The following is a 72,089-nucleotide window of genomic DNA, read 5'->3' on the forward strand; positions in this document are numbered from 1 at the left end:
GGATAAGACTGATTGGCATTATCAGTTTTCTATGATTTACTGAGTAGTAAACTAGTTTAAAGATGATGAAAAGGCAGAGATAATCCGGAAGAGTATATTAGACTGGTCACTAGGAATATTTTCTGCCCATTTCAATTTCCCTGGCAAATATCACAAGGATATGCAAGTATAAAAAATGTGGCATGCAAATGCTAAGCCAATGGATATAAAGGCAGTTGAGAATCAGCAGAAATGGGGAGATGGGTGCCTGGGTGGCTCAGTTAGGTAAGCATCCAACTCTTGATTTTGGCTCAGGTCATGATCTCAGGGTCATGAGATTGAGCCCCACATTGGGCTCCATGCTGAGCTCGGAGCCTGCTTAATTAAGATTCTCTCTCCCCCTCTGAACTTCTCTCCCTCTCTCATGTGCTCTTTCTCTAAACAACAGAAACCCCAGCAGAACTAATCCATTCATAATATGGGTTTTGGATGAGGAAGGACTACCAGGCTGGGGAACGGATCTATAGAAGCAGGAAGTCTGGTGAGTGAGAGAGATAGGATGCATGGCTCCTGGCTCAGCCCTGGGCCTGTGTTTCTTGTCCTCAGGTTGAATTTCCTTTTTAAACCCAGCTTTCTTAGCTTTGACCCTCAGTTCCCTCTAAGAAAATTGACCTTTCCGCCTTTTAGTTGATTCCTGGAGATCTTGTTCTGTCTGGAGGCTAGTGGGCCACCTGACAGAGCCTGGACACAGGCCACCCCATTTCTCACCAGGTGGGCTCAGAAACCAGAGAAAACAGGGCAGGCTTTTGGAGATTCTTCAAACATGATGTTTGAAGACAATTCAATCAATATCTTTCTTTCTGGCTCAGCTCTTGTTTTGAACCCAAATGTCAGCAGAGACAGGCTGTGTTTGGGGAGTCAGATGAAAAGCCTCACATCCCATTCCCTCCATATACAAGGAGCTCGGCAGCATCCTTAAGCTCCGAAGGGGGCTCAAGGGAAAGGTAGAGCGGGGGGACTTTGAGGCTTTTCCAGTCACATCCTAAATCTCCTGCTCATATGTTAGTTTGGCTTATCACCATCACAGTGTTTGGCACAGTCCATCCTTGTTCTGTCCCACACGGAGCCACCACATGTCTCCACCCACGTGAGACCCAAGTGAGTAAATCTGTCCTCCCTGGTTGTCTGGCCTACTGAAGAAGAAGTCACTCAGAACAGAATGCTGGTGACCAGAATCCTTTTCCTACATGTCCCTTTAGCCACTGTCATGCCGCTTGGGTGGGCTTTTTTTTTTTTTTTTTAATTTTCTTCTTATTCTGCTTCCTTTCCCTTGTCTCCTCTTTTTCAGAAGGAAAGAAACCCCAAAGTTCCCTTCATCTCATTGTGCAGAGTTGCCCAACTCATTCCTAGCCTGTTTTCCTCTCACTCTGCAAATCCAGACCATTGTTTGCATATGAAAGACCCATGTATCCTACACTGGTCTGAGGTGCAGGTCACAAAAATGAATTCCAGGTGAGTTAAGCAGAAGAGCTCATTGAGGGATAATTAAAGAGCTCAAGAATCCAAAGCTGGCTAGAGAATCAGGCCCAGGAAGTGGGTGGGCAAAATTGGGGGGCCATTGCTGGATGGTGGGTGGCTCAACTGGCACCACCACCACTGCCCCTGCGGGCTGGTCCCAGTTCCTGTGACCCACATGCAAAAGAAGGGGTTCAAGATCCTAGAAATATGAGGACTGCTGGCCACTACGTTAAAATGCTTTGACAAATGAAGAGGTCCCTTTCTGGATCTCTCTCTGCCTGTTCTTTCTTCTCCCACCCCAAGCGCTATAGGAGGAGCTGTCCTGGATAGAGTCCTTTCCCGACGCTGATCTAAGCTGTGTTCCTCTGTGTCCCCACTTTTCCCTATCTGCCTTTTGGAAGGAAGAATTGGCTACGACCAATTTTTTTTGGAGGGGGTTACAATCAGTTTTGGTTTTAAACATTTTCTTGCCCATCATTGTAATTTTGCCTACTTTAATCTCCATGACAACCCTATGAAGGAGGTATTATTATTATTATTCTGATTTTACAGATGAAAAGTCGAAGCCTTGGGGAGGTTGTATGATTCCAAGGTTACACCGCTAGAAATGCAGGAGACAGATTGCAAATTCAGGGCTGTCTGATTCCAAAGTCCACATTCTCATTTGAAAGCTATTTTATTTTTGTCAAAACTATGCGTGTACATAGTTCAAGAATAAAGGCACTACTATGTATTTATTTCTGTGTCTCTAAATAAATCACTTGTATCGTCACTTATTGATCTGTTTTAACCATCCTTCTTTTACTTCCAATTTCTGAATGTGGGGCCTTTCCCAGCTCTTCCTGTGTTGTCAACACAGTTCCCATCCCCACTACTACAATCCATCATAATTCTACTTAGAAACTGGGATCAGTATTCAATGGATATCTCGTAAACTCTATTGACAGTGAAACCATGGAACACATAATGTTATGTGAATAGTATCGTCTCTTGGATTTCATTTTCTGATTGTTGTTGATAATTAGAAATAAGGTCGATTTTGTTATGCTGACCATGAATCCAGCAATCTTGCTGTATTATGGATTTCACAACCTATGTGTAGTCCCTCTGGCTTCTCTACATATGCAATCATATCTCCAAATAAGGGCAGCTTTTCCCTTCCCTTCTAACCTTTACTCTTTTTCCTTAAAGTAGGCCTTATTGAGGTATAATTCATATACTATAAGGTGAATGACTCTTAAGTGTGTAATTCAATGAACTTTGACAAATGAGTGAATCCAGGAGAATACTACGACAAACAAGATGTGGAACCTTTCCCTGAGCCCCTTGCTCGACAGTAGCATCCCATATCTTCAACCTCAGACAAACAATGATGTTACTTTTTTTTCCCAGAATTTTTTACTTTTGTCCCCCTTTTAAATTACGATGCTGCTTATTTAACCTTCTCTTTTTGTCTGACCATTCTTGCCCGGGGTTCATCAGTCCTATTCGTCTTTTGACATTGTTGATTCTTTCTGTTGTATGCTTGTTTTCTATTTGATTGATTTTTACTCTTATCTTTGTTATTCCTTTCTTTGGATTTAAATCACTTTTTTAAAAAAGAAATTCTTGAGGTTGTTGCTGAGATCACTGATTTTTTAACCTGTTATCTTGTTCTAATAGACTACGAATTACCTTCTTAACACAACTTCTCTTTATTCTAGAAATTCTAATATATTGTATTTTTATTATCATTAACTTGAAAATATTTAAAATTTTTATTTTGATTTCTTCTTTTACTTATGAGTTGTTCAAAAGAATGTTTTTTTAATTTCCAAATATAAAGTTAATTTCCAGCTGGATCCTGTCACTGTTAATTCCCAACTTAATTCTACTAGGTCAGAATATATTTTGTATGATTTCAATATTTGAAAATTTTTTAGACTTGCTTTATTTTAAAATATTAGAAATACTCCACATGTATGCTTGAGAGCATGTGTACATTGCAGTTATTAGAAGCAGTGTTCTATATAGATAAATTAGGTTGAATGTGTTCACTTGTGATGTCAAACCTTTTATATTGGTACTGCTTCTGTCTACTTGTTCTATCAATTACTGAGACAGCTATATTAATTTCCACTTTTTTGATTGTGTATTTATTTGTATCTTATTCTGTATAGCTTTCTTCATTACTACTGTTTTAGATGTCTTGAGGCCATATTATTAGTTACATGTTGCTTAAAAATACTATATCTTCCTGGTGAAATAAAACTTTTATTTCATGAAGCACCCCTCTTCTGCTTTAAGGATATTTCTTGCCTTAAATTCCACTGGGTCATAACAGCCATTTATTTTTAAAAAGTCCAGTTATTGAGGTATAATTTCATACAATAAAAACTAACTCTTTATAAGTATATAGTTTAATGAGTTTTGACAAATGTGTATAGCTAGGTAAGCCCTACTGTGCTCAAGATACAGGATATTTCCATCTCTCTGTACTGATCCTTCTTGCCTCTTTGAAGCCAACCCTTTCTTTCTAAATACTTTTTTCACCATATTTTTTTTTCTCTTTTTTATCAACTTAAAAAAATTCTAATCTTTCATTCTATTAGTATGTTATTCTAATTTACTTACTGTGATTTACATATTATAATTGTTATACAAACCATAAATAGTCTTGCTAAAAAATGCAATAAACTACTGATGTATTCTTTTATTGGTCATTCTAAGCTCTATAATATGTTTTTATCACCTACTCAAGTTCAATATGAATTATTGCTTTTATCATGTCCCAGTATGTGCAAGAACAATGGAGCTCTTTAAATGTGTTTACCTTTTCCTGACATGTCTGTTGTTGGTTATTTAAGTTCTCTCTATACCTCAACCCACATAAGCATTTTTATTTAATGTAGTCAATATTCATTTAGGTTTGCACATGATAATTATTTTTCCTTCCGTATATCTTTGAGCTTCTACCTAGGACCATTTTCTTTCTCTTTGTTTTTTTCTTTTGTTTATTTGTTCTCTTTTTGTTTATTGGTGGCAACTTCTCTCCATTTTTGTCTGTGCTTTTACTTTATCTTTGTTTTTGTTTTAATGAATTTATTTTTATCTTTGTTTTTCTTTTTAAGATTTATTTATTTATTCATTCACGGGAGACACAGAAAGAGAGAGGCAGAGACATAGGCAGAGAAGCAGGCTCCATGTAGGCAGCCTGATGCGGCACTTGATCCAGGATTCCAGGTCATGCCCTGGGCCGAAGGCAGGCGCTCAACCGCTGAGCCACCCAGGTGTCCCTTATCTTGGTTTTTGAAGGATATTTTCCCTAGGTATAGGGGTCTGAGTTTTCTCTAGCACTCTGAAGACATCACACTATTGTCTTTTGGCTTCTCTTGTTTCTGGTGAGAGTCAACTAAAAATGATATATATTTAGGGGCACGTTGGTGACTCAGTCTGTTAAGCAGCTGCCTTGGCTCAGGTAATGATTCCAGGGTCCTGGAATTGAGCCCTGCATCCGGTGCCCTGCTCCAGGAGGGGATTCTGTTTCTCTCTCTGCCTCTCTCCTCACTCATTCTCTCTCTTTCTCTCTCTCTCAAATAAATAAATAAATAAATAAATAAATAAATAAATAAATAAATAAATACAAATCTTTTTTTTTTTTTTAAAGAACAATATATATTTTACATCCACCTTTTGATATTTTCTCTTTTTGTGTAGTCTGCATCAATTTTTATCATATTAGGATTGGGAGTTATGTTTCTTGAATCTTTGGCTAAGCCTCTTCCCAAAGTTTAAAAGTGTATAGCCATATGGTCATCAAATATTGCTCCTACTTCATTTTCTTTCCAAATGGGTCCATTTCATGCCTAGTATGGTATCAAGTGCTATCAAGTCTTTCCAAAACATTACCCCAGTTCTTATGAAAAAAAAAATCTTGGCGCTTATTTCGATTTTCCATTTTTTCTGCTTTCTACTGTTGATGTCACAAGTTACCACAAAGTTAATGGTTTAAAATAACACAAATCTATTATGCTATAGTTCTGTAGTTCAGAAGTCCTACACTGTTCTCACTTGGATAAAATTGAGGCAGGTTGCATTACTTTCTGGAAGGTCTAGGGGAGAGTATATTTCTTTGCCATCAGTTTTCCTTTGTTTATGGCCCCCCTCTTCCATGTTTAAGGGAGAGTGAGGTCAGTTCTTTCTCATGCTACCCTCTCTCTGGGTCCTAATTTCAGACAGCCTCTTCCACTTTTAAGGACTCCTGTCATTACCTTGTGTCCACTGAATAATAATGAATAATATAGTTAATCTCTATATTTTATTTTATTTTTTTCTCTTTTTTTTCTCTATATTTTAAAGCCAGTTGATTAGCAACTTAATTCCATCCACAAATTTAATTCTCCCTTGTCATGTAACCCAACATTCTTATAGGCTGTAGGGATTAGGGTGTGCACATCTTTGGGAAGCTATCATTCTGCCTTCTCCAGAGCTGATACTTGTTCTACCTTGATTTACACTCTGTTAAGCAAATTCTATACTTTCTGGTGTGAATCATGTTTGGGAGCTGTTATGGACTGAATGTTTGTGTTCCCCCCAGCCCCAAATTCATATGTTGGAGCCCTGACCCCCCAGTGTGGCTTTACTTGAAGATGGTCCTCAGGAAGTAATTAAAGGAAGCAATTAAAGTTAAATGAGGTCACAAAGGTGGGGCCTTGTTCCGATAAGACTAGTGCCCTTATGAGAAGACACATCACAGAGCTCTCCATCCTGCTGTCTATATGCTCACAAAGATGAAGTCATGTGGGTACACAGCAAGATGATGGCTACCTTCAAGCCAGGAGGAGAGACCTCACCAGAAACTAGATGATTGAGGACTTTGATGTTGGACTTTGAACCTCCAGAACTGTGAGAGCATAAATGTCTCTTGTTTAACCACTGAGTCTGTAGTATTATGTTATGACAGCCTGAGCTGAGGCTGGAGCAAACACCCTCGATCCTTTGTAGCCCTGAGTGACAGGAACAGAAATACATACAAAGAGTAGCATCTTTGGAGGGAGAATATTTAGCGTACCTCAACATTAGTTAGTTTTTTTTTTTTAGATTTTATTTATTTTTTCATGAAAGACACACAGAGAGAGGCAGAGAAGCAGAAGAAGCAGGCTTCCTGTGTGGAGCCTGATGCAGGACTCGATCCCAGGACCCTATGTTCATGACCTGAGCCAAAGGCAGATGCTCAACCTCAGAGCCACTCAGGAGTTCCAGTTAGTATCTTTTAAAAATGAAATAAAGAACACTAGTTAGGCCAGTAAATTGGTGAAGAGGACGCTGGATAAGAGAGCTTCTGTTGTGAATTTATTCTTTACTCTTCCATAGGACTTTCATTGAAATTCTCTTAAATGAAGTATTCAAAACCCATAATCCACACATAGAACCAAATTGTAAACAAACACATCAGCATGTGTATATGCGTGTGTGTGCATGCATGTGCATTGTTCTGGTGATGGAGTCTATGGCTTTCGCTGCATCTGAAAAGGTTTCTGACCCAGGAAAAATTAATACTTGCCATAGCTTGCCCTCTGTTTTTGTTATTTGTGTATATCCCATTTCCATTTATTAAATTGTATGTCCTTGAGAGTCGTATAGCAGAAACTATGTCAGATAGATTTTTCAGTCTGCCCATAGTACTTGCCATGAATGCCTGTTACATATTTTGTGCTCAACAAATATTAACTTATTTTGAAATTGTACCATTGCTTTTGTGAGTTGAACAGTGCAGAGTTAATGATTTAACCAGATTGTTTCAGCTTTGGTCACTTTACTCCAAAAAAGTTAAATATGTTTATAATAACATATGCTCACAGAGCATCTTGCCAAGTGGTGACACTCCATCCTTTAAGAGGAAAGAAACCTAATTCATTTTTTAAAACTTGTTTTGGAATTTTTAAGAGGTGTTCCAGTGTTCTGTGGTCAGATTGTACTCATGTCTTCAATTGTAGTGCTGCACTATTAGTCCCAGAGATGACACCAAAGCATTGCTGCAAATAGGATCAGTGGTAAGGGACCTACTACTGAGAATTTTATTAACCCAAATGAGGGCCCCTAGCAGGAACTAAGGGCAAGAAGTTTATTGATTACAAGCCTCCTCTGTCTAGAAATTTAAATAGTCTTGCCATTTAGGTTCATTAGTTTTATGACTTACACCACTGAAATACTTTCCTGTTAGAACAATGGAAGAATTTCTGGATTTTGCTTCTCCAGTGACTTCTCACTGGAGCTGATGAACACTGTCATACAATGTGTTTGTAATTACTGCATGGTTGGGGGGCTTCTTTCTTGTGTGTGTGTTTCAGCATTGTGGGGTGTCACACCATCTCCTCCATCTTGGAAGAGCCTGACATTTTTTCTTCTTCAGTGCTGATAGTTAGATGGAAACTTAGGGCTATCATATCCAGCTTCCCACCCACTGCAGGAATTTCTTCTACCATAGTGGGTTTCAGAGATTGTTAAGCAGCAAATCATGTAAGAAATGAATCTTACATGGCAACTAAGCACGTGCACATGTGCACAAATACATTTCTGAAAAGTTTTCAAGAAACGATACTCTACCATATATATCAATGGTTCAATTTTATTCTAACTTCTATTGTTTCCTGATCAGTTATATATGATATAAAATATATTAGTGCCAGTTGGGTACCATTAACTTGATTTCATGTCTCATGAGGACGTTGTAATCTGCAGTTTAGAAACACAGGAGTATAGACAGAATTACGGGCCAATGTTTGATCATCCAGTCCTTATTTGAACAATTCCAACACTGAGTACTTGAATACCATAGGAGCAATATTCATATGTGTAGTACTCTTCCCACCTGGCTTTAATAGTGCCTATTTATGGGACAGCTGGATGGCTCAGCGGTTGAGTGTCTGCCTTTGTCAGGGCGTGATCCTGGGGTCCTGGGATTGAGTCCAGCAACAGGCTCCCTGCATAGAGCCTGCTTCTCCCTCTGCCTATGTCTCTGTCTCTCTCTGTGTGTCTCTCATGAATAAATAATAAAATCTTTAAAAAAAAACATAGTGCCTAGAGCCTACTTATGTCATTCACTGGTCTCTAGGCAGTGATTGCACAGATTGCATCTGTGCCTTCAAGAAGTATTCGCTCTTAGGTTTGAATCTGGATATGGCCTGAATCTCATCATGTGAAGAACTGTGTAGCCAAAGAACTGGCAAGATTCTCCAATACAGTAAGGGCGCTCCCTTGTTCTATCTAACTTCAGGATCCTTGCTTGGAACTCCTGTTTTCTAATAGGAAACTATGTCAGCTATGTTGACAACCTGATTAAATAAATGTTAAGGATGTTGATGACATGGCCAAATATCCATTTACAACATTATTAATTTAGTTATTTGTGTATGTGTATATATATTATACATTATATATTATATAATATAAACAATATCATAAAATGATATATTAGTTAAACATTTTTTTTCTACTATCACATTTTATGTTAACAACTCTATTCACCTCTCCACATGCTTCTTTGAGGTTGATTTTTGGTCATGTCTAGATCCACTTTAGGAGTTATCTAAGAAAGGTGTCCAGAGCGCTTTGACTCCATTGCCATCTCAGTTATTTGAGACTCAGAGCTTTTTGGATCTATGATGCTATCATTGTAAATTCTATTCCAAGCAAACAATGTCCATTTGCATAGATTTCCTTTCATTTGTCATGTGTAATATTTACATGGTAATCACTTATTAGGTTTTTTAAATAACAACTTTATTGAGATACAGTTCACATATTATATAATTCAGCCATTGAAAGTACACCATTCAGTGGTTTTAGTATATTCACAAGGTTGTGAAACTATGACCACAATCAAACTTTAGCACATTTTCCTCATCCCAAAAGGAGGCCCCATATCCAGGAGCTGTCACTTTACAATCTTCCCCAAGCCTCCAGCCCTAGGCAAGCACCAATCTGCTCTCTCTCTGAATTTGCCTATCGTGGACATTTCATATACATATAATTATACAGTAATGTTTCTTTGTGACTAGCTTCATTCACTTGGATTATTTTTTCAAGATTCATCCATGTTATAGAATGCATTGGTCTTTCTTTTTATTCAGATATATTTCTAAAGTCATCTTTAATAGGATTGTTTAACTTGTGCTTCCATCTGGAAAATCGTACCTCCTCTTTGGAAATAATGACTAAATCTGTCAAATTCCTTTTCTTCCTTTTAAAAATCTAGTGCTGTCAGGTGACCTTCATCACTTTGAAAATCAGCATTAATTAAGTACATTGCAGGCTAATGTATCTTGACAAATAGTTCTGCTCTATTCCAAATAAAATAATGAAAAGGACGTCTGTAATATGAAAGACCTTGCAAATCCTTGAAAATAGGGCTTTCTTTGTTCTGAGGAGTAATCTGGGGGCACTGTGCTTGGCACTCTATTTTATCTGGTTTAATCTTCATAACACCCTATGAACCAGGAAATATTTTCTTCATTTTATAACTAAGGAAGCCAAGCTTTTAGTTTGAGAAACAAGTAGGGGAACCTCCAGTTCCTTTACTGTGTATCATTTCTGATCTCCTGCCTGTCAGCCTCACTACACACAATATGCAATTCCATTCACTACGAAGTCCAGTCATTTCTCCAATCACTGTGCTCTGTGACATCCAAGCATCCTGTGTCACAGTCAAGCTTGCTAAGCATCCTGTGTGCTTTGCTACACTTTCCAGTCTTCCTAGTAGTTAGAACACAGCCATATAACTTGGTGGTGAATGAAAATGTCACTTCCAGGTAGAAGCAATAAAGAATGGTATAAGCTTCTAAGCACTCTTTCTTTTATTGTTGTTGTTGTTGTTGAGAGGCCCTAAAGTCACATACTAAGATGATATAATCATAACATGATGGTGATTACATAAGATTGGGCTCTTTATTTTTAATTAATTTTTTTTTTAAGATTGTGTTCTTAAAAGTCTCTGGGGAAAAGAGTCTTCGAATCAAGCTATATCAGACATGTGGCATGAGCAAGAAATAAAACAGAGAGAGAGGGAGTGTGTGTGTGTGTATGTGTGTGTGTGTGTGTGTAAGATATCATAGTTAATTTGTTGCCAAAGGATAACCTATCCTACTTTGACTCATCCATATATTAGACTTCATTTATTTTGCCTTCAACCAACATTTATTGAGAACCTCTTTGTGGCCTAATAATATTGAAGACTTCATAAGTGCTAGAATCTTTGAGTGAGTACCCAATAAATAGCCTCCATTTCCCCTAGGTAGACTCTGAACCCAGTGAGAAATAATTATGAGTCATTAGAGGCCAATATATGATTTTTTAAAAATGGACAAAGATGATATTGGAAAATAAAAAAAAAGGATTCATAGAACAACCCCCAAGGATGAGGAAGACTGACCCCTCCAGTCACAGGGGAGTTTTTGGCATAAAGAGACAAATAAGTGCTTATTGCAGCTCATTGCAAATGTTGTCTTACAAGAAACCAAAGGAGATGAAGTTAAACTACATAAGCCCAAATTTTCCTTTTAAACTCTTCTGTCAGAAAAATCATTCCATTTTCCCTGGGGAGAGAAGGATAGGAGTACTATACAATAGTTCCCTCCACATGGAAGGAAACACCAAAATGAGGAAGAAGCTTTCTCCCTAACAGTAGCATTCCTCTGAACCCTTGGTACAATGCCTGGTACATATCAAGCTCTCAGTAAATGCTAACTGTTGTTGCTGAGAAAGATGCTGTTGTTTGCAAGACACTATGCTAGGTGCTGGGACTATGTGCTTGGAGACCTTACTCTTGAGATGTTTCATGCTGGGGAGGGAAAGAAATAGTACTATGGACTGAAAGTTAGTGTCCCCCTTCCCTCCCATGTGTATGTTGTAGCCCTAATTCCCAATGTGATGGTATTTGGAGATGGGGACTTTGGGATATAATTAGGTCATGAAGGTGGAGCTCTTCATGATATAATTAGCACCCTTATAAGAAGAAATATGAAAGAGCTTGCTTCTCTTCTCTCTCTCAGCCATGGGAAGAACAGCAAGATCATGGCTGACTGCTAACTAGGAAGAGGATTCTCATCAGACCCTGGATCTGCCAGCACCTTGATCTTGACTTTCAGCCTCCAGAACTATGAGAAATAAATGTTTGTTGTTTAAGCTGCCCCATCTGTGGTATCACTTATATCAGCCTGAACTGAGTAAGATGAATAGGTAAAGAGAAACCACAATGTGTAAATGATCAAGATACCATGAGAATTGAAGGAGGGGCATTTAAGATTGGTTAAATGACCAAATATGCCTGAGTTGTATCTTTATGGATTTGTAGGATATTGACAAAGTAATAGAAACTATATCCTATGAAAAGAGAAACATAAGAGAAAAATGTGCATAAAACTTAAAATAGCTCAATCCGTTGGAGGTACTCCATTGGTCATATGGCATAGGGTGAGTATTAGGAGTAAGAAGGGTCTGAGTATGTTGAAAGATGATGCTTGGAGAGTGAGGTGGGGCCAAATCTTGAAGACCTTTGGTGTATTTTAAATAGGGGTGTGACATGTTTACATTTCTCCTTTGGCATACTAAAGAACAAAATATACCCAAGAAGAGATGATATTTAATAGGAATTAATGTGTGTATCAGGAAGAGAAGTTAAATATTTAGATAAAATTTGGAGTTCAAAGTTATGTAGATGTGGATTAAAGCCATTGGACCAGATGAGCTCATTAGGGAGAGTACAGATAGAGGAGGGAAGGGGGCTTTGGAAATGTCCTGGAACATTTCAAGTGATTGAGAAGAAATCATTCAAGAACACTGAGAAGATACAGCTAATTCTATGGTAGGAAGACCTGGAGCACATGGTCCCCCGAACAAACTGGTGCTATATGCCAAGGGAGAGTCAGCACCACTGAATCCTGCTGTGAAGTCAAGTGACACAGGAGGGAGGTATGGCCAGTGAATTTAGCAACGCAGAGGTCACTGCTGGGTTTGATGAAGGTTGATCTCAATGATGGTGGGAAAATAAGTCTGATAACAAGGCTGTTAAGAGATGATTGCAACTGAAAGTTTGGGGTTCTTTTTGTTTGTGTGTGGAGTCTGGCTTTGAAATGACTAGATAAATGAGCAGTTGATGGAAGAATATATGCAGTCTAGAAAGATTATTTTATCCTAAAAATTGGTAGATATCTGGGGGACACCTGGATGGCTCAGTAGGTTAAAAGTCTGACTCTTGATTTTGGCTCAGGTCATGATCTCAGGGTCATGAGATTGAGCCCTGCATATGGCTCTGTGCTGGCCGTGGAGCCTGCTTGAGATTCTTTCTCCCTTTGCTCCTTCCCTCCTTTCTCCTTCTTAAAAAAAATGGTAGATATTTAGGATATTTTTATCCTGACAGGGAGGCTCCACAGCAGTTCTCCATGGATATTTGTTGAATTAGAATATACTTTTTAAAACAAAACGAGGAGGGAATACACACACACACACACACACACACACACACACACACTCCAGAACTGCTCAGGATAAAATAGCAAGCAAATTGAACTCCAATAAAAAAAATATATATACTAAAAAAAAAAAAAAAAGAAAGAAAAACGGAGGGAAGCAAACCATAAAAAAAACAATAGCAGAGGGGGGAAAGCTGATTAAAGCCCATTTGGTTTCTCCATCTCAGATTAATTCTCCACAGTGGACCCCAAAACCTGATTTTGGATCCTTAAGGCTGACACACTGGGGAAAAAAGTGATGTACCTAAAGGTGGCAGGGACTAACGATACCAGTGAAGAAGAAGATGATGATGATAGTGATAACAACGACAATAGTAGCTCACATTTACTTAGCACTTACCAATGTGTAGTGAAAGCGCTTAACATGCCTTCTATTACCTGCTCCTCACAACAAGCCTTGTAGGGTAGGTATCACTCTGATTCCTGTCTCCAGGTGAGGTGATGGAGGCTTGGATTTGGAAAGCAATGGCTCAAGACCACATAGTTAATAATAACTGGTGGAGCGAGCATTAAAGTCCCAATGTATGTTATTCCAGATCTTCTCACTCCTGCTTTGTGGGAGATATGGTGCTAGAAAGAATTGGCCAAAAAAGGGCCTCTCTAAAAGGATTCATTTTTCACAAGACTAATAAAAGGGAGATTCCACAAGGTGAGCAAGCAGAGCCTTGAAAAGCAGCTTTGGGAAATTAACTTCCATCTTCCCAGGCCAGCAACCTCTGATTTATTTATTTATTTATTTATTTTTATAGTAGAGGAACATATACCACTTGGCATTACTCTTCTTGACAGCAGGAGATTACATGCTGGACTTGACTGAGTTTCTGTCAGGGAGAATTTATTGCAATTTCAAAGATGGTTCTTAAAAGAGATGGCTGTTTTGCATTTTTTATACAGGTCCTACAAATATGTCAGATTTGATCTTCTACAAAATCACCTTGTATAAACTTCCTGCTTCTCTTCCTCGTCTCTTGACTCCCAGCTCCCCAGAACCTTTGCATGCAGTGGCTGTTGCCAAGCCTTCCCCCAGACAGCCCCGCTTCCGGCAGCCTTGACCCACATTTTGTAGAGCTCCTGCTTTTTCTCTGCAAAGTCAAATCCCTACTGTCCTGAAAGCACAACCTGGAACCATCCCTCTCCACAAATCCTTGTCAAGTGCCGGCTGGGGATCCCCAAATAGCTCTGAAGCCACGGTGACCTATCCATCAGTCACCTTAGGGAAATGAAAGCCAAGAGGTAACGATCGTGATAATACAGCAATAAAAATGACAAAAGGTCCTGTTGGTTGAGAAGTTATTGCTTATTATGAGCTGGCAAATGGGCTAAGTGTTTTGCATGTGTTGCCTGTGACTTCAAAATAACACCTCATTTACCTTCATGACCAAATTATGACAGTTTGAGTCCCACTGAAGTGATTCCTGGGAAGTAGCTTTTTTCAAAGTGTCCCAGGCTGTATCTGAGAGGACAGGGGGACTTGCATGCTCAGGTACATGAGACCTGGGTTCTTCTGCTCCAGGCTTCCTATCATGCCATCATGTTGCTTTCTTTGCTTCTAATGGCTGGTGGGATGGCCCGTCTTCTGGAAACATTGATCACTAGCAGGTATTACTCTTTCAACCATTGTGGCCTCACAAGACATTGGCATTATTCTTCCTTTTGCTACTCCATCTGAAGAACAGGACAACCAATTAGGATTGGACAGTGGAACAGGATTGCACCAAAGTTTCAGAGATAATGGAGGGGCTGCCCATGGGGCGTGGGGTTTTAATTCATAACTCTTTCCAACTGGCTCATTTTTTTCCCTAGTGTCTTCTCTTCTCAGGCCACCTCTCTTCCTGTCTGGTGACCTGACCTCCACATACCTGCCTCTTCAGCTAACTTCCCATCACCGCAAACACTCCAGCACCTTCATATTTCGGGCTATGGGCCAACCCAAACCTCACTTACTCTGAGATTTGTGCCTAGCCCTGTTTCTTGTGTCAGTATCAGAATCTTCCCAGGATTACTGATGGAAAGGATCTCAGTGCATGGTCTGACCCAACGGCCCAAAAGTGATGATCCTATGAGAGTCTAACATCAGTACATCACTGAAAGACATAGATCATCAGTGGAAAATAACATCAGAGTGTTGGTGATGGGACATCTATCCTCTGTCTCCATGCTTCCATGTGGACAAAGCTCCATTAGAGTGTCATTCCTAGTCTCTCACCCCATTCCCTCTCCAAAGATGGAGCAGTGACTTATCTGATTGGTGTGCTTGGAGAAGGAGCTCAGTCTTGTCTCTCTCTGTCTTTCTTTGTTACTGCTTCTCTGTAGAAGCAAATATTCAGGAACAAGTCTTCATAGGGTGAACCCTGAAGTTGGTCAGCCCAGCCAGGGTCTGTGAGGTGATAAGTTTGTCTAACTCAAGGATACGAACAATAAAGAACTACTAACAATAAATATAATATTCTCATTTCTATTTATTTGATTGCTAGGATTTTTTAACAATTGGTTTCTGAGCTCAAAAGGGGAAAAAGTGTTGTGCTTTTAGGTTTTTAACCCAAATATACATGTTGGAGAACTATCAGTAGCCCAAGGTTGGTGGATTCCATATCAGTGGGATTACATCCCTGATCATGTACATTGTGTCAGTCATTCGTCACAGGCATGGAAAATTGCTCAATAGAGTCCTCAGGAAACACAGTACCTGATTCAAGAAGGCCTTCAATGATGCTTCTGTAGCATTTACATGAAGTAAATTGTTTCCATTCCACGGTATGGACCAAGGCTATGTTGGGGTGACTTTCCTATCACACATAGTGAGTCATCTCTACCTTCTCTTTGCTTAGGACTCCTTAATGGCTGATTATCTTCTACATTAGGGATCGTCAAGGCCTCAGCTGTATGGTTTCTGTAGCAACTATCAACTTTGCCATGTGCAACATGTGCAACAGCAGCTGTAGACTATATATAAAGGAACGATGTAGTTGTGTTCCAATAAAACTTTATTTATAAAATAAGAAGAAAGCCAAATTTGGCTCCCAGCTATAGTATGTTAACCCTCGTTGTACATTACTAGGTCAGAGCATCTTAGCTTAGCATTTATTTTTTTATTTTTGTTTTAAAGATTTTATTTATTTATTCATGAGAGGCAGAGAGAGAGAGAGAGAGAGAGATACAGGCTGAGGGAGAAGCAGGCTCCATGCAGGGGGCCTGATGTGGGACCTGATCCCGGGACTCCAGGACTGCCCTGGGCCGAAGGCAGGCGCTAAACCACTGAGCCACCCAGGGATCCCCATTAGCTTAGCATTTAAAGCCCTTTTATTAGCCCCTAACTCTTACTTCATATACTGTCACTGCTGACTTTTTGTCTTCCCCAGTCATCCATTTAGAACCCAGAGATACCCACAACTGGTTGTAAAAACTCTGCTCCTCACAGAGATACACAGATACACACATGCATGCACATGCATACTTATAAACACAGACTGCTGTTTCATGATTCTGTGATCTTACTCACCGTTTCCTCTGCCTAAAAGGATTTTCTACCCTCTTTACCTGGCCACTTTCTACTCATTCTTCAGGACTCAATTCTAAGGTGACTCTCTCCTCTGGAAGACTTCTGTGAATCACCTGAGGCTGAGTTGGGTAGCTGCTTCTTTACTTCCATACATCTAATGAATCAAGACATTTTCCATTTCCGAGTCTGTCTTCCTTAGCCATCCATGGTGCTCTTGGGGCTGGAGACTCAGTCTCATGATCTCAACATGACTGGGGCATCTCACAGTATCCAGCATGGATCAGCTGCTAAATTTGTGCAGAATTAAAGCAGGGAAGCCAGAATGATCCAGAGAAAAGGGGGCAGGTTATTATACACAGGTTATAAATGGGAAGTTCAGAAGTAGGTAGGCTGAAGTGATAGATTTATAAACACTGGAGAAATATAGAAAAAGCCAGGGTTGAGGACAGTAGTATAGTATGGGAATATTGGCTCATTAATAATGGAATCTGATAAATAGATTGGCAAGTTTGGTATTCTTTACTTTCTGCCTGAGTCTGAAAGTAAAAAGTGTAACTTACATGTTCTACAATTCATAATGCAGTTGGCAGGGCAAGATTAAATAAGTGAAATAATTCGAGAACCAAGAAACAATGGCACATTGTTAAATGCTGGATTATAAGGCAGAGAGTAAGTTTGAAAAAGAGGATGATCAACAGAAGCTAGTATATTTTTTTTATTTTTATATTTTTAAAAGATTTTATTTATTTATTCATAAGAGACACAGAGAGAGGCAGAGACACAGGAAGAGGGAGAAGCAGGCTCCTCAGAGGGAGCCTGATGCAGGACTTGATCCCAGGACCCCGGGATCATGACCCAAGCCAAAGGCAGATCCTCAACCACTGAGCCTCCCAGGTGCTCCTAGAATAGTTTTTTAAAAACCTCTGGTGATGGTGTTAGGAAGAATACCAAAAATATAATGAAACTTATGATTCTAAAAACTTTTTGTCAGTGTATCACACACACACCCAGAATTATACATATTGCAAGTGCCCAGCTCTCTGAATTTTCATAAACTGAACATATCTCTGTGATTAATCCTCAGATTAAGAAACAGAACATTACCAGCATCTCAGAAGTCCATTGTATCCCTTTCTGGTCATCACCCTCAAGGGAAACCACTACCTTGACTTCTAGTACCAGAGGTTAGTTTTGCCCATTTAGGTAAATGAAATAATAATGTATATTCTCTTGTTTTTGGTTTCTTTTGCTCAACATTATATTTTGAAATTCATCCAAGTTATGTTTAGCAGTAGTGCGTTCATTCTCATTGCTGTTTAGAATTCTGTAGTATACATATACCACACTTATCCATTCTTCAGTTGATGGAAATTTGGGTAGTTTCCAGTTTTCAGCTCCTTTAGAAAAGGGCTGCTTTCTTGCACAAACCTTTTGAGAGAAATATATATGCATTTTTGTTGAGTATACCCCTAAGGAAGGAGATTACTGGGTTATAAATTATATATATGTTCAACTTTCTTTTTTTTTTTTTTTAAGATATTTTTGCCTACCATTGTAGAACTCTTTATTTTATTTTTTTTAAATTTTTATCTATTTATGATAGTCACAGAGAGAGAGAGATAGAGAGGCAGAGGGAGAAGCAGGCTCCATGCACCGGGAGCCTGACGTGGGACTCGATCCTGGGTCTCCAGGATCGCGCCCTGGGCCAAAGGCAGGCGCCAAACCGCTGCGCCACCCAGGGATCCCTATGTTCAACTTTCATTGGTAATGCCAAATCATTTTCCAAAATGTTGTACCACTTTATATTCCTGTCTACAGTATATGGAGCCTCAGTTGCTTCACAACCTCTTCAACTTTTGGCTTCATTAGTGTCTTTAATGTCAGCTATTCTGGTGTGTGGAGGCGGGGAGTATCTTTTTGTGGTTTTAATTTGTGTTTCCTTGAGGACTAACAAAATTTGGTAACTTTCCATAAATTTATCAACTATTTTTTTTATTTATCAACTCTTTGTAAATCCCTTGTAGTTAAAATATTTTTTCTTTTTTTTCCTATTGGCTTATTTGTCCTTTGCTTATTGATTTGTAGGAGTTCTTTATATATGTTGGGTATATGTCCTTTGTCAGATATATGGATGTATTGGGATCTTGCTTACCACTTCATTCTCTCAATGTGCTCTTAATAAAAAAAAATAAACTCCTGTAGTTTCTGATTCCTCCTTGGACCTTTGGATTCTTACCACTTCCTAATTCATAGACTTACTGAACAGGAAAAGAAAGGATTCCCATTAGGTATAGAGAGATCTTGAAAACTCTAATAGAAGGAAACTTAGAGATCACCTGACTCAAAGCCCTCAATTTTTCCTTTAGGAAACTGCAGGCCAGGGAGGATGAATGACTTACTCCATGTCACAGTCTCAGTGAGCAGCAGGGTAAGGGCTCTTGCATGGGGTGCTCTCACTCTCATCAGCCTGGGGTAGTAAGAACCAAGCGAGTGTCTATAGGAAGTGACAGCACAGTTGTTAAATTGCCTCTGCAGACTTTCATCTGCCCAGGGCCAGAAGACTGATAGAGCAGACCCTTCTGGATCCAGCTCCCTCTGCCTCCTGAGCAGAAGCAGTAGTACACCTAAGAAACTCTCAATGTGCATTGCTAAGCCCTGCCAGGCTGTGCACAGCCAGACAGCTATGCCCCCATTCTAAAAATAGTGAGGAGCTATTGATATTGGCAAAAAGCTCAGCACAATAAAAGAAGATGATGAGCTTAACTCTACCACAGTTTTCCTCTCCTGTTGTACTCTAGCAGAAATCCTGGTTATCCAAAGTGGTTGGGAAATTATAGTCAAAGTAACAATTCATCTCGTCTTAAGGAGCCAATGAAATCACTTGTCAAGGCCACATCCCTCACTGGCCAGGGCCAAGTGTACATGCTGAGTCAGGACTCTGCCCTTGGGAGGGGACAAGTGGAGGGACAGGTGGACAGCCAGGCCACTGCTGCAGAGGAATCCTACAGAAACAGGGCACTCAGGATTCTCCCTCCAGGGGCGTGGATGTTAGCTCCCTCCACTGCCCGCATGCTCTGCCCATTACTCAGGTGCCCTCTGAAGACACATTGACCCCTCCTTCACCAGTCAGATTGAGTTTTTAAAAACCTGTTCTGATCAGGATTGCACCCCTACTTGCAATCAATGTTATTTATTTACATACATACAAGAGATCAGAAAGATACACGCAAGTGTGTATCTCTGGATGGTAGCATTATGAATAATTTCTACTTTTCAATCTAAGTTTTCCAGTTTTTCTGTAAGGCTGAAACATATGAAAGTTCACTAGCTTTGTAGGTCAAAATTGACTGAATTCTAGCCATTTCAAGTGGTTTGTGGTTTGACCTCACATAAAAAGCAGTATTGTGGAATTTTAAAAATAGTCTTTTAAAATACTTTTTTTTTTTTTTTTTTTTTTTTTAGAGAGAGAGAGAGAGAGAGAGAGACCATGAGCGGGGGCAGGGAGGGGCAAAGGGAAAGAGAGAGGGAGAATGTTAAGCAGGCTCCATGCTCAGTGGAGAGCCTAACACAGGGCTTGATCTCATGACCCTGAGATCACAACCTGAGCCAAAATCAAGAGTTGGATGCTTAACTGGCTGAGCCACTCATGCATCCCTAAAATACTATTCTTATGTTAGAATAAAATAATGCTAATACCTACCACTTATTAAGCTCTTTTTATTGCTAGACCCTCCACTACACATCCAACATACTATTTAATCCTCATAGCAATGCTATGAGGTAGGGACTATGATTAGCCTCATTTTATAGATGAGCAAACTGAGGCTCAGATTGCTCAAGCTCTAGAGGAGCAATCATTCCACTAGTAAGGGCAGAGCTGAGTCAGAGCTCAAAGCCCTTGCTCTTTGCCATTCCCCCATGCAGTGTAAACCTGTGCCCTCCGAGTTCAATTAAAACTGTAAGTCAGAAAGGAAAGTCAAACCTCTGATGATGAGACCCATCATTTGTAGGTCGAGCTGTGCCTTCTTCATGTTGTATCATGATGCCTCTCCACGGCAGATGCCCAGAGAGGATTTACATCAGCAAATGAAATAGGACTTACAAGCAAAGGCAGAGAAAGAAAGGGACAGACACACTGCCCTGTCCTTAACTTTTCCGGTACATTCCCTGGCTCAGACCTAATCCATGAGCCTCCTAACTCCCCATCTCCCACCTGTGTCTCTGTGGGCTTCTCCCCGACAACGCCAACACTCACTGGAATCAAAACAGAGTGTATGTTAACCATGGGCCAGCAGAGGGAGAACCAACTCCGGCCTCTTCTAGTGTTGGAAACAAACCTTCCTCTAAAATCTCTGTCTAAGCTGCCCAGCCTCTGTGTCTCCCTGTCTCTCTCTCTCTCTCTTTGAACATCTCCCAGGTCTGTGTACTGTCTGGAAAAGGTGTTACTTCCCTTATTGACTAAGCACTTGCTGGGGATGAGCATCATTGCTAGACACCTCATGTACAACCAGTATTTAAAATGCAATACAGTAGCTGACGGCAGCGACCAAACATTTTACCCCAGAGCTTCAGTCTGTGGGCTTCAAAGGGGGCTGTGACTCCCCACAAAATTGTACCTAATGTATGTGTGTGTCTGTGTATATACAGGCTAATAAGTTCTCACTTTTATATTTTCCTAAGGAGAGAGGCCTTTGCTTTCAGGGCCTCCAGGGAGGTGAATGATGAAGTAGGATTTAGGAACCTCCTTAGGAAGAGGGGGTTAAGAAAAAGCTGCCTAAGTGACATGAGAGGGACATGAAACTATTCATTGTTCTGAAGCATCTGGCGTTACAACAGGGTTCAGGCAAGCGTGTAACAGTCAAGAACATTGATCAATGAAGGATGAATTGCAAACTCTTAAAGCTGTGTTATCTAAGCTATGTTGGAATAGAACGAAACATCCTGTACTGTTGAGATTGTGAAACCAGTTTTGTAATCAGAGGAGGTCTCCTATAACACAGTGGGGGTGGGGGCAGGGGAAGGCCAGACAAGACAATGTATGCATTTGTTTCAAAAAACAGAGCAGGGCAGGGCAGTAGGGAGAAAGTCTGAGGTTATTCAAGGAGCATAATCCATTCCATTTGGATAGCACTTTATAGTTTATAAAACTCCTTCACATACATGGATGCCAAAGGTCCTCAAAAATAATTCTGTGACTACCATCTGCTTTTGATCTATGAAGAAATTGAGGCACAGAGAGGTTAAGTCTTCTACCCAAGCACACACAGCTGGCAAGTAGCTGTGGTTTAACAACTAGCTGGCTAGATTTTTCTACTCTACCAATATGGAATATTTTAGTAAGAAAGATGTTTACTGCTAAACTGCTTCTAATATGGGCTGAAAAAAAAATGTAACTGATGCATACCATGGTAGTTTAGTGATTAAGAGCTTGGGCTCTGGAATTGGATGGTTTGGCCCAGTCCCAGAGTCACCCTGAGAGGCAATGCAAGCATCTGGAAGTACTAACTGCAAGACAGTGAATGCCCCTGGAGGGACCCCCCACTCAGGGAGGGGAGAGCTGTGAATATGTATTCTGGGTTTCTTGCCCCTTGGAGATATAATTCTGAAGTGAGCTGCATGCAGGGTTTTGGAAGGTCTGGGCAGAGCAGAGCCTCCTCTGCTTGCCCACAGTGATAGCTGCGTCAACACCTTATATTGGCCTCCCTTCTTCCCTGATGCTCCTCCCCTGTTTGTCTCCATGCTTTGCTTCCTGGGTTGGCCTCTGTGCTGGGATCCCCAGAGGAGAAGCAAATGCCAAGACAGGTTCAGATGAATAAGGACCTTCCTGGATGCCTGTTCTGGAAAGAGACGAGGAGCAGAGTAGTCAGGGGGAGTCTTCAGACAGAGATGCAGAGCCATCTCAGGGAAAAAAGGGGAGGAAGAAGGTCTGGTTAGGAAGATTCCTGGCCTACACTGCTGTTCTGAGACAGCTCTGATCATGCGGACGGACAGTCTTTGAGTGAAAGGCCGTCAGTTGAGGAATCCAGTGTCACACATTCACTTGCTAGCCCATGAGAGGTGTGCCCTCCCCCCCCCCCCCCCCCGCCACTGATGGGGAGGTGGCTCTAGAAGGGCAGAGCCTGGGGCCATCGAGCGATTGTGCACCCTTGGACAGGAAATCCAAGCAGTTATTTTCATACATATCTTTGCCCAGGTGGCTCCTGGGTACTCCAAATTGAGACACCGTTCAACAATTCATTGACATGTGGACCGATGAAAATAGAATTTAGGAGTCAACACCCACCGTAAGTAACTAACTCCTGTGCAAGTCTCCTTCCAGGAGCTGGGGCTGAACTTCCTTAGGAACATTGAACCATACTTTTGCACAGAGCTCAAGCCCTCACTATATCATGTAGGAGTCCTGGGGGGAAAAGACCAAGACCAGGACAGGAGCAGATCAGAACATGGAGACACAGACTTCACTGAGTGTCTTGTGTCCCTGGGGGCAGCAGCAAGCAGTGGGGGAAAGGATGCTCGCTCACAAGACAGCAGAGGCAGCCTCTGCTCCCAGCCCTGCCAGGGGCTGGCCACTCGACCTTGACAGGTCAACTCCAGGCTGCTGTGAATCACAGCTGGTTTGGGGGCAGGTGCAGACTGTACCCTCCCTGCCTCCAGTTACCAGGATGACTAAGTGAGAGCCTGCAGAAAGCATTTCACACACTCTGCTGTAAGAAATTGCATTTCAAGATCACAGACTAAGCAAATAATACTGCTTCCTGTTTCTTCCAAAAATCCCTAGAAGTGATATAACTAAAACATTCTGAAAACTAAGAAGCCTAATAGATTATTCTCTAACCTAAGAAATCAGAGTTCTATGGTTATTACATGCAACATTGTCTAAGCATCATTTTTGTGTGTGTGGGGGTTTCCCCCATAGCAGCTCTGGCCTGAGAGATTCGTCCCAGAGAAGCAGCTGCTCAATAAAGTAGAGGTTGTGAGGTTTTTTTTTTTTTTTTTTTTTTTTTTTTTTTTAACATCACGAACAGAAGAGGCAAGGAGAGGAGGAGCTGTTGGGAAGAATGTAAAGACCGAGTGGCCCAATCTTGCCATCAGCTGCCTGCTGCAAGCCAGGAGCCTGGCTGAGCCCAGGGAATAATGTGGGCTGACCAGCTGGGGAGGCAGTCAGCTGTAACACAGACAATGCATTGAGCCACCGAACCGGCTCATGTCTTACAGGCTTCCATCTGATAAAGAAACAATTTGTCTGATCAAGTTTCACAAAAGGAAAAAAATATAAAAACACCCTAACTCTTGAGTTTTCAAGATATCTTGTCTCATATTCTGCAGCATTAGGAGTAAACTGTCCTAGAAAATCTGGTCACTGCTGCTCGCTGAGTGTCTCTTGTGGTCCAACGGGAGAGGAGACCATTTCACAGACAGGAAATCAAATCAGAGAAGTTAAATTACTCAAATATAGGGTTGCTGAGTTTAGCAAACAAATTACAGAAAGCCAAGTTAAATTTAAATGTCAGATAAACGATGAACAAATTTTAGGACATGTATGTCCCATGCAATATTTGGAATATACTAAACACTAAAAAGAACTTGTTATTTATCTGAAATACAGCTTTAACTTGGTGTCCTGAATTTTTCTTTCTCTTTTTTTCCCTACCTATCTTACTTAAATATAGCTAGTTAGCGTCACACTTAAATTGAGGATGTTCTGATTGTAAAGTTTTCTACCCCATACTGACTCCCAAGAATTAAATCTGTATGAGATTGTTTTATTATTATATCATATTCTGTATTTTCCCATATTAAAGCATATATAATTAAGCTCTTTTAAAATAAATCACGTGCATACTAACCATTATCTCAGAGTCTACTTCTGGGGAAGCCATTCTAAGACAACAAATAACTTAGGCTCCCTCATTCAGAACTGTCCCCTGACTTTGAATGGGAAGCTAATGGCCTTCAAAATCAGAGTCCATATTTACTCCTTTCTGGACATTAGTAGAGACAGTGACATTAACAACAACTACACCTGGCTTACAGGGCTGGTGTAGTAGTTTCTAGGAGCAGAATGTAGTGTCTATCCAGAGGCAATGGCAGCTTGGGGACTAGTTCTGAGGCTTGCATTTTTCTTGTGTTGCCTCCTAGTCTGGTTTCCTGACTTCTCTAGAAAGCCTGTGTTATCCAATGTGCTTTTCTTTTAGACTACCTTTTTAAGAGCAGTTTTAGGTTCATAGCAAAATGGAGAAGTAGATACAGAGATTTCCCATTGTACTTCCTGCCCAAGCAAGCACAGCCTCCCTACTATCAACCAATATACTTTTGATAAATTTGTTTTCTGTTTAGATTATTCAGCATTGTTTTCTTGTGATAAAGAACTCTGATGATGCATTCATCAGTACCAGAAGTGGCATTATTGTAGCAGCAGGCTCTCAGAAATGGATGGAATTAGGTTTGCTTATTTGACCTGGTTAGGGCCATGGAGAATGGAAATCCAGCCTCAGGGCTTGGACTCTGATGACCTGACCAGTGGCAAAGCAGTTGATCCAATTATCATACATAGTCAATGGTAATAAAGTGACCAGTGAAAGTGAGGTGTGGGGACCTTGTGGGTAGTGCCATAGAACCTAGACTAAGAAATTCTAAGACTATGTGAGTGAGTAGTTGCTTCTGATGGAAGTAAGTAGCTTAAGGAAGGACAATATTAAGCATACAGTTCTAAACTCCTGGCTTGACATAAAGACCTAAAATCATGAGCTTTCAATGACTGGGCAAAAGACTGAGTCTTTCAATTTTGGGGGCTACAAGGCTAAAGGATTTAGAAGACAAATCCAAGACTGATCTTGCTAAACTCAGGCCTCTCTTCCTCAGCAATAGAAGTTTTAGTCATATATTTCAAGTGGCATTTCAGTAGGCTGCCATTTGACTCTAGGAACACCAGGAATCATTAACCAAAGATATCTATAATTAAGACCATTTTGACTGACAAAATGGTATAAGTGATTAGCTAACTTACCTGAGTCCAACTGTTATGAGAAGGGGGATGTCTGTTCCATATTCTTACCTGTACTTTGCAAACACTTACCCCTCCCAGGGTCCATCCAGTGATTTCCCCACCATGTGATGAAGAAGTCATGTGATCACTGATGAGATGTGTTGATGTGAGATGTGCCTCCTTCTGAGGTTTATACAGCAACAAAGATCTCCTTCCTATACACATTTTTTTTTAAATTTATGATAGTCACAGAGAGAGAGAGAGAGAGAGAGAGAGAGAGGCAGAGACACAGGCAGAGGGAGAAGCAGGCTCCATGCACCGGGAGCCCGACGTGGGACTCGATCCCGGGTCTCCAGGATCACGCCCTAGGCCAAAGGCAGGCGCCAAACCGCTGCACCACCCAGGGATCCCCCCTCTATACACATTTTTAAAAAGAAATGTCACAGAAGGGGTGCCTGGGTGGTGCAGTTGGTTAAGCCTCTGGTTCTTCATTTCAGCTGAGGTCACGATCTCAGGGTCATGAGATCAAGCCCTGCATTGGCTCCATGCTGGGTGCAGAGTCTGCTTAAGATTCTCTCATTTTTCCTCTACCACTCTCACTCATACTCTCTCTAAAACAGATAAATAAATCTGAAAAGAAAGAGAAATAGAGAAAGAAGAGAGAATGAAAGATCACAGTCAAAGAAATACAGTCTAGAAAACAAAGACATAAAAGTAACCTCAATCCATTCCATGTCTCTCAAAGAATATTAAAGAGAATCTTTAATCCTTCTTTTTTGTTTCTCTTGCTCTCAACTACCTCCCCAAATTTCCTTGAAATCTTTTTCTCTTCCTCCCTCATCTCCCTTTCCTCCACCATGATCCACACATGTGCCTCACAGGCTCATATCTATGCTTCTTCTCCCTGTTTTTTGTCCTCTTTATTGAAGCAAATCTTGACTCTTTCTGGGAGAGATAACTCACCTCTAATTTTCTGCTTCTCCCTGCCACTGACCTATAAGATAACTCAACTATGGACTAGGGCTGAAGAGTAAGGAGGGACAGGAGCCTAGAGGTAGCTGGAAATTCCCCTGGGCATTGCACTGTTTTCCTGAGTGAACAGGGAGATGGGAAGAAGGGAGTAACAATTCAGGCACCCCCTATACAGGGCATGAAGAACATGGCTTAACTAGAGTGAATTTAGTCATGAGTCTTACTTAGCCACATGGTCTTACTTGTCTCCTCATTAAAATGGAGATTCCCCAAACCTTTTCATATGCTTTGAATATTAAATGAGATAATATGTGCATGTAAATTGTCTAGTATAATCCTTGGTATGTGGTCAATAGATGGGAACTATGGTAGAAAGTTGAAAACTCAACAAATCTTTCGACCTCCTTCCAAGCCATACTTTGTGCAGGTGTTGATATGTACTGGATAGGTATTCTTTTTCTTCTCAACATTTTATCTACATTTTTTTCAGACATTGAGAAAAGTAAAAAAAAAAAAAAGAAAAAAGAAAAAAAAAGAATTACAATTAATAGCTAATGTACCTACCACATAGATCCTACAATTAACATTTTATTATTCTTGCTTTGTCACCATCTATCCTTCTGTCCATCCATCATTTCAGTTTGTTTTTAACACATTTCAAGGTGAGTTGGAGGAGTCAGTATACCTCTCCCCAAATACCTCAGCATGCATATCTTTAAAAGACTTTCTGAGAAGGACATTGCAAAGTACCTTTTTGTATTTGAAAGAAATGTTGGTAGGTCTCCTTTTCTGCCAAAAAATGTAGGTCAGCCTCTCTCTCACTTTCCTTAACTTCAAAGGAGCATTTCTCAAAGTGTATTTCATGGAACCCAAGTGCAAAGCTGTATATGGGGAAAAAGAAGTAACTGTGTAAAAAAAATTTTTTTTGAAAAACTGATTTAAATAAAGTTTTGCAAATTTCTCAGGTCTTCTTGGAGACTTTATTAGGCTAATATGCATACCCTCAGAAGTGATATATTCAACTTATTTGACCACAAGAGCTTAATTTCCTTCTGAGAAATATGTAGCAGAGTGGGTTCCACAGCATACACTTCGGGAAGGGATACTTTTACCATACAATGCTCACGCACATTATATGATTTCTAATTCTTGGTTCTATCTATTGTTTTCTAGAAAGTTCCTCTAAGTTTCCTACATCATTTCTGTCTCTGGTCATTATGTTTCTCTCAAATGAGTATGTCTCTGAAACACATTCTCTTTGTTAATAGTGATATCATATTAATTATGGAATACCTCTTGCATTTACAAAAAGGTAAGTTTAGTGCTAATAAAATGAAAACTTAAGGTATATTGGGGAAAATGGAAAAATTTAAAACACCTTTCTCTGTGGTAGAAACAAGCTAAAAATCTAAAGAGCTTTAAGTGTTTTTATAAACAAATATAAATGATAGATTATGCAAAGAATAATCAGATATCCTCGGAATATTCTTAAATTTTAAGTTTAGAAATGTGGAGGCCAGCTCTGCTCTCAACAAAACCATCCTTTCATATCAAACACAGAAAGACAGATCATGTGTTGTTTGGTATCTCCCATGTCCCTTTAAGATGTCATCTCACCACACTGGTTGGGAGCACCCTTCGTCCTCTGAGTTGTGCCTCGTCCATCAGCTGCTCCGAGGACATCAGAGGTGAGCGGGCTCTGAAAATTGTGCAAGTCACACAAAAAGGTGCTATTTTTATCATTATCATCAGAGAAGCAGAATTATGGGATCTGAAATGACCTTGACAATGTGTCCAGCCTTAATTCTTAGCTTCTGACAGGACTGTGTGAGGTGGTGATGACCTGGTTTTCTAGTTTTCTCCAGAAGGATGTTGTTTTCGATGCTCCTTAGCCATCTGCCATGATACTTCGCATACAGCATCTCACTACCTTCAGAAGTCACCAAATACTTTCTGAATGCTGGTATTTCTTTAGCAGTCAATGAAATGTCTTTATTATGAAGGATTTAGGAGAAAAATAGGGCCTCCAAACTTCATCGTTGTGTCTATTCTGTGATAGGGACCAGGGAGACTTTCTCTTGCAAAACCACATGATGGAGGTTGGGCAAGTAAACATCTGAGTCCCTGGTAATGACCCATGTCAGAAGGAGCCCAAAAAGTTGTAAAGTGAGTAGAGAGAAAGCACTTTGAAAGAAAAAGCAAGGTTTAAATATGTAATCTCTAAAACGTAGAAAAAAGAAGGCAAGTTTTAACATGCCAAGTGGACCCCATGGCATTCAAAGTGCACCCTCTTGGTCTGTCTCCTGTTTACTTGTTCACCTTCATCTTCTGTCACTCTGCAATAAACTAGATAAGACCTCACACACTCTGTCACTTCCCTGAGCCTTCGAACACACTTTGCCTTGACCTGTGACACCTCATTTAGTCTGTCCACCTTGCTGTCTCCTCCCTCCCCTTGTTTGCTTGGTGTCACCATTTCTATGAGACTCTCCTGAGTAACATAGATGCCCCTGTCCTGATCCCATGCCTGGTACAGAATCTCTATCATAGCACTTGGCATGTTATTTCACAATTGTGTTTTTCTCCTGTGAGACTATAAATTTCTGGAAAACAAAGCTTTAGCGTCTTGATCCTAAAACCTGGGAGATATTCAGTGAATGTTGGGTGAACGCATATGTGAGTGAATCCAAGAGGGGCCAGCCTTGTGCATAAATCTGTCAAGAATCATATTTAATTAGGATTATTCAGACTTAAAGGCAATGAGCTTGAAAGAATATCTTTTGAAATAAATGCACTAAGAAAAGAGCATGACAGTAGCTTTCACAGCATAATATTATAGAATTTTGTATTGAAATACTCATATTGTGATGACGTTTACAAATTAATTGTATCTGTAAATGAGCAGGCTCAAATATTTTCAAATTTAACCTCTTCCTGGACACACTCTGAAAACAATCTCATTTGAGTATAATTTTGCTTCAGTTTTACTCAATGTTTATGGATGAGATTGACACTGTGTTACTTAGCATTTACATGTATGCGGCCAGTTTATCTTCTTAGGGCATTTCATGAAAGCTCTACAATTGAATTGAATTCATGGTTATAAGCAACTAAATGGCATGAATACACAAGCCAGGAGACAAACTTGCTTTAATTTGTTCTTGACTTTGAATAAGTCCCTTAAATTAACTCAACTTTGGTTTCCTATTCTGTAGAAGTTGGGAGAAGGGATTCCTCTGTTATAGGGTGTTTTGATGATTAAATTATAAAGGGAGAGGTAGGATATGTGAAATAAATGTTAGTGCTGTTCTTTTTCCTTCTCTCCCCTCTACATAAACATGATGTGATGCCAGTGACTATTCTCTGAAAGGGTGGACACTTTGGATTGACATCCCTATAGTGAAATATAGCATGATTTGGAGGATGAGGGTAAGTATTTTCTCCAGCCAAGAAGGATCTGATACCAAACTGATACGTCTTTTTTAAAAGTTAAAATTCAGAGTTGTCACCGTCTCTTTCCTGCTTGACCCTTCTGTACATCTGGGATATCTTGATGGATGAGAATTGTGTTCAAAAAGAGCCGATTTGGCACAAACAGACTGAGCAGCTGGATGGCTTTTTTGCTTCTAGCTACAGTGATAAAAAGGACACTTACGGCTTGAGATCTATGTGTGCACTATAAAAAATAATGAAAGAGACACTCAAACGAACTTTAAAGAGATATGTACTCAGAAAGTGCCTTTCCTAGTTTTTAGTCAGAAGAACCAATAAGTCAGACTGTGAAAAGTACCTAAATTGCTGCTTTGTTTAAGCTTTTACTTTGCAGGATTTTTTTTCTAAATGACCTGATTTTCAAAGCATACGGTTTCCCCGGCATGGTCTTCTCTGCCATGACATCCAATGCCAACCTTGTTATTTCCATAGATATGTATTTCTAGGGGGAAAAAAGCTCTCAACATACTTCTTCCGAGCAAGCCCTAATGGAACAGAATCTAAAAGCTCTTCGGATCATTGTGTCTTCACCCTCATTCAGAGTCTGAAACCTTGCCAGGGTGGACTGATCCTGGATGATCTTTCTTCTCTCCTCCTTCTTTCCCCCCACCACACAATCTCTGATCTTCTTTGTCTACTTGAGTCCTAAGAGACCAGCTCTCAGAAATTAAAACTTTCTGTGGTGTGAGCTCCAAGGGCTGATAAACCATCCCCATAAATGGTCATCAAACTCTGAAGGCATGACCACTATTCACTGAAGATGTTTTAGCCAACAGGTGTGGGTGACAGTCCTTAGCCAAACACATAAATGATGCTCAAAGTCACTAGTCTGGCATTTAGCATCTTTCATGATGAGGCACTTTCCTACCATTTCATTTATTCATGTATGTCATCTCGATCTGACTGAACAACTCACTGTGCCACGTTTTTCCTTGTTTCCATTCCTTTATTTCCCAATGAGAATTCTGTTTCTGCATGCTATCCATCCTTCTAGACCAAAGATTCCATTTTCTTCATGAAAACTCTCCCTTACTGCACAAGGGCACCACTTATTTGTCCCCTTAATTCCTGTGTCTTTTCATGTTTATTTTTCTGTGCACATATTTTTTCATTTTTATGTTTTATTATAGGATTTCTGCCCATATCCCAGGTTCCTATTAGCCATAAAGCTTCTCAAGTTCCTAAACTATTTTCGTTCATGTTCATATCTTTTGTTCGTTTGTTTGTTTAGTTTTTTATTTTTTTTTAAATTGAGTATAGTTAACACACAGTTACATTAGTTTCAAGTGTGCAACATAGTGATTCAGCACTTTTATGCATTACATTATATTCACCACAAGTGTATCCACCATCTGTCCCTATACATCACTATCACAATATCATTGATTCTATTCTTTATGCAGTGCCTTTTAGTTCCATGGCTTATTCATCCCATAACTGGAAGGCTGTGTCTTCCACCATCCTTTACGCATTTTGCCTGACCCCCCTACCAAGTCCATCAACAGAGGACTGGATAAGGAAGATATGGTATTTATACAATGGAATATTATACAGCAACGAAAAGGATACAATCAGGGCACCTAGGTGGCTCAGTCCACTAAGCATCCAACTCTAAGTTTAGACTCAGGTCATGGTGTCAGGGTCATGAGATTGAGCCCCACATGAGGCTCTGCACTCAGCACGGAGTCTGCTTAAGATTCTTTCTCTCTGTCACTCTTCCTGCTCACACACTTTCTCTTTCTTTTTAAAGATTTTATTTATTTATTCATGAGAGATACAGAGAGAGAGAGGCAGAGACATAGGCAGAGGGAGAAGCAGGCTCCCCAGAGGGGGCCTGATATGGGACTTGATCCTAGGATCCCAGGATCCCAGGATCATAACCTGAACCAAAGGCAAATGCTCAACCACTAAGCCATCCAGGTGCCCCATTCTCTCTCTCTCATAAATAAATAAATAAATAAATAAATAAATAAATAAATAAATAAATAAAATTTTTTTTAAAGGATGAGATCATGTCAACATGGATGAATATAGAGGATATTAGGCTAAGTGAAATAAATCAGATTGAGAAAAATGAATACCATATGATTTCAATTGTGAGTGGAATTTAAAAAGATAGCAACATGTTCATATCTTTTTATCACTAACACAGCACCTTGTGCACAGCAGGTATTTCTGATTCTGCAGTTTACAAGCTATGTGTTGATTAGGGAAACACTGGCTGCTTCAGCAAACAAACCCCAAAATATATAATGGATCAAATATAATAGATTATTTCTCATTATTGACATTCCAACATGAGCATACTTATCAGTGATTGGCTTGTCAGCCATTCAGTGATTTAAGGACCCAGGCTCCTTTCTAATCAACTGAAAAGGGAAAAGAGCATGGAGGAAACATGTAAGAGGTATTCATGAACCAGGCCAAGGAGTGACATTCTGTGATCCACTTGCATTCTATTCTCCAGAACTCTGTCCTGTGATCAAACCTATCTACAAGGGCAGCTGGGAAATGTAGTCTATGAGCCCAGAAAGTAAGCAACTGAGCTTGATGTCTGTGTTATTGTCTCTACTACAAGTTCTATGGTCTAAATGAAGTCAGGGCACCTGGGTTGCTTGGTGATTGAATATCTGCTTTTGGCTCAGGTGGTGATCTCATGGTCCTGGGATTGAGTCCAGTATCAGGCTCCCCACAGGGAGCCCGCTTTTCCCTCTGCCTATGTCTCTGCCTCTCTCTCTGTGTCTCTCATGAGTAAATAAATAAAATCTTTTAAAAAAATAAATGAAGTTATCCAAGAACTATGGGCTTTAGTTTTCTCATCTATATCATGGAGGAAATGATGACAATTGTAAAAGTTAGTTGTAAAGATTACATTGCATGACAATTATAAAAACTTCTTTTTCATCTGAAAAGTGAACAAGCTGTCCCTTTCACTGCTGACCAAATGGAAATTTGATTTTGCTCACCAGACTGTCTTAACTAAATCAGGAAAGAGGAACTAGTGTATTTTAGGGGGAAAAATGCATATATACATATATAACATGTTCTCTGTTAATTCACTTAGTCAGAAAACTTGATAGGTTATAGTATCTCATTTCACACATAATTTGATTAATAGAATTTGTTTTTAACTTTGTAGGTGGGACTTAGACCATTTACTTAAGTTGCTAGAGTACCTAAAGTTTAGGGGAGGGAGAGAGAAAACATGCATATTGACATCTGTGGCCCACTAATGTTTGGGCTTCAGCTTTTTCCTCTGTAAATGTGAAATAACAGGTTGAACACCCTACAATATCTCAGTTAGCTGTAATATCTCATAAACCTAAATGACAGAATAAAATACTAATTTGCGTAGCAATGTACATGCCAGAAGACACAACTGCATTCTTGGCCAAGCCCACTCTTGAGAGGATTTTTTTTTTTTTTGACTGAAATAAACTGTTGATCCAAGGTAAGAAGTAAGAATTAAGAGGGAGGGATTTGGTCACTATAAAAACCGTTGCTTGTTCATGGTGGAGGACATCATTCAAGTTCTACCTACTTCAAAACTCTCTTATTTTGGGAATCCTGTAGGCAGCCATCTCTCCAACAGATAATCTCCTGTGCATTCTCTATACCACTCACTTGGAAGTTATTATATAATTCTTTGAAGTGCACTGATGTCACCTTTTCATAGAAGGTGTTACACAAATATTAGTTGATTGACACAAATCTTGCCCTAGCTATGTATTAGTCAGTGTCAGCTAATTGTTGTAACAAACAATCAATCCCCAAATCTGAATGTCATAAAAGAGTGAAGTTTTATTTCTTGCTCATGTCATGGTCCATGGCGGTCTGGTGGTGGATTAAGGAAGATGGGTAAGATTGGGGTTCTTTGCTATGCATAGTCATTTGCCTTCCCTAAGAGTCCTGGAGTCCTCCACTGAATCCTGGGAAGTAATGAAGAAAAAGCAAAGGAATAGAGAAGGCCTACATCATCTAACTTGTTGGGCTGGAGGTGACACATTGTTGCCACTACATTCCATTGGCAAGAACTAGTCATGTGACCCACCTAGATGCCAGTGGGCTGGGAAAGGTAAAGTTGTCTAGTAAGGAAGAGGTAAACGTGGATATCGGAGAGCAAAGCATCTGATATTTCTGAAAGCCAACTTCCTCATTTATAAAAAAATGGCAATGACAGGACAGTTGCAAAAATAACACACAGAAGTTGCTTAATGGAAGTTTGTTGATTGTGACTCTCAGCTTCTCCTAAGCTGTAGGAAACCTTTGTTAGTTTCAGTTACATTGAAAGAGCTAATGAAAGGCTTTTTAGAACCTCCAAGGGATGACTGAAAGGCAAGATGAAACAATAGGGAAAAACGAAAAAAAAAATAAGACAAAAAGGAGGGAAGACGTAGCTGACAAAGGGTGTTGGCACCAGCGGTTTCCATCCCGTTTCTCCTGATGCCTAAACTTAGGTGAGGTTTCGGAGCGACAAGGAATGCTACTCAGAATTCCCATCATGACTCACAAACAAGGTGGAGGCAGATCGTGTTGGTGCTCGTGTCTTTTGCAGGCAATTAAATGAAAGACCAAGCTGGGAACATGCATCAGACCTACAGAAAGACAGTCATACTATTAATTTTTTTTTTTTACAAGAACAGTAACACATAGATCGCCATTAATCCTCGCCCTCTTCAGAAACAGCTCTGACCTACTTTCCCACATGAATCATTCCCTTTGAAGGCAGACCCAACCCACTGCAGAAATTCAAGACCTGTTCCCCTTCCCTCTCCACCTCTGGTTTCATCTCCCCCCACGCTTTATCTTCTCAGCAAGCAGACTGGTTTTGATTCTCTGCAAAGGCCAGGTCCTCATGCCTGCATGGATTTGCATACGCTGTTCCTTGTGCCTCTAAAGTTCTTCAATCTCCTCTTTCACTCTTAAGGCTGAAAGAAAAGCTTGTCTGTTCCAGGGAGCCTTCTGAATCTGTGTGAATGTTCACCCTTTGCATTCTCCTGTAGTTCATTGGTACCTCTCTCATAGCACTTAAAAAAAAAAAAAAACATTTTATTTATTTATTTGACAGGGAGAGAGAAAGAGAGCAAATGAGCACAAGTAGGTGTAGTGGCAGGCAGAGGGAGAGGGAGAAGCAGGATCACCTCTGAGCAGGGAGCCCAATGCGGGGCTCCATCCCAGGACCCTGAGATCATGACCTGAGCTGAAGGCAGACAATTAACCAGCTGAGCCACCCAGGCACCACTCTCATAGTATTTCTCACAAGAATTTGGCTATTTCCCTTGTAAATGATGGAGTTCTTTGGGATAGGAAATCTGCCTTTATTTCTACATCCCTGATACATAGCACATAGTACACATTCAAAGCATTTTCCTTTTTTTAAAAGATTTTATTTATTTATTCATGAGAGTCACAGAGAGAGAGGCAGAAACACAGGCAGAGGGAGAAGCAGGCTCCATGCAGGGAGCCCATGTGGGACTTGATCCAGAGACTCCAGGATCACGCTCTGAGCCAAAGGCAGACACTCAACTACTGAGCCACCAGGCGTCCCTCAAAGCATTTTCAAATAACAACTCTCATCTATGTAACTTTTAAATAGATTACTTCATTTATTATCCACAACAATCATGATGTAGAAGCTATAATTATCACTACATTTACATATATAGCATATATTTGTATTTATATATAATATGGAAACAATATATCTTTTAAAACTCGGAAATTTTATTTTATATAATATACATGAAATGGGTATATTTACATACATAAGTATATATGTTTATATATAATTATAAATGTAATTAAAACAAAGAAGCTGAGGGAACTTGATAGCTGTCCATTGAGAAATATAAAAGTTGAAATTCAAAGTTACATCTGTTTAATTCAAGAGGCTCAGCTCTTAACCCTGACATATGTTAGACAAATGAATATCAAGAACAATTTAAGTTACAGTTCCTTCAAAGAAAGAGACATCATACAGTGATTAGTTAATGCAATCAGTATAGTCAGTATGACAAATGCTGTAATAAGGCATAGTTCTGAGAAAAGCCATGTTCCTGTCTAGGCTCTGGGAAAGGGATTTCAGACTGGTGACTGCTGGGCTGCTGCAGGGGTAGGACTTTCTTGAAGCAAGTAAAAAAAAAAAAAAACCATCAAGAGGCCTAGGAGATAAGATGGGGATGAGGATTTCTGATGAAATAGGAGGACTCCCATCTTCTTCATGACATCCTCTCTTACTATTTGAATGGTGTCCCCTCAAAATTCATATATTGAAATATTAATCCCCACTATCTGAAGATGTGACTTAATTTGGATATAGGGTATTTAAAAAGGTAATTATGCTCAAATAAAGTCATTAGGGTGGTTCTTAATCCAATCTGAGTAGTGTCCTTCTAAGAACAGGAAATTAGGACCATGAGAAGACATAGGATGAAGATGGCCATCAACAAACCAAGGAGAAAGAAAAAAAAAAACAAGGAAAGGAGCCTCAAAAGAAACCAATCTATCTGATGCCTTTGTCTCCAACTTCCAGTGTCCAGAATAAATTTCTGTTTTTTAAGGAGCCAATATGTGGAACTTTGTTAAGGTAGCCCTGGAAACTAATAGATTCCCCATTCATCCTTCAGTGTCTCTCAAATAAGACAGGTAGAAGCACACCTGGGAATAAAAATTGGCCTAACCTCATTTCTCTTAGAGGGCAAAACATGGTCTTAGATTCATGATATCTAGTTTTGGTTCATTCATTCATTTGTTTCTCACTCATTTTTTGTCAGATACTTATAAGGTGTCTGCCACTGTCCAGGCAGTGTGCATGCTCATTAATTGAATTCAAACCCATTCCTTGCATTTGATAGTCACCATCTAGTACAGGACCAGACGTGGTATCAACTTCCAGATGTTTTTTCAGCATATAATTCCTCCTTTTCCTTATTAACAGAACCTTGACTTGCTGTTGTTGAACAATATGATGAATGAACATTTGCCAGTTTCCTCTGCAGACAAGGGCGACTACACGACTAGATCTGACCAAGGAAATGTTAACAGAAGCTGTGGGGTATAACGTGGTGAGCACTGGGAGGAACATCTGGATCCTCCTTCTTAAAGGGCTTGTTGCCCCAACATCTACTAGTGCTGGGAATGGACAACCTTCAGCTCTCATCCCCTTCAGGGTTGGCCTCAACAGAAGAGAGCTACCTTGTCCAAGGTCATGGCCTTCCCAGAGTGGGGTCATAACAGTGATTGATGATGGAATATAAAAGTCTTGTCATCTCAGACCAACAAGGATAACTCTGAAGAGCCATTTTCTCTGGGGAACTCTTCAAGGAATCAGCTAAGGCTATTGTTGGACCTGCACTGAGGTTCCACTTCTCCAATGTTTTAGTTCCTTCCATCTCCTTCCACTGAGTCAATTCCAATGGCACTCCTCAAATATCCTGCATAATAACTCTTATGTGGCTTCTTCAGCTCTAAAAATATGGGATAAATTTTTCCCCCTTGCCTTTTCCCTTCTTCCTGCCTCATTGCATAGTGACTGGGGCTCCAGCGGCCATTTTGTAACCATAAGGCAAGGAAGAATCAAAGTCACATGCTAAGGATTGTGGAGCAAAAATAAAAAGATCCAGCACCTCTATCAATAACTACTAGTTATCCCTGTCCTACCTACTTCTGGACTTCTCATTATATTTTATTTTTTTTTTTAATTTTTTTTTTTATTTATTTATGATAGTCACAGAGAGAGAGAGAGAGAGGCAGAGACACAGGCAGAGGGAGAAGCAGGCTCCATGCACCGGGAGCCCGACGTGGGATTCGATCCCGGGTCTCCAGGATCGCGCCCTGGGCCAAAGGCAGGCGCTAAACCACTGCGCCACCCAGGGATCCCTGGACTTCTCATTATAAAACAAAAACAAAATTCTTGATATGCTTGAACCACTGTTTTTAGTTTTGGATTTTTACTTACAACCAAATATAATTTCCATTGATATAAAATATTAAGCAAATACTTACATAAATGATACACTTATTTTATTTGAGTGAGAATTAACATATTCAATGAAAATGTGTAATGGATATGGATGGTCATCAGGGAAGATTTTCCTGGGGTGGTGGTGGGGGTAGGTGTTTCTTGAAGTTGGAAGAAGTTGAATGCTTTCTAGAGAGAAAATAAATCAGTTGCAACTACATAGAGCAAAGAGGTAGGTAACATGTGGATGAGGGATAGAAATAGGCAGATTGGAAGAATTTTGAAGGCTGGATGTTTTCAGCTTGTTCCTATATTTATTCTCCATCCTTCTTCATCCAGTTTTCTGCCTTGGGAAGCCCATCTATATAGATTATATCATTGTTAAGAGTTTGAATGAGATCAGATAGAAGGGGAGAAGGACATTAGGGTATTTATTTCCCAGTTCCCTACCAGTGGTGTTTCTCTGGCAAGCTGTGTGGCTGTGGGTCCTTTTATCAAAGGTCATGTTTTTTGTTTTGTTTTGTTTTGTTTTGTTTTGTTTTGTTTTGTTTTAAGGTAGTCTTCCTGCATGACTTTCTCCTTCTGGGTTAATGACCAAGAGTCTGTGGATAGAGTTCAGGAGACCTGTAACTTTAATAAAGAAAATAAAACTACAACTTTATAGTCACTAATCTTTGTCCAAAATTTACCATTTCCTTCAATTACCAATTTAATCAACACATCCTAATGGCATTAGCAATGCATATGGTTGCTGTCATGGATTTTTTTTTTTCATATCATTTTACAAAAGGTACAGGAATGTCCAAGTATCTTTTATGCTTATTGGTACTTTGAAATTGCAGTCTATTTTAGACCCACTACCAGATCTTGTTAGGTAATGCACTAATAAAGAAACATTTGTATTAATACATCAAAAACTTATTTTACTTAGTTTATTCATCATATTTTAATACAGTTTCTTTTGTAAGTATTTTACCAAATTCATCTAAAAATATTTTCTTGAGATGGGGTCTTCGGGTTTCAGCAAACCACCAAAACTGAGGGCCCCATATACTAAGCATTTCATCCCCTTGTTCCATCGAGGTGATGGTGGTAACTGCTCCCCTCTCACAAGACTGGGAGGCATTCATACCCTGCCACACTTTTGTAAATAGTCCCTTTATTAAACCTCCCTAAATTATCCTATGTCCAGCATGCCCTCTGTGCCCTGCTGGGACACTGACTGATATAACTCTTAAATAATTGGCTTCATGTAGTCAAGAATAATTGTGGGATCTTTGGCAGGTCATTGACTTCAAATCTCTGTTTATTTCATTTGTAAAATGGAGATAATACCCAAAACAATAACATCAAAACATCTAGGTTATTGTCAGACAAGCCAATGTAATGTTTGAATATTTGTTGGCATATTAAAAATATTACATAAATTTTGTCATTTATGTCTCAGCTTTCTCTCCCTTCCTTCTACCTCTTCTGCTTGGCCAATATGTTGGCAGGACCAAAATATATTGCTGCTGCCTGAAGATAAGTGTTGTTCCAGAAAATAGTAGCACCTGTGTTGCTTCTATCAATAAGGCTTCATGGCAGGGGAAGTATTTAGTCTCTTCCTTTATAATTTTTGGGTCAAGTCTAAATGAAGTAAGTTCTCATTTAAAAACTCAGAACAAGGGTGCCTGGGTGACTCAGTCGGTTAAGTCTCTGACTCTCAATTTCAGCTCAGGACATAATCTGAGGGCCCTGGGATAAAGCCTCATGTTGGGCACCCTGCTCAGAGGGGAGTCTGCTAGTTCCCCTGCTCATGATCCCTCTCTCTCTCGAGTAAATAAATACAATCTTTAAAAAAATGAAAATAAAAAACCAAAAAACTATTTCTCAAATAGAGATAACATATAGACACCATTTTCAAGGATATTTTAAAAATAATGATTTCCCCATGTTCAATTATTTTAATTATACTATTACTTAAATGTGTACAAATAAATTGGCTATATAACCTTATGCTTATAGTTCTTGTATAGCTATGAATCAAAGACAAATTTGCAAATTAAATACAAGAGATGCTATTAAGATGATAAACTGAGCATATGCTTCAATGTCCTTTTTCTACCCCAAATACATAGAATAAAATTAACCATAATAGTGCTGTAAAACAAGAAGGAATACTCTCTATAGACCAGCAATTATAAAGAATTCCTGAAAGACTTGAGGCAGATGGAATGTGAATAATTGATGAAGCCTAACCACTCAGGAGGGGGTCTGCTCCCAGTCGGGAGTAGCTTCAGATACTCTGTCTAGATGCTGAGGATTGAATACTGGAGCAGGAGGGAGCTCTAGGGAACTCTTGGCAGTCAAGGTGACTTCTACAATACCATCGTAGGAGAGACCAGATGGCTTGCCCCTCTCCCCCACCACATACACCACACTTGTGAGGGCAGTGGCAGAAGCAGTACATGGAGACGCTAGACCTGAGAGGGAAAATAGCCCCTGAATGGCTGATGATACTCAAGGGAAAAGAGGAGTCTCCAGACTAGAAGACTAGATAATAATCATCCCAGCAATATGTTCTACCTTTGTTTTATCATCACTGGCAACAGGCGGTATAATCTAGTTCTCAAATAAGCAAACAAAGAATCAAAAACACAAAGATCAGTACAAAACCAAGCCTCATTTAACATTTAAGAAAGTCAATCTAATAAAAGAGTCAGCAAACTCAATACATACAAGTTCTGAGAACTAAGGGAACCAAACAAATACAGCAAATATAGAGAGACAAGAGAGGACATTGCATTCAAATAAAAGGATTCAACTAAAGATCTTGGACACAGAAAATTGTTGAAATAAAAGGAACATTTAGTAGATGTACTGGTGGCAGAATGTACAGAACTTAGAAGAGAACTTGCAGCTGGAAGATCTTGTTGACAAATTTTCTCAGAACACCAAGTAAAATGGCAAAAATGAAGACACAAAAGAAAAATTAGAAGCTAGAAGAAATCAGAAGTTCTAAGAGGGATTCTGGAAGAAAAGAATGCAGAACAGATAGAAAAAACGTAGGCAAAAAATAATAGAAGAAACATATCCAATTTCCAGAAGACATAAATTTTCAGATTAAAAGGGACCACTAGGGACTGGGCAAGAGGAATATAAAATGACTCACATTGAGAAATATCATAGAAAAATTCAGACTAGGACACCTGGGTGTCTCAGAGGTTAATTGTTTACCTTCTGCTCAGGGCATGATCCTGGATTGAGTCCCACTTTGGGTTCCCCTCAGGGAGCCTGTTTTCCCCTCTGCTTATGTCTCTGCCTCTCTCTGTGTCTCTCATGAATAAATAAATAAAATCTTAAAGAAAAAATTTCAGACCATCAAAAATAAAGAGGAAATCCAAAAACCCCCCAGAAGAGGGGAGAAAAGTACTGTTCTACAAAAGAATAACAATCATATTGTCAGAAGTCTTGTAATTCATAACATTGGATGCAAGAAGAAAATATAACAATACCATCAACATTCTATACCCAGCTAAACTATTGTTCAATTCAAATGGAAGGACAAAATAGACACATTCCACTGACTTGGATACTTTACCATCCTTAAACTCTAACTAGAACAATTATTAGAAAATGTATATGGCAAAACAAACTAAAATAAATCCAAGAGGAAGATGTGGGGGTAAAAGAAAAAAAGAGAAAACAAAAACAGTAAAATATATAACAGAGAATAAAAAACTTGATTATTAAAATATTTGATAAATAAATCTCAGATGATTTCAACATTGTATATGAAAGAAGACCAAGAAAAGGTGGGAATTTAGGGATGTCTGGGTGGCTCAGCGGTTGAGCATCTGCCTTTGGCTTAGGGCCTGATCCTGGATTCTAAGGATCAGGTCCTACATTGGGTTCCTTGCATGGAGCCTGCTTCTCCTCCTTCTGCCTGTGTCTCTGCCTCTCTCTGTGTGTGTCTCTTATGAATAAATAAATAAAATATTAAAAAAAAGAAAGAAAACACGGGAATTTAAATTTTGGCTAGGCTTTGTCTTATTTTGGAAGAAGTGATAGATATCAATTAACTCTTGATATTCATTAGAAAATTAAGGATTTTTTTTTATTTTTATTTATTTATGATAGTCACAGAGAGAGAGAGAGAGAGGCAGAGACACAGGCAGAGGGAGAAGCAGGCTCCATGCACCGGGAGCCCGACGTGGGATTCGATCCCGGGTCTCCAGGATCGCGCCCTGGGCCAAAGGCAGGCGCCAAACCGCTGCGCCACCCAGGGATCCCTCATTAGAAAATTAAAAAAAAAAAAAAACTACCCATACACATGTGAGTTGGGAACTGTGAACTCCCACATGGCACAAAGGACTTTCCTGAACAGTGTGCTATGAGATTTGACCAAATTTTAGCCTGGTTTCTACCTGTACTAGGTCATCTCCCTAAAGGTGACCCCAGCCCTTGGGATGAATGCAAAGTGTACATTGCCCCAACCCATATTGCCAAGCCATTTTCAGTAAGTTTTCACTTATTGCACTTATGTAATTCTCCATTTCCCCATAGCCCAGTCCCTGCTCCCATCTTATACTTCCCCATAGCCCCGCCTTGTTCTCTCTCTGTTCTCCCTTGACAATCTCAGTTACCTTGTCTTAGTTGGAGTTGAGCCCCATCTATACTGGAGTCTCTTAGCCCTACTGCAGTAGTCTACATAAAATCTGTCTTGTTGCCTTAACAAGAGTCTGGCTCTGTTTTTCTTTGACAGTGTCAAAAGTTTTTGAGTGAGAATTAGAATGGTAAAAGTAAAACGTACAGTCTGAGTCTGAAAAGACCCCTACTTAGGTGTCTCTGAGGAGGAGATATTAAAGATGAAGGATGTGAGACAGACTTCCTGGTAATTGGAGAAAGAGGGTTTCGGGCCGAGGCCATAGCAAATGCAAAGGTCCTGAGCTGGAAGAGGACTTAGCGATTTGGGGCAACAAGTAAGAGATAAATATGAAAAAAGTAAAAAGTGAGTAACAGAGTGGGTTGAGGTAAGGTTGGAAAGGGAAGCAGGTGACTTGTAAATCATGGGGCTTCTTGGTTTTAGGGCACCAACATTTCTGTCTGAAGCTCTGAAGTAATTCTGAATTATTTGTAATTCAGCTGTGCCTTGGTTCTCTCTCCCCACAGGCAGGGAGCTTGACAAAGACAAGGAGTCTGTCTCATCGTTGATGTTCACCCAGTTCTTCACCCAGTAGCCACAGTAAAGGCTCAATAAATGAATGATGGTTAATTCCTGGGTTGTTTTTGTTTTGTTTTGTTTTGTTTTCTTGGTGTGTGTGTGTCTCTCACAATGTTTGTAATTCTGCAAGATTTAAGATTTAAAAAGAGAGAGAAGCAGCAGATGTCTTATTTCTTCAAGGAGGCAGTTTAGAAAGAAAGGCTATAGCTACAGGCACATCCCCAACAAAAGGTCCAGGCTTTGAGAATGGGAGCACTCCCCAACACTTAACTTGTCTCTGACCTTTCTTACTTCCTCTGCCCCCAACCACTTTCACATATAGGACACTTAGACCTGAGAAGCTGAAGTACAGTTTTCTGAGTTTAAATACAAAGCATCTTTCTGGGATATGTGCCCACACACTGCTCATCATCATACTGGAGCTATCCTGCCAAACTGGAAGATTGACTCATAAAGTTCTACAGCTTTTGGCCAGGATACAATTAGGTGCCACTGGGCAGGGGTAGATAATGAGTGACAGTGAACCAGCCCTTCCACCTAAGAGAAGTTTCTCAAAGACTCCCTGTTTCCTTTGATCAAACACAATGGGATGAACTAGCAACCAACTCAATGGGTTTCTATTTTCTTGGAAGAAAGAAGCACCAGGAGAGGTGGCCTGCTATTTTTCTGAGTGCACTCAGATGGTATTATTGACTGAATGGCCTTACATGGAGCTGTGGGAGATAGCCCTTCCCCCTGTCATGAAGGACACGAACTTCTTTGAAAACTGAAGTCCTTCCATATCTTACCCTAGAAACACTCAAAGATGTGACTGACATGGCTTTGCATTTCTGTAGGAGAGTCTTCTTATTCTGCAGAGAGAAATATCATGTGCTTTGAGGAAATATAGAATGGCAAATAGGGCTGTTTTCCTTTAATTTTCTCCCCACTAGGGGTTAACACTGTATAAATCTTGGAGCCAGTGAATACCCCAGACTCACTTCATGCTGCAGGTGATGCGATTATGTGATTATGAGTAGAGAAGCCTTATATTTGGGTGTTTTGAAAACAAATAAGTTCTTTCAATGATTCCTATACTCTCTCATAGTTAAAACTATTGTTTTATTATTATTTCTTTTTATCAAAGAATAGAATGTATCCTACTTTTTTCTTGAGTTTGGTGTGTGTGTGTTTGAGGAGCAAAGGTGTGGAGATGGATATTAACTTGTGTTTCTCACTATTTTTGGAAAGCAGTTTTGAAAGGCACTGATTACTGAAATAAACTGATTTTATAAACTTCCTTGCTCATCCTCTTAAGACCTGGTTTAGACATATCCTTCCTGAAGCTTTTTCAGATTCATCCAAGCCAACTGATCCTTGTTCTCCACCATAAACAAGCATTTTTTTTAAAAGATTTTATCCATTTATTCATGAGAGAGAGAGAGAGGCAGAGACACAGGCAGAGGGAGAAGCAGGCTCCATGTTGGGAACCTGATGCAGGACTCGATCCCAGGACTCCAGGATCACACCCTAAGCCAATGGCAGATGCTCCACCACTGAGCCACCCAGGCACCCCTAAACAAGCATTTATTAAGGTAGTTATAACCCTGTATAGTGCTTATGCTTATCTGTCTCCTCCTATCCATAAAGGCCTTTATGAGCTTTCTCCATGAGCTCAAGTAGAACGCTTCCTCTCTACAACCCTAGACATCTGTAAATATTGGCTGATTTAATAGGATTGAATGAGTGGAGCAATAATTCCTAACCCAGAGATCACTGATCCTCCAGACATTTACAAAGGCAATAACTATCATTCACAAGGTATTTTCAATATTGGATAACTTTAATGAATACTGGACATCTACCACTAAGAGTTTAGCTCTGCTTATGTGAAATGTCTCTTTGTTTTGAGATTATTTTATTAACTCTGCTAATACTGCTGTCAGATGGGATATTATTGGCTATTAAGTGAATCGATGAAGAAATTATTACTTTGTCAATAGGATTTTCTTTCCTAGTAGACAAAATCATTGAAAATATTTTGTCTTTGTGGAGAAAATAAAACAATAAGAAGAAACAGGCAACCAGAGCTTTGGGGGCCTATCATCTTACCAAATCTGCAACTAAGCAAGGGGTAGAGCTAGGTAGGAATAGTTCCTCTGCAGAGTATGTAAATAAAGCCAGACAAAGGAGACTTCTGGATTTAGAGGACAGTAGAGACTTCTTGATTTCAAAACTTCGCCACATGCTCCCCAAAGGGAAACACATTGAGACCACAGGGAAAGCAGCTAAAAGTACATTTGATCATGCCTTTGGCATTACTAGGAGACAGAGGCCCCATGGCCTTTAATTTCCCTATAGGTAGAGGAGAGGGTGAATCCCAACAGAGGCCCTGCCTGTGGGTAAGAGAGTAGAAAAGAGGAGGCTTAAGAGAAATGTAGAAAATAGCAGAGAACCTATATAAAGCGCAAACAAAATAGCCCCAGAAATAGAAATTCCAACATTAAATGCAAAACAAACAAATAAATAAAACACAAAACACAAAAACCACCCAAAACCTAAACAAAACAAAACAAAACAAAGCAAAACAACAAAACTCACCAGGCTGCAACTGAGAAGTTCATAGAACTGAATACAGGGAAGGATTTTGAATGGATAAGAGAATGGAAAGGTATAATTTGAGAAGCACCGCTTCTGGGGAAGACATAGACACATGGAGAAGGGATGGTGTTTCTTGAAAACAAATCAATGAAGAAAATAAGTAGGAAAGATTAGGAACTCTCCAGGAAAAATAAGCCTTTCTTTCTCTACCCCACCATCACCAAAATCATCCACAACAGAAACTGTACTGAAGGGGGGAGAACTCACATAAAGGGGAGCTCTTAAACAAAGAACTCTGATCATAAAAGAAATAAGAATCCAGAAAAGTAGACCATAATCCTACAAAACTACTGTAAAAAAATTAGAATCAAAGAATGATTTGTGCTTTGGAGATATCTGCTGATGGAATTCTTACCAAGAAATTCAACTAAAAAGCAGAAGAGTAAACACAACAGACTTTTCTGGTCTTCTTGAGTTTTGGTAGAGCTGTATGATATGGTGCCTAATCATGGAAATGGATACAGGATACATATATAGAGAGACATAAGACATTTTACCATAACAGGGAAAGCAAAGAAACTTAATAGGAGACAGGTTTTCTGCACTTCATATAAACTGATACAATGTAATCATCAGCAGACTGGGATACGTTCATGTGCCTATAATGTAATACCTAGTGCAACCATCAGAAAGGCTATGTAAAGAGATACAGTCAAAAACTTCTGTCCAAAGCTGGGGAAAGAATATTTCAGTCAGAAGGCACAGAAAGTGCAAAGGCCCTGAGTTGGAAAAGTACACTGAATCATGCTAGTACTATAGATAAATCAAAATGAAATTCTAAATTTCATTTGTTCATTCGTAGGGATCTATGGTAAGGCAGGAAAAAGAAAAGATAATTAAATAGAGGGAACAAGCAAAACACATATATATGGCAGACATAAACTTTAACATATATCCATAATTAAAGATGATATTCTCATAATGACCAACTATAGATGGAAGACTGATGGGTTCAGGGATTGGGAAGGGATGGGAGTGAATAAATCTCCAAGGGGCAACACAAGGAATCTTTGTGATAGTTCTGTATCTTGATTGCAGTGGTGCTTACACAAATGTACAATGTGTGAACAATGACATGGAACTATACACACATCATGCCGATGTCAACTTTTAATTTGATGTTGTGCTGTCCTTCTGTAAGTTGCAACGATAAGGACATCACTGGGTGAACATAAGACTTCTCTGCAATGTCTTTGCAGCTTCCTGTGAATCTATCATTATTTTGAAATAAAAAGTTAAAAATAAATAAAATATTTAAATAAGAAGAGATGAGAGGTAGTGGAAAGTAGGATGACTCTTTTAAATGTAAGAGGATACCTTTTAAAACTGACATAGAAGATAGTGAAGTAGGAAAATAGAAGATATTGGAACTATAAAAAGTATGAAAACTAAAGAAACTACTAGACTAAAAATGAAAATTTTTGTAAATACTAAAGAAAAAAGGACAATACACCAGAAGGAAGGAAACACAATAAATATAATGTTATATATACATATGTAACATAGATATAATAATATATAGATATAATAATATAAGGTAATAAGAACAGGAAACAACAAGTATTGGCAAGGATGTGGAGAAAGGGAAACCATCATACACTATTGGTGGGATTGCAAGCTGTTGCAGTCACTACGGAAAAGAGCATGGAGGTTCCTCAAAAAGTTGAAAATAGAACTACTTTATGATCCAGCAATCACATTACTGGGTGTTTATCTAAAAATATAAGAATATTAATTCAAAGAGATACATGCATTGCTATGTTTATAGCAGCTTTATCTACAATAGCCAAGATATGGAAGCAGCCCAAGTTTCCATTGCCAGATGAATGGATAAAGAAGATGTGGTATATATACACCATGGAATATTATTCAGCCTTAAAAAAAGAATGAAATCTTGCCATTTGCAACAATATGGGTGGGCTAGAGAGTATAATACTAAGCGAAATAAGTCAGTCAGAGAAAGACAGACTTCACTCATATGTGGAATTTAAGAAACAAAACCAAGAAAGAAAAAAGAGAGGGAGAGAGAGTGACAAACCGAGAGCTAGACTCTTCCCTCTAGAGAACACACTGCTGGTTACCAGAGGGGAGGTTGGTGGAGGGATGCAGGGAGTAGGTATTGGGGATTAAGGAGTGCACTTTTCATGATGAGCACTGAGTAAAGTGCAGAATTGTTGAATCACTATATCGTACACCTGAAATTAATATAACACTGTATGTCAATTATACTGGTATAAAATAAATAATAAAAAAAATGATATAAGGTAATAAGACAAAATTGAGACCAAACATCTTAACCATACCACATACCAATAAATGTGATTGGACTTAACTCATCTATTAATAGGAAATTCTTTCAAATTGATTTATAAAGCAAAACCCAACCCTATACTATATTCAAGAGACACTCTTGAAATGAGTGATTCAAACCAACTACCGAAGCAGGGATGACAAGATTTCACAGACGAATGGAAATAATCAAAGAAGGCCAGTCATCTCTGCTGTGCGAACTGTGTCTGAGCCAGGCTCAGGGCTGGGAGCAGGCTGCCTGGGTGGGGATTCCTGCTGATTGCTCCCCAGCCATCTCCTACTCCTCCCCTCTGCTTTCTTCTGCCTTCCGCAATGGCTCCCTAGCTCTCTCTCAGAAATCTAATACTCTCCCATGTGGGTACTTGCTGTCTGAATCACTCCTTCTCCAGGTACCCACTTAGTTTACTTCTCCACTTTTTCGTACTTCTTCTCTCAAGTCTCCTTATCAGAAAGGAAATACCTAACTGCTACATAAAATAACTCCTCCTTGCACTGAGATCTAAAATAGCGATCTCCATAGTACTTATCACTGCTTGGCACGTGACATGTATTACCCAGCTTGGGCTGCTGTACCCAATACCACGGGTGGGGTGGCTTAAGCATTATACTTCATATTTCAAATTTTCATGTTTCTGAAAACCAGAAGTTCCCAAGCAAGGTCTGGGAAGGTTTGATGTCTAGTGAGAGTTGTTATCCTGGTTTGTAGATGGCTACTGGATTGCTTCAACCCTCATAGGACCTTTCCTCTGAGCTGAGGGAGGGGGAGGGGAGGGGGGAGAGGGAAACAGAGGGAGGGAAGGAAGGTGGAGAGGGAAGGAGGGAGGGATGGAGAGGGAGGCAGGGAGAGAGAAAGTGATTTCCTCTTTATAAAGCCACCAATCCTATCAGATTAAGACCCTACATATGACCTCAGTTAACCTTACTGACCCCTATATAGACCCTATTTCCAAATACAGTCACATTAAGCTCAGGGCTTTATACAAATTTGTGGGGGGGGAGGGGCACGATTCAGTCCACAGCATGCACCTATTTATCTTTTTTTTTTTTAAGATTTTATTTATTTATTCATGAGAGACCCACACAGAGAGACAGAGAGAGGCAGAAACACAGGCAGAGGGAGAAGCAGGCTCCACGCAGGGAGCTTAATGTGGGACTTGATCCCGAGACTCCAAGATCATCATGCCCTGGGCAGAAGGCAGGCGCTAAACCGCTGAGCCACCCAGGGATCCTCCCCTATTTATCTTTTTATCATCTGTCCAATGAGTGTTCCACGAGAGCAAGAACCTTCCTACATTCTGTCCACAGCTGCATCTCTAGTACCCCGAATACAGCCTAACATAATCGGAGTTCAGTAAAATTCTGTGAATTCATTAATGCACACACACAAAATAATAGGATGATATTTCGCATGTCCTGGCCCTTGCTAACCTTCCTTTTTCTCATCTATAAAAAGGGGATAATAAATATAGCTACCTCACAGTTTTGTTTTAAATGTTAAAGGAGATAATCCATACGAAGTGCTTTGCCTTGTACCTGGCATATGGGAAGAGCATGGTATCGATCGGTTATGTCTGTTTCTTATTTCTTGTTGCCAATATTATGATTATGTGAACACAACTGTGTTCTCCAGTCCCACTTGCAGCAACACTATGGGATGGAGATAGGGCAAGCTGGTGCCAGCATACTCTAGAGGGACAGTGATCATCAATGTCACAAGATGTCATGTGTAGTTTGTTCTTGGTTTTAGTTTGTGGTTTGAGATGCAATTTGACTCGGTTCCTTGGTTTTCTAGTTTAGGTAGGTGGTTAGTATCCTGACCCCTGACCCTCTTTCAGGTTTCACAATGCAGCTGTTACCTGTCCTCTGCCCACATTGCCATTTCCATGGGATGTGGGGAGCCTTCATGTGTAACTGGGGGACAGATGGGGTGGGAGGGAAGGAAAGAGAAGATGCTTTCTGCACAGATCTTCATCCAGGTCCCCTGAGCTGGGAAGACCCTGCTAGTCCATCTCATTACAAGGTCTACAGCCAGGTGTGCCCTCCCTCACTGCCTCAGACCCTCTCAGGTGAAGAAACAAGTGGATGTGCTTGTCCAACCCTCAGACTCAGCCAGCTGCTTCTCACGCTTGTCTTTATTTTTATCTCAGGGAAAAGACAGCATCCTGTCTGCCCCCCGCCGCCCCCCCCCCCCCCCCACGTCCCAGAAGTCTTGGTCACAAAGGAGCCCTGAGCAGGTCTCCAGTCTTTGAATCTTTGTCTTGGGGAAGAATTAATTGTTGCCAGGAAGCAGGTGAGATTTGTGTGTGTGCACATCAAACATGTAGAACTGGAGACCTGTCCAGTTATACTGGGCTGCAGGGTGGAGGTTGTGGCCAGCACCTCTTGACAAAATGCCTTTCTAGAACATTCAGATCCACGGTGTTTCTCTGTTTCAATCAGCTAATCCTTAAAGCTACTCAGCTCTCCCCTTTTTTGTTTTTGAATAGAAAGATTAATAAGGCAGTACTTACCCTCTGATGACCATTACCTTGAAGAAAAACTTTGAGGAGTACCTTAAAATACAAACAAAACAAGACATCTGAAAAATCAACCTGATTGCTACCGCTATTACTTCACACTGCCAGAAGATGGGGCCACATCTATTTTTCTATATTCTTGCAAACTGCAGACACCAGGGGGAAAAATCTGTGTTGGTAGGTTCATTCCACAGTGAATGATTTTAGTCTTGGCTTTATTTTTGCACTCTGTCTCCTCCCTCCATCTCTCCCCACCTCCATTCCTTCCCTCCTTCCTTCCATCCCTCCCTTCCTTCCATTCTTTCTCTTTCTTTTTTTTTTATCACTGCTTTATTCTTAGGAAGCCATGAGAGAACTCTCTCTCTCTCTCTCTCTCTCTTTTTAAGACACAGAAGGACCACTCCTCCTATGACTTTGAAAGCGAATAAAATAGAACCCATGGCCTTTCACCTAGGGTGTCATTTCCTTCAGTTTTCTACTCAGAAAAATAAAACTTAAGAACATCTGTTATATTCCTTTAGTTGAGCCTTATTTTAGGCCATCGAAAGCTTTGGAAGAAAGGTAGAGCATCAGCCAACAAAGAGTTATTATCTGTCCTCCAGAACCCAGCTTGGGAGACCTCATTATCACACCACTCCCACGTCAGGAGGTAGTACAACAAAAGGTACTGAAGCTGAGGCTGCTGTGAGTGTGTTGTGGGGAGAACAGGGGGTGTCTTGAAGGATGAGCGGAGGAGGTGGGAAATTGGCAAGAAGTGGAGAGAAATGCTATTTTTTTAAAGCTTTATAATTTACTGTATTCATCCTCTGAAATGCTCTATTGTATTTTTTTTCTCTGTGAAAGGCCTAATTTCCCCCTTCATTCAATTCCTCTGCCCTAGTTTAAGAAAGAAAGAAAAAAAAAAAAACCAATTGATTGGAATCAGGGCAGTGATAATTTCCATGACAATATCAACAGTTTTAAAATCAGGCTCACAAATTCTGAGCAAAATTACTCCGTGGCTCCTGGAAAATCAGCCTCACAGAGCAGCTTTTGCTAAACTCTAATCTGGTTTCCAATCAGGCCACAGCCCACAGAGAACCCCTGTTAGCAGAGGGGGAAATAGTTTGATGGGTTTGATTGCATGGCGGGACCAGCCCCCGTCAGCCATCTGGGCAGCCCTGAAGTTCAGGAACTCACAGACATTATTGTGTGGCTTTGCTCCTGATGAGAGAAATTAGTGGGCAAATGGTCTGGCTATGGTTAAATCTCCCTTGTCTTGGAACCACTCTCAGATGATAACCAGTTCTCTCTGAATGGAATTGGCAACTTCCTTCGTTCATATTTCCTATTTAAGATGCTCTGGTCTCCTTTAGTCTTGGGTTTGCATAGTTGTATATAAGATATTCTCTGGCTAGAAACACCTGCTTTGTGTGTCTCGGTTTCCAGCCTGGTTTAAGGAAGGTTATTTTGAGCTTAGCTCAGCACCCATGTTGTGGTTTACTGCAGAGTTCAGTGGTGTTGGCCAGAAATGTGAAACCGTCAGAAGATCAGGTCTCTTTAAATCCCTGCAAGCCCAATTTTCCTCCAGACTCCAAACGGTAGAGTCTGAGAGATAAGAACATCCGCCAGCCAGCCCCAGATAGTACAGACACCCCCATCCAAGCTTTTCATTCCTAGAGATTAGATTGACTATCTTGCTGACCCACCTTCACCAAACAACTCTTCACACCCTACACTCGGCCTTGTCATTTGCTCTGTCTTCTGATGGCAAAGAGGACCAAATGTGGGTGTGTCCCAGCTCTTAACGTCTAACCCTAGACAACTCAAAAAAACAAAACAAAACAAAACAAAAACCAAACCAAACCAAACAAACCCAGTAAATCACAGACTTCATCTCACATATCAAGTTTATTCATGACCATGTGATCTTAATGCAAGCCTTTATCTTCTCCTATTAAATGGGAAACACTCTAATATCTGTAGTTAGCACAGTGCTGGGCATGTAGGAGAGATTCAGTACATGTTAGCCATTATTTTCCTTTATCCTCATCAACAGATAAACAATGGAAAAGCTGGAAGAGACTTTAGAAATAATTATATAGTCCAGTAATTTTCTAATAGTTTAAAACCATACATGGTGTTTTAATTTACTGTGGACAGAAACATAGCCCTAGGAAATAGGTCCAGGAGGAACCTTTCTGCAGAGGTATGAGGACTCAGAAAATGGGAGGTCCTACCTGCTTGGGCTTCCCTCCTTTTCTTCCCCCTCCCATGACACTCTTGAAAAGGTCTCTAGAACTCTAGGAATCCCAAGGCTTATACTTTGACAACCACTCATTTAACCCAGTTTCACCATTTTAAATAACAGACCAAGAGAAGGAAGGAGACTTGTGTATGGTCATATAGCTAAAGAGAGACCTGCCCTAACTTAACCAGTTTTACACACCCTTGAACCAGGGATTGGCAATACAAGTGAGATATATGATCTTCATCTACTCTGTTTTCAGAAACTAGAATCAGGGCTTATGATCTTATGACAAGCAAAATATTTTGACTCAAAATTGTCCTGGAAAATTAAAGATGTTTGGTCACAGTCAACACATGCTAGCTATTATTATCCTCCAGTGCTAGTAGCAGAGACCAGATACCCTCACAATGGATGGCTAAGACATTCATGGCTTAAAACCCAATGTGTGCTCCACACGTTATTATAGGATTCTGAAAGTGGCAACAATCTGGAAAGACTGAAGCACACAGGAAATGATCCATGATGGATATTATACCTAAGATAGACATAGAATGAGGGTTCAAGCACTAGCAAATGGAAAAGAAATAAGGGCCAATCAATTCATTAGAGGGAATTCAATGGGAAATGTGGGAAACACAATATATGTGGAAAGTTGAAGAAAGTTGTAGAAACAACCAGCTTGGTAGAGAATGAGAATTCCGCTAGACAAGTTGAGGTACATAACATCAGAGATGCTGGCGGAGGGAATTAATTTTATTAAATGGGGCCTCCTGAAGATTTTCAGTATGGCAGAATCAATGTGTGCAGAGTAATGTTCATGGGAGATTGGCAAATTATAAGTGTAGAATGAAGAGAGGAATCATAAAAACAAAATGAGAAGCAATTGCAACATTTAGGACATGACTCCATGAAGGACTGGACTTGGGAGTGGCAGTGAGAGCAGAAAGGAAGAAGAGGGCATGAAGAGCCACACAGAGGAAGAAACAACAAACTTCAGTGACTCAGCAGGAGGTTGTGGGCAAGGAGAGAGAAGCTAAGAATGAGAGCAGGATCTGAAACCTGGGTGGGCAGCCTGCATGATGACAATGAGGGTCTCTATAAGGGAGCACTTAGGATGATCCAGGTGGTCATTTGGTTGGTTGAGTGTGTAGGGATGGTGGGATATTAGGTAGATCTAAAGGGCTTATGACGTGGGGCTCAAGTCCACAGGTCCTGGAGGCCGACCCAGGGTTCTCTCAGGTCCACCACTCCTGGTGTGCAGGTAGGATCTCCATCTCCCAGGTCCTCATGGCACTTTGGGCAGGTTATTTAAACTCTCTCAGGCCTCAGTTGCCTCACCTGATGGTTGTGAGGATGAACTAAGATGAGATGTAGAATGTGAGTGGCACAATAGTTGATACTTTGTGTGTGCTTTCTTCCTCTCGGTCTACCTGTAGCTCTAGCCCAAGCTCTACTCCAGCTCTTAGACTATCTTGGAAGCAAGGAGTGAAGCACTCCAATCTAGCAAGGAATGAAGATAAAGACATCAGACTTATTTTAGAAGTGGTAACTGAAGATGTTAGTTATCCCTGAAAAGAAGGGAAGGAATGGCTAGGATGGCTAGTGTCTAAATTGCAACCAGCTGTTTACTGTCACCAAAGGCCTCACAGGAAGCTTAATAGAGAGGATACTCAGGGACAGTTCATACAGCTGGCTTATCATTAAGGTCCTTGGGCTCTAAATCTCACTGGAGCAGACTACAGCATGAGAACTTGAGAGTCTGGCCCATCAGACACCAAGTGCAAGACAAGCGTGGGGGGTAAGATTGGTCTTTTTCTCTTAATCCCATTCTTTGATCCTGAGACTTGTCCTTGAAGTCTTACCATTGAAATCATGATAAAAGGCAAGGCAGGACCAAAGCCAAGAGCAGAACTTGCTCCAAACACCCAAGCCTACAATGGAAGTCAATGCTCATATTATCACAACCGCCATTTGGAATTAGAGAGAGAGAATGGGAAGAAGAGGAAGAGAGGGAGAAGAAGGGAAGGAGAATAGCATGATTTTTTTTTAAGTTAAAACTCTAAAACAGACCTTTTATTTGCTTACAAAAGTTCTCCTGTGCCCCAGTGACATTGCCAAATTATGTTCTTGGCATGAGCAACTCAGAACCACCATTCTGGTAGGGTGAGGTGGTAAAGGTGGAAGAAGTAGGCCTTTCATAGTGAACCATGTCACTGATAGAAGCCATAAGCCACAGAGGAGAAGAAGCCTTCCATCAGAATATATAGAGGTGCAAGTGTAGTAAGTGATGCTACATGTGGACAAGGAAAAACAAGAGCATTAGTGAGCTTGGAGAGGAGAAGGTGAATGAAAACCATAAGGCACCTTGACACCAAAGGGGAAAAGGGACAAAGAGACATTTACTGAAGGACCATGGTTTCAAATGCCCTCCCATCCTGATTTGAATTAGGTCTCATTTGAAATCAGAGACAAACATGTCTCTAAAGTTCTTTGGTCTGCAGGTAGAGCTCTCAGGACCACCATCCTTTTTAAAATTTAAATTCAAGTTAGTTAACATAGAGTGTAGTATTGATTTTAGGAGAATTTAGTGATTCATCACTTACATATAACACCCAGTGCTCATCCCAACAAGTGTCCTCCTTAATGCCCATCACCCACTTAGCCTATCCCCTGCCCACCTCCCCTCCAGCAACCTTCAGTTTGTTCTCCATATTTAAGAATCTCTCATGGTTTGCCTCCCTCTCTATTTTTACCCTGTTTATTTTTCCTTCCCTTTCCCTATGCTCATCTGTTTTGTTTCTTAAATTCCACATTTGAGTGAAATCATATACTTGCTTTTCTCTGACTTATTTCACTTAGCATAATACTCTCTAGTTCCATCCATGTTGCTGCAAATGGCAAGATTTCTCTTTTTTTTTTTTGATGGCTGAGTGATATTTCAGCACACACACACACACATGTGTATATTGTATACACATAACACATCTTCTTTGTCCATTCATCAGCCGATGGACATTTGGCCTCTTCTATGATTTGGCTATTGTTGATAGTGCCGCTATAAGCATTCGGGTGCATGTGCCCCTTTGAGTCAGCATTTTTGTGCCCTTTGGATGAATACCTAGGAGTGCAATTGCTGGGTCATAGGGTATTTCTATTTTTAACTTTCTGAGGAACCTCAAAATGCACCTGTTTGCATTCCTACCAACAGTGTAAGAGGGCTCCCCTTTCTTTACATCCTTGCCAACATCTGTTGTTTCCTGAGATAATTTTAGCCATTCTGACAGGTGCGAGATGGTATCTCATTGTGGTTTCGATTTGTGTTTCCCTGATGATGAGTGACGCTGAGCATCTTTTCATGTCTGTTAGCCATCTGGATGTCTTTGGAAAAGTGTCTATTCTTGTCTTCTGCCCATTTCTGGGCAGAACTGGATTATATGTTTTTTGGGTGTTGAGTTTGATAAGTTCTTTACAGATTTTGGATACTAGCCCTTTATCTGATATGTCATTTGCAAATATCTGCTCTCATTCTGTCAGTTGCCTTTTAGGTTTGTTGAAGCTTTTGCTGTGCAGAAGCTTTTTATCTTGATGTAGTCCCAATAGTTCATGTTTGCTTTTGTTTCTCTTGCCTCTAGAGATGTGCCTTGTAAGAAGCTGTTGCAGCTGAGGTCAAAGAGGCTGCTGTCAGGACCACTAAGTGACCCTAGATAAAAGCTGACAATTGGACATGAGTGGTTCAGACTCAGGGCTAACCAGACACCAGATTTGAATTCTTAGACATTTTCTCAAGTTACCAGCATCTGTCCTCTGTATCCGGCCCCAACAGTGTGGGCCGAGGCCACCCACTACCCATAACCATAACTAAGCATCAGTTATTAATCTCATGGTATTCACCATTTTGATATTTGTCAACTATTTGCTATAAAAATGGTAATAATTATAAAGAATAACAAAAATAATTCACTCATTGGGAATGATTTAGAAGTGAAAGGCTATTAAACCTCTCTACAAATGATTTAGCATCTGATTATTCCTTATATTGGCTCCAATTTGGCTTCTCAGCTCACAAGATTTTAAGACCTCAAGTGTTTGGAAGTTTGTTCCAAAAGGAAGAGTCCTATCCCAGGAGTCAAATATCCCAGCTTCTGATTCCAGCCACACCTTTCTCGCTCTGTGACCTTGGCTGGGTAACAACTCAGAGCCACAATTTTTCATAAGTGGAGCAGATGACGTATCCTGTGTCTTTCCCACATTTGTGGTGAGGAGCAAAAAAAATAAAGACATTGAGGGTGAGTACACTGGAACAAAAATGTACTGATTAGAAATACGCAGAAGGTACATGACGATTTGTTTCAAAATCACTCATTAAAGTGGTGAGTTCCTGCTTTGTTTACTATAATTACTGTTAGGTCTTGCAGCTAACCTTGTACTTGAAAGGCCACCCTCTGCCAATGCCTAGAATAACGTTAGTATAAATTAAAAGCAAATTCAAGTTTACTTTCCTCAGAATAAGGTTGGTTATACTGAAAATGATTCAGGGTCTTCAAACAGCAAGGATGTTTCTCTTGCTCGAATGCCATGTTCATCACAGGGCTCTGCTTCTCGAGGCAGCCAGGGGACTCAGGCTCATGGAACAGTTGCCATCTCCAATGGGCTGGCCACCAGGCTCTGAGGGGGTCTTCCCGGTAATTGAATTTTCAGCCTGGAACTGATGTATCTCACTCTGTTCACACCTTGCTGGCCAGAACTGACCACCGGCCTCACTGAGCCAGGAAATGAGTGCCATCCTACCAGGAACCCAGAGAGCAGAGGACTGGAAATCCTCGGCCACCCACATGCACTCTCCATTGAACCATGCCGGTGTAGCTCTTTGATTCAGTGATGGGATCACCCATCACTGATTTTATGTAATAAGCATTCATTGAGCACCTGCTGTATGTCAGGAACGGTGCCGCAAAGGGTTGCTGCAAAGTCATGCACAAGCTCTCTTCCTTCAAGTGCAGCCTTAGAAACACGCTCTGGACGGATGATAAGTGATCTTCAACCCATCACTTCATCCTGCCTGAGGGAGAGGGTCGGACTCCTGAAGGTGGTCCAAGGTGAGTCGTGTTAGTCAACAATGGAGAGGCAGAGGGAAGAAAGGTGTTCCAGCAGGATGGCCAGCTTTAGCCAGGAGAGGTGCCATGGTGTGGGCAGAACATGTTGCTAGAGTATCAACGGCGAGGCAGGATGGCCGGGACAGGGAGCCTGGGTGGACAGAGGGCCGGTTAGGAGGTGGTGACAGCCTCCAGGGAAGAGAGAGTGAGGCCTGTCACAAGGCAGGCGACCTGGAGGACGTGGGGGGGTGGGGTGGGGGAAAATGTTCAAGAAACCAATGGAATCCTGGCCTCCAGCCCTGAGCTTCTCCAGAAGTCGCAGAGCAGAGAGGGAGGGAAACAGCCCACAGCCAGCAGGAGAGACCTGACTGCCCCGTCCACCCCCACCGAAGCCAGACTTCTTGCTTTAAGCCTCGCTCCGCCACATACTGGCTGTGTGACTCTGAGCAGGTTACTTGGTGTCTCTGTGCTTTCGTTTCCCCATCGTCAAAGGGGACTCCTGATGGACAGCTCAGACCCACGAGATGAGGCGAGTTAATCACACGTGCAAGGGCTCAGGGCCGGGACTGCGGGGCGTGGCCAGCGAGTGTGGACTGTCCCTCCTAGCATTCCAGGGGGGTTCCTGCCTCTCCCAGCCGGGCCTGGCCTGTCTGCCAGCTGAAATGTCAGCATGGGTGATTCCTGCCTGGAGTCCCTGCGCACAAAGGGCAGTTTGCGCCCGCCTGGGGACCTGAGCAGTGTCCTTTCCTGTTTGCCTCACAGAGGCCTTCCTTTCCTGGCCAGCAGGGCCAGAGCAGGGCTCTGAGCAGGAGGCCGGTTTCTGCTGAGTCACTCTGCCCCCCCCTCTGTCCAGAGCTCCTTCTGTTCTTTGGGGGGCAGGGGTGCCTCGAAGAGCATTTTATGCGGGGAGATCAAAAAGCCTTCCGAAGAAACAATAGAGGATTTTCATGGGCAAGGTGGGCTGTTTGCCAAAGCTCGGCCTGCCAAATCATGCCAGTGGAGGAGGGCCTGTTGCCACGGGGGCTCTTTGCCCCAAATTAGCATCCGTGGAAGGGAGCAGGAAGCGGCAGCCCAGGAGGGCCTGAGTTTCGATCTTGTTTTTACCCCTTTAAGGAAGATGTGCCTTTGGCAGAAGCTTGGAGACTTTCTATTCCGCTTCCCCAGCTACGCACGCTGAATGCTAATAGTGGCTGACCTGTGAGCGCTGGGTGGGCCTGTTTAACCTCTGAGGACGCTGACTCTCAGAGAGGACAAGTCACATGTGTGAGATGACACAGCAGTGGGTAACCAACCGAGCAGGCTGCCTGACGCCAGGGCCCACTCTCGACAGGTGCACCCGGCAGGAGGCTGCGGGGGCTGAGGGGTTCGCGGGCAACAGTGGGTCTCACCCCGAGTGGGTGTGCGAGAGATGGCCTCAGACAGCGTTATTGCAATTATGCAGTTTGTTTTTTTCTTAAAAAAACAGATGTGTTCCTTGACAACAAACAGTAAAAGCACAGCACAGTAACGTGGTTTCCTGGGCTGGCTTTGGTGCTGAATGAGGCGAGGGCTGGTCTTGTCTCTTGGCCCACACATCACTACCACACGGAGGGTCTGCGGGCGGGGACCACAGGGATGAGGATGCACCAAAACCACATACTTTATCGGGGTTATGTTTGCTTCTGAACTGTCTTGGGCTGACCTTGTTTTGAAGCCGAGTGACCTTCAGCCTGCATGTCCTTATTTCGTGGCTCAGGCCTGGAGTGTGTAGGTTGTAGAAATCACACAGATTCCAGACAGGCTGACTACATGTAAAATGCCCCTGACAGGTGTGACGCCTACTTTTCTAATTCCATGTGGGTCAGATACAAGGAGTTCTAACTCCTCAGAGAGAAGAATTTTTCTAAACCGACTCGGAACTAGACTGTTTTGCTTGCCAGCTCGTGGTCCGGTAATACCAGGGCTGCTGCTTCTTCTTTTTTAAGGGTTTCCAAGAAGAGAGATTTGCTCCTCTTCCTGTTTTTCGTTACAGCACCCCCAGAACCAGTGCTGCTGCTGAAACCAAAAGTATATTCTTCACTTGGTCAACATCAAAATCAAATTACCTAGAGAGCAGGTGCCGACGAGGCCTGTCACTACACAAAATTAATTGAAAAAGAAAGAAAGAAGAAAGAAAGAAAGAAAGAAAGAAAGAAAGAAAGAAAGAAAGAAAGAAAGAAAGAGAAGGAAGGAAGGAAGGAAGGAAGGAAGGAAGGAAGGAAGGAAGGAAGGAAAGAAGAAAGAAAGAAAGAAAGAAAGAAAGAAAGAAAGAAAGAAAGAAAGAAAGAAAGAAAGAAAGAAAGAAGAAAGAAAGAAAGAAAGAAAGAGAGGGAAAAGGGAAGTGACCCCGTTTCCGGTGGCATGTCGCTTGGGCCCATCCTTCTTTCTTACTTCCCTCCTCCAAGTACACTGGAGATGCCCGAGGATGAGGCCAGGTTGCTCTGCAGGAAACAGAGAGATAGGTTGGCAAGACTTGCAGCTTGGAGCTTGGGATCTGACTACCATTTGGGCTCCTGTCGGAGTAACCGTTGAGACCATTAATCTTCAACTTGCGGCTGTGTTTTCTCGGGGGTTGCGTTTTCTTGTTCTGTTTTGTTCAGCATGGCATTCAAGATTCCTTCACAGAAATCTGTGTTGGGGCAGGAAAATGCTACGTGAATTATGTCCTCGTGAAGTCACCATCTGGCCAATATTCATCTTGCTGCTCAGAATACCAAAGACATCCTTCGGCACAGATGCTGGGCCAGATCAGTGCACACAAGTGACCGCAGTCATAAACCAACAGGCCATCAAGTGTAATTAATGCACCTGTGCCCACTTCAGGGCTTCCATCCCGCACTTGCGCAACGGTTGGCTTTTCTTTTTCCTGTGTGGGGTTTGGTTTTGGTTTTGTCTCTCGGGGGCGGGGATGGAGGTTTGCAGTTTGAATCAGGCCCTGCATCTTCAGAAGTAATTAAGTCACCGTCACGGGGTTAGTAAAAATGGGAGTGTTTGTGTGTGTTCAAGAAGCTGCATCACATGCAAACAATACAACACTGAGCAGCTTTCTGTGGCTTGAAGAGGCCATTGTCCTATGTGTCTGGACTGCGTTCTGCTGTTGGCACTCACTGGCTCTGGAAGGCCAGGCCCAGCCACTGGTCTCCTGGTGGCTTTGTGCCAGATAGAAGAAGTGAAGGGATCCAAAGCTTGGAGAGATAAAAGACAGAACACAAAACAGGCTACCATGACTTCCCTAGGAGTAGGATCTCACAGCCACCTTCCTCTCTTCCTGCACCGGTCCTGCCTGGTGTTATTTTAAAGTGGGGAAAGGGATGGGAAGGAAGGGTTCCATTCTGGTGCGATTGAAATTATGGGAAGCTGTGAATGCTCTCTCTGGGCAGAGACCAGCGAGGGTTTGAGAGTGGAACATCAGGAGCAGAAATTGCAGAATGACCAACAGTGATGGTGGCTGCCAGTCCCAAGGGGGGGGCGGTGGGGATCTAAGGGTCACCGCAGGCTCCTTCCATCCCAAGAGCCATGTAGGGTGTGGGGACAGGGGAGGCCGGGAGGGCCTTCAGCAACATGCAGGGAGGATGACCTGGGTTCCCGGGCAGTGTTCTCACTCTGCACGTAGGGGTGGGACAGTGCTCTCATGGGGACCTTGCTGTGGGCGGTGCAGCCTGGGGCATATGGCAGCTCAGAGCTTCTGCACCCGTGTCACGTCACTTCTGCATGGAAATAGCAAAATTGCAGGCAACAGTTAAAGGTTTCAAAGGCCCTTGAGTGTCGTTAGGGGCTTGTCACTGCCTTTTTCTGAGCTCCGCGATGAATGGCTCCCCAATGTCTCTTATCAAATTAGAGCTTCTAATCCTAGACTGGAGTTTCCTCTGCTAACTGGCTCCTGCTCACCCAGCTCATGGCTTATTCTGAAGCACCTTGTCCCATGGCCTGAGCTCCCTTTCTGGGGCCTTCTTGCCAGCTGTCTTCAAGTCAGTTCCACGCAACAGATGTGCATTGAATTTCTGTATCAGAGTCAGGCCCTGATAGAAGAGGAGGCGGTTAGGTAAATAAGTCAGATGCCATAGGTGTCACAATACAGAAATCATTTCCTAGTGTCTGAGAGAGGAGGCGATAGTTTGAGTTTCAGCCCAAACTTAGGAGTTAAGTCCTCTTGGGCAAGCTACTTAAACTCTCCAGCTATCTCTTCAGGAGGCTCGGTGGTAAAATTGGAATAACAATGCAGAGTTGCTCTAAGAAGGGAATGAGAGTTTCACCTATCTATCATCTATCTATCTATCATCTATCTATTTATCTCTATAGATTTCACTATGTATTTCACACATGTACACAAACACACACACACACACACACACACACACACACACACACACAGCCCTCTAGAACCCATTGCTATTTTTCCTGCAGTCCAGATGAGTCATGAAGAAAGAGCAGTCATCTTTGCCTACAGAAGTCTGCAAAGGCCTCATCTGAGGAAAACTCGAGACCATTTTCTCTTCTTCCAGTAGACACAAGAGCAAAGGACATTTCCAGTTCAGGGAATCACAGTCACAAAATCAGGGAGGCAGGAATTAGCCTAGTATGTTCCAGGAGTGACATGTACCCCTGGAGCCCTGGTTGCTGGGGACCAAGGTGGAGGATGACCCTAGAGAGGCATTTGGTAGCCAAGTTGACATCTGCCAAGGCCACATGTCCCTTATTTGGCAGGCTGCTACAAAAATGTACCTCCTCCCCATTCTCTATTGTGTAGGTTTCTGCCTTCCTCCTCCTCAGACTGCTCACGCTCACCCCTTCCATTCAGCCTTGCCTGTTTCCAAGGTCGGTACAGCCCCTAGCATGGTTCAGGGCTGGTTAGTTGTCACCCATCACTTTGTCTGGAAATCTCATAGAAGGGCTTCGTCTGTGAGCATGTTTCCACGGCTCTTTTCACACAGATGGAGCTTCATAAATGTTGCTTCAGCAGGCGGACTCTTAATTAGTAGATGAAGAGTAGGGCTGAGAAGAAGAATAGACCCAGTTCTTGGGAGTAGAACTCCAATAAAGATCGACCCCCTTTTCTCTGGTGATCTCACTTGAATCATCAGCCTCTTTGATCCTAACTTTTTGTATGACCAGTACAAGGGCCACTTGTGCCTAAGGAGATTCTGAGAAATAAGGAGGAGGCTCAAAGACCTTGGGAGAAGTGTGCAGCCTGAGGGGAGCCCTTGCTTCCCTAATTATGGCTGTGAAAAGCCCAGAGGACTTGGAGTCCCCAGAGCTGCATACCTTCCACTCCTACTCTAGTGAACAAAGCCCTAGATGGGGCCTCTTCAGCAGCTATGGTGGGTTGATGTCAGACTTTGGTCTGTGTATCAGGAGGGCAGGTGCACAATGGTAACCAGAGCAGCTCTGACAGGAGGGAGCCTGGGGTCAGAAGGATTGACACTTCCCTAAATCTCCCTGCTGGTAAATGAGTGAGTGAGCTGGAATTGAAATGGAAGATTTTCTGACACCAGACCCATGATCCTTTTACCAACCCACCCAGTAAAGATGCCCAGTGTGCTTCAAAGCTTGGAACATCATGGAACCCAAAGGGAAAAACATGTAGAGTCAAGAGCCCCATGGGCACAAATCATAAGGACTAAAACTTGGGAACTGTGGGGAGGAGACACCGGTTAGCAGGGAGAGGAGAGAAAGACTTGGTGGATAGTGGAAAATTGGGGGTGCAGTAGTTAAATGTGGACCACCAGAAAGGGGAACCAGACAGGCATTAGAGAGGGCATAAGCTGGGTTCATGGTTGTGAATGACCAGTCACAGCTTTGTAAGTGGGTGCAGTCACAAAGCTACAGGGAGCCCTGATTCTGCACAAAGTAAACCAAAGTTCCTGACTTCAAGAGGAAGGGACTCTCTCTTTTTAATTGTGCTCATGGGGTCAGGACAGGCATCTGGGCTGATTCCAGAAAAGAAAGTTATTGCTGGTCACACTCAATGGGGAGTGTATACAGGGTACATAATGAACGTATCTTCACTTTCTTGTTTACCTGTCCTTCTATGTGCGATTGACTTAGAAGGGCTGCTGGGTGTCTCTCCCTGACATGGATGCCCCCTCTTCTCCCTCACAGCTTCTGTTTTTGCATCCCAGAAATAGCCTATAAACCTTGAGCTTCTCTGCCTGCTTACTTTCTCCAGCTTGAAGCAGTGATAATGGATTCTCTGAGCATTAGGCCCCTCAGATTCTTCACAGTGGAGCATCCACAGCACTAAGAGATATCTCCCTTGTTACTTCCTGTCTCTGTATAACTTCACTGTGCTAGTATGCCAGCAAGATCCAGTCCAATCACTCAGTTATATTAAAGACCTCTTTGGTGGACTGGATGGTTCTGTGCCCCACTCCCAAATTCATATGTTGGTGCCCTAACTCCCAATGTGGTGGTATTTGGAGATGGAGGCCTTAGGACAGTAGATGAGGTCATGAACATGGGCCCCATGTTGCATTTAGTAACTTTAGGAGAAGAAGAACAGTTAGTCCAGAGAGTCCTCTCTCTGCCATGTGAGGACACAGTGAAAAGGTGGCTGTGAGGCTGGAAGAGGGCCCTCACTAGGAACTGAATCTGCAGACACCTTGGTCTTGGGCTCCTGGCTTCCAAAACTGTAAGAAATAAACATCTGTTGCTTAAGCCACCCAGTCTATGGTATTTTATTAGAGCAGCCCAAGAGTGTAAGACAAACTCCTCCCCCTCAAAGGATGAGTGAAGAAGGAAAAAATTAGTTGAAAGATAAGGGACAATCCAGAGATGTCAATTCTTGAGAAAGGCATCGAATGGGAAGATATGTGACCACGTTGACCCTTGGCACTTGAGTTGACACTTGACCACACTTGCATCCAAGCCCAAGTGCCACACCGCAAAGTTGATTGCCATTGGTTTGTGGGCCAATATCCTTCTCAATAGACTCTGAGCTCCTTATGACCAGACCTTGCCTTATTCATGTTTGTTCTCTGTGCTCCCTGCTGGTGTGTGATAAGGCCTCCAGAAGCATCTGCTGAGGCGAACACATAGTATGGGGCACTCTAGGGTATATCTCAGAGGCATGTCCCTTTAGGACATAGACGTCTCAGACCTAGCTTAGCATAGCAGGTAAGAGTAGGGCCTTGAATCAGAATGCCTAGGTGAGAATTCACCCTCTCCCAGGTAAGTGATTGAGTCTTGCTTAGTCTTAGTTTCTAAGACTATAACATGCTGGGAATAAGATACTTACTTCCTAAGGCTGTGGTGCGTATTAGCCAAGATCATCTATGCACACAGTACTGGGCTCCTTGTAAATTCTTAATAAATCTTACCTGTTCTTATCTTTCTATGAAGCAGAAGGAAGGGAGATTGCTTTGTGTGATGATCGGGGACATGGGGGGAGGCTGGTCTTGAAGGGTCCTCTGAGGTTGTGGGTTAATAGTACTGAGCACTTCAGTCCATGAGCATACTCGGCATCTGCTTGCTTACCGAACTCGCTGCACAAGTCTGCAGGGAAGGGATTATTATGTCCTTCATAAAGATGAACAGACTGAGGTTTGGGGAAGTGATGCCAACCTGCCTAAGGTCATGTAGCTAATAAATCTCAGAGTTTGGGCTTGAATTCAACTTTACCTGGCCTCAGAGTTAGACACTGCAGGCACAGGCAGTCTCAGGAGTGGGAAAGCCTCAGGCCATCCGGACTCTGGCTAGAAGAACCAGTGCCTATAATGGTGAAAGAGCAGACAAGGAGGAGAAGAAAAGGTAAGCTGGGCCAGGGGAGGTCTCCATTGCCAGGCCAGGGTATCTTGGACTTGTTGCCATACATATTAGAATGTCCTTTCAAGGTTATGAACAGGGAAGAAAGCTGACAACAGCTGTGGAAGAGGGGGCCTAGATTGTATTGTAGTCCATTTACAGCTGAAGATCTCAGCAGTGTCATATCCTGGCCATGCTTTCCCCCCTGTGCTCCGGAAATGCCCGGCTTTTGTCTTGTGTCCGCTGCTGCTGTTTGTAGGATTTTCAGCTCAAATTTCAGCATCTGGACGCTCTGCAAACAGCAGCCAGGCCCAGCTGCGGGGGGGTGGCGGGTGGGGGTGGGATGATGCCCATTAGAAAACTGTTAAAGAAGCTACTGCCTCCTCTTCGGAGGCCCAGAGCTGCAGAGTGCTGCTGGGCTAGGGGGTGCCTGTCCCAGAGGCTGCGTCCTTAGGTTCCAAGCAGCTCTCCCAGCAGGGCAGCTGCTCAGGAAGGCAACTTCACACAACTGTCTCACCCCCTCAGAGCTTTGATTCACGTTTGTAAAATCAGGAGAATACGGCACTGTCTTCCCTAACCGATCTGCCATGTCAAGCAAGCTCGTGTTTGTGAAAAATGCATAATCATTCTCCAAGCACTAGATTACCACCCTGACACTTTTTCCCTCCTGCCCCCCATCCCAAAGTGACCCCATTAAATTCAATAATGAAGTTCAATTCAAGAAACATATTTATGGCATCAATAGGCACTGGGCATGCAGAAGGGAATGAGAAAAGTCTGTCCTTAAATGTCTCCCTGGTTAATAGAGGAATTCCAGACATGAGCAAATATGGCAGTGGGCAGGCAGCTTGGACGTCATCTCAGATGACGTCATTTGAGATTCCTCTCATTGTTCCTGGTGTGGTGGCACTGCCCTGTGAGTGCTTTCTATATTCGAGGTACTGGCTAGTTTCCTTATCTTTGTTATTTTATTTAACCTTTAGAACAATCTTGTCTCAGAGATTTGAAAACCAAAGCTCATCAGGAGAAATGAACCCAAGGTCATCCAGGTACTAAATGGCATAGTCAAAATGCTAAGCATGGCTCCAGCCTAGAAACTTTTCTTCTGTCAACTAGCCTACCAATGAGCAAATGCCCCCTCCTCTCACACCTCTTTCCTTCTCTCCATCCATGTGGCTGCTTTAATTCAGGTCTCTATCATTTCTCAGAGGTGATTTAAATACCAGCAACCCCCCCCCCCCAAAAAAAAACCCAAACAAATAAAAAAAAACCAGCACCCTCATTTCCCTTGCCATTCTCTAGTCCATTCTTTCCATGACCACCAGAGTGAATCTTTTAAGCACAGATACAATCATGCCACTGCTGGTTAAAGCTCTAAATCCTCTAAATCACTTCCTTTGCCGAGAAGATAAGGCCTAAATACTTTGCTGAGGCATGCAGAACCCTTTGTGATCTTTCCTTGCAAACCATTTCAATGGTCCCCTGCACAGACCAGCCCAGCAAACAGGACCATGGGTATGGCGCCACTCGTCAAGTCTTCCTTAGGTCCATATGCTCGATTCCATTTTCCCCTTCCTCAATTTAGGAAAACCCTGCTCTTGCCTTAAAATTGAGGGTTTTCTCTACAGGAAGCCTCTCTGAGCCATCACATGCCCAATTAATCAAACAACCTTTGTAATGTCTACTATAATTGGCACATGATGTGATGAACACTGGGTGTTATATGCAACTGGTAAATTATTGAACACTACATCTGAAACTAATGATGTACTATAGGTTGGCTAATTAAATTTAAACTTAAAAAAATAATTATTACTTCTGTTATGAGGAAATTGACCTGATGAACAATGATATCAGGATGCCCCTGGCCTAAGGTGGGACAAGGGGAGGAACATGCATCTCTCTATGGTTGGCCATGGTCTTGGGGAACACATCATGGAAGAGGTGAAATCAGAGCTGCATTTCAAAGGAAGGACTGGATGCATTTAGGTCACCGTGCTCTGAATTCCCTGCTGTTGCCAAGGAGAATGTCAATATTGATGCCCGTCAAGTAGGAAGAAGACAAAGTCCCTTAAATAAGCAATGGTATCTTTTGTTCTTTCAGTTTGGGCTGGTGGCTAGTCTGGCAATGAGCCAGGTGTCCCTCAGCACATTGTCATCTTAAGAGATTGGGCATAAGTGACAAGTGTGGGTGACTTTGATATTTATTAAGGCTCTTTTCCTCCAGAAATATCAAGTTCTAGCCATCAGTGAGGGAGGGGACTGTGGACTGTGGATGTCTTCATTTTACAGGCTATGGACATCTTTTGTGGCCATTGGGAAACAAGAAACTAGCCTTTGAACTTTGCCTTGAGCAGCCCCAGAAATCTCATAAAACAACATTATCTGGGGGTTTTTACTCTGGGAAGTTAGAAACAAGTTTCTTGAACTCGGACTTAACTAGTCAGAAGCTGAGAAAACAAAGAAGTAGTTATTACCATCCCCATCATCATCATCACCATCACCATCTTCACCATCATCATCATCACTATCTTTACCATCATCACCATCATCATCATCACCATCACCATCTTCATCATCGTTTTTCATCTTCATCATCACCATCATCACACTTTTCTCTTTTCATAGCTTCTGTAAGATTATTGACAACCATCTCTTATTTAGTCCAATTTAACTTTAAGCATGCAACATAAGACCTTCCTCATTTCCAGGGAGACAATTCTCTATTTTTGCAGTTGAATTCCAGACCCATCTTACTGCAATACATCTTTTAATTTTGTTTCACTTTTAAAATTTCCATACATCTCCTACTCCAATCCTCAATCTTAGTCCAAATGAGCATTTTCTTTGTTGATTTATATGTATTTTAAATATGTATAGGTTGTAGTTGCATTTTCTGCCCACCCCCCCCCCATCTTTATAAGTCTTACTTTCTCTGATAAGGTCAACCCCTCCAGGCTCTCCTTTTATTTACAGTGCTTCTGCCCCTTTTAGTATGTGTGGGTCTTGCTAGAAGGGTTATTAATCCCCTGCAGCTGAGGGTGGATTAAGCCATCTGTCATGGATCCTCACCTGAAAATAAAAATTTTAACAACAACCACTTACAACAGGCACAGTGCTAGCCAGGCACTAGGTAAGTCTCCTGACCTGAATTTGTTATCATATTCATTCTTGCAGCCCTAAACATTTGGTATTTCTATTTTCCCAACTTGAAGATGTGGGACCAAGTCTCAGAGGGGCAAAGTGACAGGTTGAAGGTCAGATAATTAGTGAGCAACAGAATCTGTCTGCCTCCAAAACCAAAGTTCAGTGTCCCAGACGACATTCTATATTGAGCTTTCATTGACATATGTTTTTATTTCTCCTTTTTAATAATAATACCATAAATAAAACAGAAAATAAGATCTGACAGATAAAAATAGTGGACACCCTGAAATTGTCCTCAGTCCTTAATTAGGGTCTCCCAGCAGGGGTGATACTCAATTTCCTTACTTAAATCCATTTGAATTCATTTCCAGGAGTTAAAATTTGACAAGAGGCTGTAAGAACACACTCCAGTGGAGTATGGGACTCAGCCGCCTAGCATGCCTGCCATGGTCTTATTTTGTTCCTCTCCTGTTTGCCTGGCATGATTTGTCCTTTATAAACCAGCCTCATCTGGGAATAGTGCGCATTTGTTAATTACCTTTACAGAGCCAGCAGATGGTGCAGAAAGCACTGTATTATCTGTGGACCCAAGCCAAAGAGAGAGAGAGAGAGAGAGAGAGAGAGAGAGAGAGATGAGAGAAGGAGGCATCTGTTTATTTGTTTAATTTCTTTGCAAGGAAATGGTGGGTATAAAAATAAAACTATTCGTCATTGGACATTTCAGAATGAGGAACACTTTGTCGCATAATAATGTTTTAAAATAAAACTATCCTTCAATCCCCAAAGACTCTGCAAACTAAAGAAGTATTTGAAATCAGGAACTGGCCATGTTGGCTCAATGAGGGTCCATCAGCCAATGTTGGATGATGGCCAATTTACCTGCCAGAGGGAAACCACACAGCTCCATCACAGTCCTGATCCTGGGTATGGAAAACCACTCAGCGAGGTGGATCCCACACAGAGATTCTCACCATGTGCCCCTCACTCCTACGTCTTCTTCACCAGCCAGAGGCCAGATGAGTTTCAAATTAGCACAGGATAATGGCCTCAAGTTTGGCGGTAGGAGTCCTGTATATAAGTCTACACCCCTGTCCCTAGAAATAGAGAGTATTCCAGGTAGAAGGGCTCTCAAAACCACCTCGGCCAGACCACTTCATTTCAGTGATTAAGACATTGAGACACAGAGTAAGAAAGGGCTTTACTCCAAGTCACTAAGCTTATTAGTGGCAGAGCCAGAATCGGAAGTGAGGTGACCGCATCTCTCAGTGGGTTATACATACTGCCAGGTGAGCAGAAGAGGATGAGGGCCAGGAACAGTCTGAGAACACTATATGGTTCCAGAAGCAAAGTCTGAGGAACTGTCTCCTGTGGAAGGTCCCATGCACATGGAGGTAGGCAGCACATAAGTGCTGGCTGTGGGACATGGGGCAAGAAAGGTCGTTTGGGGTTTGACTGTGAAGTGACCCTGTCATAAAGATGTGGCACCAACAGATGGTTGGGCCTGTGTGGTGGTCATGTGAAAACAGGCTAGTGGGGAACAATCCCGAGGCAAAGGTGCCACCAGGGAGAGAAATGAGAAGACTCGGCCTCCAGGTGGTGGTACCAGGGATAGAGAGCTTTTGTCTCTCCCATTTCACAGGAATATCTCTGCTCAAGGTCGCTCATGATCTTGAGATTGCCAAATTCAACAATCAGTTCTTGGACCTGACTCTTCCTGACACAGTTAACCACTGCCTTCTTCTTCAGATACTTTTCTTTTCTTAGACTCCATGACACTGCACTCTACTGTTTTTCCTCCTTCCTCAGAGGCCAGGCCTTCTTGGTTGTTTCTGCTTCCTCTGCTGTGTCTCTAAGTGGTGATGATCACACAGCTCTCTCCTTGGTCTTTCCCAGGACTTTAAATATCATCCATGTACCAATTACTTCTAATTTTATCATTCTGGTACTGGTCGTTGCCTTCAAATTCACATGCATATATTCAGCTTACTATTTAAAAGCCAAATGGATCTCTGGAACATGGTATTAGGTACATGAGAACCCTCAGTTCGTTACACACTATGGGAGTCAGGCCACATAATGAAACCCCGTGATTACACAGGGCAGCTTCCCAGTGAGGATGGTGGCAGGGCTAGAACTTTTTGCACCCATTATTTGCTTTTCCCCTGTTCATTTCCCTGTCCTTCTCACCCTGAGGTAACATCTGTCCTAAATTTTGTATTTGTCATTTCCTTGTTTTGTTTTTCTTAACACAGTTTTATCATATATATATTTATGCCTGAAAGTATCATTTTTTTGGTTTCAGTTGTTACTGAATTGTATTGAAAAGGTGTCATCTGTATGTGGTCTTCACTTGATGTTATGTTGCTAAGATCTATCTATATCATTCTATGTAAACTCATCTAATTATTTCCACGGCTAAAAAATATTCTGTTGCCTAAATATAGCACCAATTATTTATCTATTTTCCTGTCAATAAGCTTTTGAATTATTTCTCGATCGCCATTAAAATCAGCACCTTTATGAGCACTTTGTCATGGCTCCTGATACACATAAGAGATTTGTTTAAGGTTATACCTAGGAGTGAAAGTGCTCCTTCCCAAGATAGATGAATGCCAAAATTTACATCATAATACTAAATTATTTCTCCAATATGGTTCAAGTCACATTCCTATCAGCAGTATAGATGATTTTTTTTTTGCTCCACATCCACATCAATACTTGTTATTGTCAAACTTTGAAAATGTCATCAATTATATCAGTATAAAATCACATCTTATTAGGACCTTGATCTGCATTTTCCTGATTACCAAGGAGGTTGAGTAATGCTTCATAAGCTTATTAATTACATAACTTAATTAATTATTAATTAATTAAATTTAAAATATATGTATTTATCATTTTCAAATTTAAATTCAATTAGCTAACATATGGCACATCATTAGTTTCAGATGTAGTGTTCAATAATTTATCAATTGTGTATAACACCCAGTGCTCATGACATCATGTGCCCTCCTTGATTTTTAAAAATTTTTTAAAAAGATTTTGTTTATTTATTCATGAGAGACACAGAGAGAGGCAGAGCTATAGGCAGAGGGAGAAGCAGGTTCCCTCTAGGGAGCCTGATGGGGTACTCGATTCCAGGACCCCAGGATCACTACCTGAGCCAAAGGCAGAGGCTCAACCACTGAGCCATCCAGGTGCCCTATATGCCCTCTCATAATGCCCATCATTCAATTTATATTTTTTTACTTATAATATGTATTTCCATAAATTTTG

The 72,089-nt window shown here is 41.4% G+C and overlaps 1 long non-coding RNA gene across 1 annotated transcript; it reads left to right on the forward strand.

Moving 5' to 3' along the window:
* Positions 1 to 6,291: 6,291 nt before the first annotated feature.
* Positions 6,292 to 37,635, forward strand: LOC144290870 (uncharacterized). Its single transcript, XR_013358365.1, has 2 exons — positions 6,292 to 6,381; positions 36,891 to 37,635. It is a non-coding gene; the product is annotated as an uncharacterized LOC144290870 (long non-coding RNA).
* Positions 37,636 to 72,089: the final 34,454 nt, after the last annotated feature.

The sequence above is a fragment of the Canis aureus genome, chromosome 2, assembly GCF_053574225.1.
Source record: "Canis aureus isolate CA01 chromosome 2, VMU_Caureus_v.1.0, whole genome shotgun sequence".
Lineage (NCBI taxonomy): Eukaryota > Metazoa > Chordata > Mammalia > Carnivora > Canidae > Canis > Canis aureus.